Here is a 71,762-nt window from a genome sequence, read left to right as displayed (position 1 = left end):
ATTTCAGGGGTGTTTTAGATCCAAAGGTTGAGCCCCCTTTCCCCGAATGAAAATAACTATTAGCCCCACCTTGGACAACTTATCCCATCTTGGGTTGGGCCCACTGGGGAAATTTTCACCAAATGCCTTGCAAATCCAGTCAACAGGGAGCTATTAAGACTTTCTTAATTGGATGGATTTGCAAGCGTCAGCCTGTGTCTGTACTCTGCATAGATCAATAGAACTTAATTTGATTTTGAAAAATTATTGTACTTTTTCAGTTCATGTTGAAAATGAGAAAATACGCAAATCTAAAGCTAACAGCACTCTCATGACAATGCAAGGAGCTGCTTGTACTAGAGACAGGTAGGGTTCAGTGGGGTTGGCAGTTATCTACCTGCAAGGAGCTGCTTGTACTAGAGACAGGTAGGGTTCAGAAGGGTTGGTAGTTTTCTACCTGCAAGGAGCTGCTTGTACTAGAGACAGGTGGGGTTCAGTGGGGTTGGTAGTTATCTACCTGCAAGGAGCTGCTTGTACTAGAGACAGGTAGGATTCTGTAGGGTTGGTAGTTATCTACCTGCAAGGAGCTGCTTGTACTAGAGACAGGTAGGTTTCAGTAGGGTTGGTAGTTATCTACCTGTAAGGAGCTGCTTGTACTAGAGACAGGTAGGGTTCAGTAGGGTTGGTAGTTATCTATCTGCAAGGAGCAGCTTGTACTAGAGACAGGTAGGGTTCAGTAGGGTTGGTAGTTATTTACCTGCAAGCCTTATAGCTGGACTATTCACTTTAAACTGTTTTCTAATAAATACCATTAAGAGATTCTAGCCTAATAAACACTAATAGCCTATACTAATCAAACTCTGGTAGCTCCCTGTTATGCATTAGTGAGAGATGAGTGCTTTAGCAATTGTAAATCGGCGGTACAGTCCAAACTAGGACCACAAACTTTGGCCTAGCTCGGATATTCAAATGTACTGCACCGGATGTGCGTGCTCTATGCTTATAATCTAGTTTGTAGATAGATTTAAAGTTAATGATACTCGATTTGTTTCTTAGTTTGTCAAAAATCTGATCAGCTTTAGTGGTCAGTTACAAGCAGGGGGAGGAAACGTCATGTGTGTGTGTCTATTAAAAAAGATTGTGTAAAGTTTACCGAACCGAAGGTGTGTACTGTAGGTGTATTCAGTACATACGAATCTCGGTATTTTTATAGTCTAGGAGAGTACATTTGTTTATTGTTAATTGTTTACTTAAAAATAAGTTTAATATATTTAAGTCAACACTATAAGCCAAATTTTCATGCAAAGAAAATAATTTGATTAAAGTTTACAATAAACTAGTCGTTTTTCAAGCTTAATTATAATTGGCAACATTGTTCTGCAATTTCCTTGACTGTAGTCATGTTGTGTGTCTGTACCATAAGAGTGTGTGTAAGGTTTACCGAACTTGTCTGCAAAGCAGTGCGACTGGCTTTCTCATCCAGACCAGCGCCATTTTCTTTCCCTTTATTCCTATTCCCTGGCTCAGGCTGCTCTGAAAAAGATCCCGGCTTAGGCTGCTCTGAAAAGTTTCATTAAGTATTGGTCAAGACGCCTTGGATATTGAATTTATCTGTCTAACACACTAATACTTTTTTGTAGCCCCAGAAATGATCATTTTAACCCCACAAAGCTCTACTTTTTATCTTAATGTTTTAAGCAGATAATTGGAAAAATTTGAACAATTTGTGAACTTGCAAAGCTGCAACCTTAAAAATTGTAATAATTGTAGAAAACCTTGAATTGATTAGGATTTTTACCAAAATGTTAGCAGTTTTATTTTATTGAAGAAAAGTAAAGAAAACACTTCTCTCTGATATTTTCAATTAAAAATATGTATTGTTAAAGGTACCTCTGTCAGCTTCAACTTTATTACACTGGACACCGGGCTCACAACCAACAGGTATTGTATTATAAATTAAACTAATTAGTTTACTGTATGATTATTGTTAGATTTACGCCGTGTTCTATATATAAATTTATAGCGTGTCTCAGTCTGTCTGTTTGTTTGTCTTTTTGTTTGTATCCAATAAACGTCAAAACGGCTGAACCGATCGGGCCCAAACTTTTTGTCGGTCATTACGTGACCCCAGTGAAGGTTTATGAATTTGATTAAAATTTAAAAAAAATGTGTTTGAAAGCTTTTTTTTTTGTTAAATTTTTTAATTTAAAAAATCCGCGAACTTTTATTATGAAATCCGCGAAATTTGTTTTTGTTTACAATGTACACAAAGAGAACATGTTTACAATTGAAATAGAAGATTGAAGATGAGCGCGAAGCGCCCTAAGAGCCTCGAAAGAATTTCTAGTATTGAGTAAAAACGTCTGATAAGTATAGATTTAAATCTACGATGCGTTATGCCAATAATCATTGAGCCTTCCTTTCATCCATTCGTCCATTTTAGTAAACGGAATAACAACTTTTTAATATTTTTATTTTTTTTTATTGATAAATTTACAACATTTCTAACATTTTTATAACCATCCATAAACCTTTACTAACTATAGGGTCTGTACTGTACTGCAAATAGAAGAGACGAACAGACAAAAGCAAAATAAAACATATTAAGATTACACCCTGTTGAAAGATTTTTAAAGATTTTGGAAGATTTGAAAGATTTTTAACGATTTTGACATGAGACGAGCTAAATTATAGTTAAAGTAGGAAGAAATTTCTTGTTAAAAATTGCCAAATGAAGCCTAGATGTTTTAATTTTTGTCGATAAGAAAATGAAATTTTCTTCAAAGTATTTAATTTTTTTTTAAATTTTGAGTTCTGAACATTTATTGAGTTAATTTTCTAGGTCGTTGAAGATATACCAGCTTGTAAAGAAAGGTAAACAGAGATGAAAACTTTAGAATGGTGGATATAGAGATTAGTGCTTGATCCTCTCTTTTTGCTAATCTTAAGACTAATTTAGTCTTTAGATTAACTTCTAGAGATTAGAGATGCGCTCTTTAACTTTTAAAAAACCGGTTTTTAATTTTTGCACATTTCTGGTGTTGATGGTGTTATATCAATTGAACTAATTATCGATTGAACGAACGTAAGTTTTGGATTAATGTTTATTAATTTATTTGGATTATTGTTTATTAATTTATTTGGATTATTGTTTATTACTATAAATGTTCAAAATTAATATAGTTCATAAATGTGATAAAATTTATTTCTTAATAAGTTCATTTAAACATTATTAAATTTATATTTGTTCAAATATTCTCAAAGTCGACTTCTTTTGAACAGCGGACTTTAGTTCAATCGGATATTAGTCCAATCGATATAAAATCGTATCTGTGTGTAAGTGTAAGTGTAAGCGTAAGTGTAAGTATAAGTGTACATTGGATACTCAGATTAAGCGATCAGGGGTTAAGGATATCTCATTCTAAAGTTTTCAGCTCTGCGATCTTAAATTAAAACCTTTAAAAGCTTAAAATATGATATGATTACATCAAAAATCACATAATCTATATAATAAAGCTCTTCACTCAAATATACATATTTGTATACATGTTAGCTATAGCTGGCAAAACAGCTGGACCAAATTGGATGACAATTTTTTGGAAACCCTTGAGTATCTCGGGCGTACCATAGACAAAATTTTTTTTTTTTCAAAGATAAATTTTATTATTTCAAAAACCAATTGATTTTTCTTTTCACGGGCAACACAGGGCAATTTAGTTAGACTTCTATGTAAGAAAGCTCTATATATATATATATTTGAATAAACCTTAGCTATATGCTGGCCAAACGGCTGGACCAAATTGGCTGAAATTTTGGAGGGAACCTATGAGAACCCCCGGGGTTCACATAGGGTACAAATTCGAATTTTTTCCCACGGGCAACGCCGGGTACTAGTATTTCTTAACGTCAGCTTCCACAGTTATATGGGTTTAACTGTAAAATCTAGTATTATGTAATCTGTAAAATCTGTATTATCTAGGCCTAATACTGATACCCGGTATGGTCCAGGATTTACTAAAACTGAGGCTGGGGATGTTCTACTCTACAGGAAAGGGGTGAAAAAGGATATTTCAGAGGTAAAAAATTGAAATTAAAGGGACTGTACGCGTAATTTCAAGTGAGCCTCAAAATTTACAACGGTGTCCTTGAAACCCTCTCCGCAAGAAAAGAAAGATATAAATCACCTTTTAATGAATTATTGAAATATAGCCAATCATGTGTTCAATCTATTCACAGAAATGAACGAGGAGGGCCGGCCTGTGACGACTTTTGTTGCTGACATTCATTCCCATTGTAATCCTTGTGTGTCTAAGATGGTGTTCAAGTTAAAGATAAATTACCGAAACACTAGCCTACAATGATAACCAGAAAACTCTGGAATAGGAAGAAGACTTTTAGACGCCAATTATGACTGAATATAGTCCAACGAACATGAGTCACAGCGATTGTGCAGTGTAAACAGACCCATTTCACTTGATTTTTTAACTTACTAGTAAAGCTAATTGCTTTGTAACAATTGTAATTTAAGTATGTCACATGATTTAAGCTAATCATTTTAAGTATTCAATTGAAAGGCAGTTTCAATGAATAATGTCATTATGTCTAAGTTTAAAACATTAAATCATTAATAATGTATACTGCAAGTTTACAGAATATCATGTTTACACAATTTTTGCTACATGCACACTCAGCTTAACCACCATGTCTAGCCAGCCACTCCCTTTAATTAAGGTACTAGGCTCCAGGTATGCTGCTGAGGATTCAAAACTTGAACAGATTAGAATTGAAAACTCATTGAAGACTCTGGCAGACCAAACTTCAGAGGTTAGCCAACCTAACCCAAACTAACAAACTACTAACAAACTTTAAGCAGACTTACAAACTTAGGGTTGCCAACGTTTAACTAACTTTATGGATAACAAACCAAAACAAACTTTTATCTCACTAGCAAACAATAATTACCAACCATGCTAATCAATCTGAAACATGTTGCTTTGGCCAAATCTACATTTGCCAATGAAATTGTGTTAACTTAATAAAACTTAATAACGATAATAAAAAATCTAGCTTTGTAAAACCGGGCTATGCAACTTTAAAGGTAAATCTGACAGTTTAAACTTTCAAGGTAAATCTGACAGTTTAAACTTTCAAGTTAAATCTGACAATTTAAACTTTAAAGGTAAATCTGACAGTTTAAACTTTAAAGGTAAATTGGACAGTTTAAACTTTAAAGGTACATCTGACAGTTTAAACTTTAAAGGTAAATCTGACAGTTTAAACTTTAAAGGTAAATTGGACAGTTTAAACTTTAAAGGTTAACCATTACAACTTTAGATGTTGACCTTAGAAAAATCAATCGATCAATTAATCAATCAACCAATGAATCTATCAACCAAAAAATTGATATCCAATCAACCAATGAATCTATCAACCAGTCGATCAATAAATCTATCAACCAATCAACCAAAGAATCGATAAACAAATCGATCCAATCCATCAACCAACCAACCAACCAACCAATCAATCAATCAATCCCTAAATGTTTAGGCATTCCTTCGCAGTGAAGAGAGCAAGGAATGGGTTAAAGCTGTCGAGGAAAAGAAGGTAGGAACACAAAGTGTGAAATTTTAATGACGACCGAAAAATTCACATCTCAAGGTTAAAAGAGAAAATAAAGTGATTGAAAGCGAAAATTGAAAAATATTTTTTTGTTGCTTACAGCTGAGAATCCAGCGAAATCCCGCATTTGCTCAACATTCTAACGGGAGACAGCCGTATTAAATTGTCCTCCTAAGGACACACATCATAAAAAATTAAACAACAAACTCGAATTCAGTTTGGATTTTTTCATTGGAAAAGAACAGAATTCATTTGAAATAATTTGAATGAATAATGTTTTAACTACAGTTATACCAATTCGGCGGTTTTTCTCTAGATTTAATCAAAAATCAGATGGAAAATAGATTCCAAATTCAGGTTTAGCCTTTATCCCCTTTCGTTTATTTAGAGAAAATCAGAAGCAATATTTGTAAAGTAGTAACCAGAATACTAAGGACTGATTGTTTCACCTAATCAAGATGTTGCAAAAGAATTTTAAATTTCTATTTTTATCTATAACATTCGTCTTCAGAAATAAAAATTAGAGATTGAAAATCCTCAGCGTCATTTAAAATAGAAAGAAAGAAGACGACAATCAGTCCACTGTTGTCTGGTTACTACTGTATGCAGAACTGGTTTCCAGGGTGCATACAGCAGTACCAACTACTTGGGTGCACTGCGTGAAGTTAAGGAAAGGGTGAATAATACCAAAAAACTGTTTCAGGTAAAATATTTTTATAATTTAATAGTTCTGCAAGAGTAGAAATGATTAACATGCAGTGAAACCTATAAAGCTGTGGAATATGATTATCAGACTCAAGTTATGATTTGAAATAGTCCAACGAGTTAATTAAGAGAAAAGTACATTTTCATATTTCACAGTATTTTGGTTAGACACATGCAGAATGTGTATATAAGTTTATGTAAGGTTTCATTCACCATTAGATTAATAATGGTTTACAATTACACACAAATTATTATAAGAATATTGATATAACATAAATAGAATAATGTGTAATGATAATTGACTTTAAGTAGGCTGTCTTGCACATGGAGAAATTTAAATGAGTTTATGTGGTACTCAAAAGCAAGAAAATTTCTTAACTGCATTGGAAACTAGGGTCTTTAATTCTATTCTTCAAGGATAACTGCGCTTTTTTTATTTGTTTGGAAGATTTGCATTTTTAGTTTTTACAAACATAATGAAATTCCATGATACGATAAAATTAAAATTATTAAACTCAACCAAACGGTTCAAATTGCAAACGGTCATAACTTCTGCAATTATTGTGCCACATATCTGTAATTGAGATCAGTCGATCAGAAATGATCCACAAATTTCAAAAATGCTAAATATTTTAAACCATGTTTTTTTGACTCCCTGTACATTGTACAATATGATGTTGCCCAAGTTAAAACATTTTCAATGTTTCACCAATTATATCTTTTTTATAATAAACAAGGTAAGGTTAGATACTTTGGATGCCTCCAATATAAGTAAAGACGACCATTATAGCAATGGACACTCTAAATCCTCATATGACGTCACTGCTTATTTTAAAAAATAACAAATTATGCGGCTCAATAAATTGAAAACTTAAATTAGAAATACATTTTTTAGCTTCTAACATGAATTAGCACACTCCGTTTTTGTTAAAGGTTATTATTGTTAGTTAAGTTTCAGTGACGTCATATGAGGAATTAGAATCTCCCTTGCAATAAAGACGACATTTACCTACATTGGAGCACATCCAGAGTATCTAACCCTATATACAGCCTTGATAATCTAGGATGTGAAAATCAAGCCTAAGGACCTTAAAGAGGCCTACAGGTAAAAACATTAAGCATCCTTTGTAATATCAAGATGTTAAAAAAATATTTAGATATTTTCGTCGTCGTCGTATATATCAATACAATGAAGACAACTTAAAATTTTAATTTTTGATTTGCTATCTTGTAAACGAGCAATTTGAAAAAGCTTCCTATTAATCAAAACTTGAATAGAAAAGTCGTCTTCATCGTATTGATATAAAGCATCTTGATGGCGTTTATTAACACATAAAGATCCACGACATTAAGTTTCCGAATACATAAGAATTAAAAAAAAATAGAGTTTCCTAAAAGTGTTTTTTTTTAAAAAGGCTTCCCAGCAGGGTAATTCACACACAAGTTTAATTTTAACTTTTAATCCTTACTCTATCTGCGGCATTTTCTCTTCTTAAATTATCAAAAATAAAAATTAAATTTTCTAGGATAAATCGAATTTGGTATTTTTTTTTAATTTGACCATCCATAAACAGCTCGAGAGTCAAGGGCCATGTGAGGTCCCATGAATAAAATTTGACTGGTATTAACGTTTATTGGATACAAGCAGACAAACAGACAAACAAACAAACGAATACCCACTCAAAGTATAAATACAATATACATACATATATATAATAAATGTAATACCGAACTCGTCTACAAAGCAGTGCGACTGGCTTTCTCATGCCAGACCAGCGCCATTTCCCTTCCCTTTATTCATATTCCCTTTTATATATTGGATTAACTACAAAAGTTGAGAATGTGAAGACGACCGGAAACTCTTTAAATGTTACGATCCCAAGGTTAAATTATGACTTCTGCCTTAGATATCTAATCTATCTAATGGCTTAAATAATGATTTGATGAAAAAAGTTTACAGTTGCAGGGAATTTTGAACTTTAGGAAACGGACAGTATATAAATTCCGTAAATCGTCTCTGAAGTCTCATTCTCCAAAATCTGAACCTCTGAAATACAGAGTGTCCCACGAAACATGACAGTTGGTGAAATAGTTCACAATGTCTTCTTCCATAATTTGTTAAGTTGTTTGATTTTGATACCAAAGAGAATAACAACAATTATTATTATAGTAAAATTTATTTGAGTAAAAGATTTTTTAACGAAATAAACTTAATAATAATACAGTATATGGAAGAAGACATTCAAATCCATCACCAACTATGTTTGGCGGGACACCCTGTATGTTTAAGGGGCTCCCAGGTAGACCAAGTTGGAAGGTGGGAGCGGAATAGAATGAAAGCTGAAAGATTCAAGCCTAGGTGATCAAACAACACTTTAAAGGGACTGTAAATATAATTAAAATTGGACCTGCATATTATAAAGGAAGACCAATTTCCTTGCTAGTCCCGTCTGCATAAAACCACATGTCATGATGTCACTAACTCTGATTTTAAGTGAACCATTTTCAAAAATGAGGATTATTTGAATCCCGTTGACACTTGACACTTGACAGTCTTTTTTAAAGTAAATTATGGCAAGATTATTCAAAATTACAAGGTTTCATTCTTTAAAATAAATAATTATAAACTTATTTTAATTGACTCACTACGTCGACTGAAAAAGTTCATTCAAATTTATTTCCTTTCAGAAAATGTTTACAGAGGGGGGGGGGTAGTTGGGTTATGCTATGGGGCCGGGCGCTGCTTCCACATGTCCAACAAGTAGTTGTAAAACACTTGCGTGTAGGTCAGGACTGTAGTGTAGCCGATGTGCGTAGGTCAGAAATGCAAATGATGGTATGAAATCATGTTAATTGAACTTTTATTAAGGAGCCTGCCTGACCTCGATGTTGGTTACGATGTTGTAGAGAGAGAATTTGTACCCTACCATTGAATCTATTATTTGGGACTAATTATTGTCTATTTGAGATTTAACAAAAAGACGGCGAAAAATACGAGATTTGAGTTCAATTCCATGCGAATAAATAGATTACAGAATATTTGTTATTTCCATTAGAATATATAATTTTTGATCAATCAATACTTTGATATTTTCGAACAACTGCTGGAATTTTTTATTTGTGGCTAAAGATGAATATTTGAAACTAATTATTGAATATTTTATTTGTGAATAATTATTAAAATAAATTATTTGGAACTAATTACTGGTATTCATTATTAGTAAATAAATATTGAATATATTATTTGACCAAATATCAGGGTATTGTATGAGGGAGGGAACCCCCGGACGCCATGAGCCTCTGCTATGCAGACACGAGCCTCCCAGATTTGCTAGGCAGACCGAGTCTCCGCTATAAAGACCATGCCTCCGCTATGCAGTGAATGAGCCTCCACAATACAGCACAGCAAATCTGGGAGGCTCGTGTCTTCATAGCAGAGGCTCCTGTCGTCGCGGGGGTTCCCTGCCTCATTGTATAGGATATTAAGAGATTATGACCTATTCAATCAGTGCAAACACTTTGGAGTAAAAGTGTATCGGGAAGTTTTGTAACTTAAATTTTATATAGTTTTCTCAGAACCTAGAACACAAGAAAATTTAGGGGACGTCCATTTCCCAGTTTCCCTGCCTATTGTATAGGATATTAAGAGATTATGACCTATTCATACAGTGCAAACACTTTGGAGTAAAAGTGTATCGGGAAGTTTTGTAACTTAAATTTTATATAGTTTTCTCAGAACCTAGAACACAAGAAAATTTAGAGGACGTCCCCTTCCCTGGATATCTGAGGAGATTCCTGTCCTTCCTCCCTTGAAAAATAAGTAGCGGGAGAAGAGAGAGCATGAGCAGGCAACTTATAGCCATTTAATTTAGATTTTAAGAATAGATTCAAAATTTTACTTAATTACTCAAATGAATATTTTTATAAAAATTCAAATTTTGGTATCACATATTCCCCCGTCCGCCCCCAGCTGGTCATGGGTTTGGCGTTGTGAGTTTCATGTTGTGTTCAATGCCCCGGAAAATTCCAAAACAGAAAGAGGGGGATTGAATTTTTTAGATCCAGGGGGATGCGTAGAGACTGGCAGCTGGTGGGGTCTTAAATGTAAGACATGTGGCCGCAGCGCTCGGCCCCCTAACCTGTCCTAGTCGCAGCGCTCGGCCCAGAAAATGTCATAACCTAACCTAACCCTAAATGAATACTAATTTAATTATTTTATTTTAAATCTAGTTCGATACTAGACGTATACCATTAGGGAGGGAACCCCTGGACGTCATGAGCCTCTGCTATGCAGACATTGAGCCTCCCAGATTCGCTTAGCAGACCGAGCCTCCACTATGCAGACAAAGCCTACGCTATGCAGTAAACAAGCCTCTTACATACAGCACAGCTTTTTTAAAATCTTGGTTTTTATGAGTGATGAAAACTTTTAACAATTTCTTTTGACGTAGTGGCAAAAGAATTTTACTTAAGATTAGAGTTGTTTATTGATTGTCATGATTAGAAACATATATGGACTCATAAAGTGGTTTACAAGATTTCTACTAAAACTTTAAACATTTCTTACGCAGGAAGAAAGATATTTGGAGAAATATTTCTGGAGTAAACTTGGTTTGTTTTGTTGTAATCTTTGATTTAAACAATACCTCTTTTTGAAAAATGTTAAGATTCAAATAATAAATACAATTTTTAGATTTAATTTGAACTTAAAAAAAGGTATCGCTAAAATCAAAGATTATAAAAGATAAAATGAAATTCAATTCAAATTTTTTTTCTAAATATTTTCCTTTTCGTGTAAAAAATATTCAAAGTTTTAGATACCACTTTATTAGTCATAGTTAGACACTATTTATGATAATTAATAAATACTTCTCATCTTTGAGAAGCTTCCCATGCCACTATGTCTAAAAATTTCAAAAAAATCTTTTATTAAAACTTAAAACACAAGTTTTAAAAACCCTCCTTTATTACAGAGGCACATTTTGATGTGTTGCGCATGCTCATTTCTGCAAAGCGGAGGCTCCGAGACTTGGTCTGCCTAGCAACTCTGGTAGGCTCGTGTCTGCATAGCGGAGGCTCATGGCGTCCGGAGGTTCCCTCCCTCATACCATGTAAACCTGCATTCACTTCTTGCTGTTGAGGTATTTGTTCTCTTTGGCTTCTAGTTTCCCTACTAACCCGAGAACCTAAAAATACTGAAGTCTCTATATAGGAATACGTATTAATAGGTATTTTTACGTATAAATTCGTATGCTCAACTTTTGGGTAAAGAAATTACGTATATTTACGTATTTTTACGTATTTATCATACCAAGCAATTTTTTTAAAATGCTTTGGTTTTCCAGAAACGTATTTATACGAAAATTAGGTATACTTTTTACCAAGTAATTTTTACGCATTTTTTAGGGGTTTTCTTTACTTAATAAATTGTATTTTTTTTTTAGAGTTTTAAATTTTGAAGCAAACCTAAAAATTCTAATATTTTCGTAAATTTTATACCAAGATATGTTTCAAAGTTTTTTTTAGGGTTTTACAATACGTATTTTTATGTATTTTTCTTTACTTATTTTTTTTAGAGTTAAAAAGTTTAAGGCAAACTTAAAAGTACGTATATTTTTGTTAATTTTATACCAAGTAATTTTTTTAAGTGTCAATATATTCACTAAACCTCAACTGCACAAAAATGCATTTTTAAGTTAGAATTGGAAAATATTTTGTAATCTTTTTAGAATAATTGTTCTGTAAAAAATAGAAGTTTTACTTTGCCAGTCTTGTAACAGGGAAAATGGTAATTGTTGAAAATACAGACAATATGCATATATGATTGTTGATTTAGATGGACGCAATTGAAGGAATGTAGACAAAATATTGGATTGGATTGTAACAGGGAAAATGGTTATTGTTTTTCTGACCCCGTTGGGGTCTGAAAACCCCATGAATTCAATAGAGTTCACTAGTCCAAGGGGGGGGGGGCTTAGCCCCATTCCCCCTGAATACGCTTCAGGACAATGCCCATGCAAAATTATAGTCCACTCTTTTAGTTTTAGAACTTGAAAAATACGTATTTTTACGTTTAGGTAAAACCTAAAAATTCCAAAAATTAAGAAACGTTAGGATTTTTTCAAACCTAATATACGTATAGGAAAAACCTAAAAAATCCCGATTCATTGGATTTTTTAGGTTTTTTTCATACGCATTTTTACGCTATTCCTATACGTATTTTTACATATTCCTAAACCTAAAAATACGTATATATACGTATGTCATACGTATTTTTAAGTTTTCGGGCTAGTAGGGTTATATAAAAAATAAAGCTATGAACATTTTTTGAATTTTACTCTTACTTTATATTTCCTCAAGTCTGTATTGTTATCTAAAAGGACCTTTAAGTGGCCCTTCGTGTGCGTGTTGGATTCCCAAAAGTACCCTTAAACCCAATTTTAAACTAATTGATCAACAAACACGCTTATTTAGGAAGCTGCTTTATAATTGAGATAACATTATTTACTTTCTTCAAAGTGACGGATTTACTTTCTATTTTTTGGAAACTGCTCTGGACGTAAAATTTTCAGTGGGCACACGTATTTGATTTAAAGCTGTGTTAAGCTCACACTTTACGCTACCGTTCACTCCGATTTTGCGGGAATTCATGCAATAATTGAAAAATAAACTAAATTCTCTGTCCTCGATGAAGAGTCAAAGAATTGAAGGATATTAAACAATTCGCTTATGAAAATAACGCTCTCAGTACAAAAAAGGTCAAGATTTCGGTCCTCACCCACGGCATCATCAGAGTAAGAATGGAAATGGAAAAATCGATTTAAAATTCGTTGATGGTTATGGACCAAACCTCTGTGGAGTAAAAAAAAAGTAGATGTTAGTTTCATATTTATTGAAAATATATAGAAAATTCGGTGATGGTGATGGACCGAATGGACCAAACCTCTGTACAGTAAAAAAGTATGTTGGTTCCATTTTTATTGAAAATACATGGAAAAATCGTTTCGCAAAAATATTTTTGTTTCGTCGTAAATATAGCATAGTTCTCGCTTCCTTTCGCAAAATTCATTTTCGCCAAAAAAATGCAAAATTTCGCGAAGTTTGCCAAGTACGAAAGAAGGCTAAGCTATAAATACTAATTTTTAGATAGGTTGATAATCCCTTTCAGTTTTCCCTTTAAATTCATATTTAATATCTGTCCCTATTTAACAAAATTTAGAATTTCAAAACCTGTATTTTTTCTCTTCCCTTTTACTAACGTTACTAAAAAATCATTAACAGAAAGTACATATTTATTTTCTTAATTTGTAAAATCTTTTTTTTCTTCATACAGATATCATTAATAATCGTGAATATCCTCTTTAAAAAATAAAAAATGATTAGAAAAGTACGAGTTCCTAAATTCCACTTCATTCTATATTGAAAAAACAGCAATTGGAAAGAAAACAAGTTAAAAGAGAGCTTATTGGGAGGTTGCATGTGGAGGGGGGGGGGGGGGGTTAAAGTTAAATAAAAGGTTAAGGTGCAAGGAGTTATAAATATAAACAATAAATTGTAAAATAGGATTCATTAAGTTAAAAATGGCAACAAATTTGTAAAAGCAATTAAACATACATTTCCGAAAATCATATTTAACACACAAAATGTTTAGGATCAACAATACATTAAACAAAAATCCCCCCCCCCCTAAATTGCTATGTACTTAAAATATATATAAAAAGACCAGGCTACTTGTACTCAAGAAATGTGGGAGAATTAGAAGTAAGAACACAGTACAAAGAAGAGTTAAGAATCAGTCGGATATTTTTCTCTCAGTATTGAATATGTTCCAAGATTAGACATAACAGGTTCGCGTTGTACGGACGTTCTCAACATTTGACCAAACTGACATATCATTATCTAGCACCTAACTAACAGAAGGGAAGAAAGGGGGAGATTCCAACCACAAAAAAGGGGTTTAAAAATGTTGATTGGTCCTGTTTTTTTGAGGGGCCATGCGGCCATGTGCCCAGCAGTATCCTGTTCGAACTCAGAGCCCGAGTCTTTTTGCTAACATATGACGTCTCCGACTGTGACAGTCCGAAGTACAGTGAAATACGACCCCTCTCGACGAAAACCAATAGAAAGCATAGTAAAATTATATTATGTGCCGACACCTGTACTTTGGGACACATCTAGCGGCCAAGCACTATAAAGTACGGAGATACAAAGTACGTTTTAAATACTCCTGTTGATTTGGGACGCCTCGGGCAAAGGTAGTTAGCAGAACCCTGCCCGAACCCAACGAAATCCCAGGAAAAGATTGCTCCTCTTAGCTTAAAAATAAATTATGAATTATAAAAGAATTATGAATAACATAATTATACACTTTCTACACATTTTTGTTTGAATGGTGTACCATAATGAATGATAAATAATAAGTTTCAAAATATGTTTATTTGCAAGATTTTACATATCATCATTTATCACTGTGATCATTTCATCTGAAGTATTTGTAAAATCTAAGAAGACAAAATTTTACACTAAAACAGTTTTAAAGAGTTGATTTTAAATTTAAGCTACGAGGAGTATGTAACCCCACATTTTCATGTTGTTTGAATTTATTTCTTTTTTAAAGTCAATTTTTAATAAAAGTTAATTTTTTGAATAGTCTTTCGCTGGATTCGAAAAGGATTCCGAGGGGTTCGGGGAGGGTTCTGCTAACTACCTAGGTTCGAACAGGATATTGCTGGGCACATGGCCGCATGGCCCCCCCCCCTCGGTAAGCCCCTTACTGGCAAACAAGGGCAGAGGGACTACAGAAAATGGATCTAGATTTCATCCTACTCATGTGACCTGACAACATTGTTCAGCAGTTACTACAGGCCGCTTAGCCAGGATTCAGAAACATGTACGAGTCTTTAACAAACAGATCAACATAAGAATAGTACTCTGACGTCTATTAGTTTTATTGGACATTTCCCCTTTACGTAACTCTGCCATCTTCGTTTTTAAAAAACGCATTCAGTGTATACAGTATCTAATATATATCGCTTCATAAAAATAGAAAGAAATAAGAGAAACTAAACCAAGAAAAACTTAAATTTATACCAAAGAAGGTTTTCAAAAGAAGGTACACTTCCTTGATTCATCCTACTGAAAAGATATTGAGGCTACTTCTAGTTTATCCTAATTTGAAAGGAGTATAGTACAATGTACATAAACTTTGTTTACGCCAAAAGGGATAAGAATATTACAGTGTACAACTAAGTATACCGGGATAAGTGCCTAACATCGTGCATCACTGTGTGCGATATAGGAGACACAAGTATTCTTTAAAGATTTGTGACATTAATCACAATCTCAAGGGGGGGGGGGGAATAAAAAACAGTTCCGAGTCCAATTCCATAACGCTGAACTGTGCGACATGAAGTAGCGGGGGATGGTGGTAAGTGTGTAGAGTAAATATTGATTGTTGCCAAATTTATAGTTTTTAAAACAGCAGGTAAATGCGACAGCTATGACACTGTCAACAACAGCTTAGACAGCTGTCGATCAATTAGCTGTCACAACTGTCAGGAGCATCAGCTGTCACTGCTGTTAGACGCTGCTCCTATCGCCTCTGTGAATAAATGTTGTCAAAGTCTAGTTATCTTCTGCAGCAGCGTTCCTGGCATTGGCGAAGAGCAGCGATGCTAAGGGGTTCGGGCAATCATCTTGCTGAAACAAATATTTCACTTTAAAATAACTACAGAAGTTTCATATTTTAAGTTTGACAAGTTAGATTTACAACGGTATTCAACCAAACTTTGCCCGATCAGGACTAAATTAGATTTACAACCGTATTCAACCAAACTTTGCCCGATCAGGACTAAATTAGATTTACAACGGTATTCAACCAAACTTTGCCCGATCAGAACTAAATTAGATTTATCTGTTTTTCTCTTTTAAACTAAATAATTTTCAAGTATTATCTCTCTATTCAGTGTAACCCGGACTTGCGAATTTAAGACAGAAACAAAGGAAAAACTATCTGAATTTAACCATTTCTGAGACAAAAGCTTCAATATTATTGATAAGTCACCATTGTAAATCAGACATGCTACTCTTAAAGCAGAGTCAATTTAATGTACAACCCACCCCCTGCCCCTGAAAAAATGAAGTTTAAAGTGTAATGTTAAATAAGTTTGTTCTCCAAGGGTAGGTAAACATAATTTCAAGCGACTCTAAATTTTAACCGAAACATGCTAAATTTCCAAAGATATCTTTATTCCTCATGCCCTTCACATACAAAACATATATATTGTCCCAAACTTATCACCACAAACATTTTCAAAACATAACTTATCATCACAAAACATATCACCTATAAAACGTATCACACTCAAAACTTATCAAAAAAATTCATGATCTAAAATTTCAAATCATTGAAATGTTCTAAAAAATGTTTGAAAATCCGTGAATTTTCAAGAGAAAATTCGGTAAACTCAGAATTCTCAGTTATCTGGCCCCTGTTCTCCGAGATGGAGGCTAACTTGTTTGTGAAGGATAGCCTGGGAGTAGGCGTTCCTGGAAACCAGAATAAGAGCAAACGAAGGTCACAGAACAGAGAAGACCTGAAGACTATGTGTGCAAGCTTCAAAAAGTGTACCCTTGACCACATATCTGTTCAATAAATAACAAATTGATTTGTAGTTATTTTGATAAGTTTTGGGTTTGATACGTTTTTTAGGTTAATAAGTTTTGTAGTTTGATATATTTTGCAGTTTGATAAGTTTTGTAGTTAGATAAATTTTGAAAAGATATGTTTTTGATATATTTTGTGGTTTGATATATTTTGTAGTTTGATATATTTTGTAATTTGATATATTTTGTAGTTTGATATATTTAGAAGTTTGATATATTTTGTAGTTTGATATATTTTGTAGTTTGATATATTTTGTAGTTTAATATATTTTAAAGTTTGATATATTTTTGATATATTTTGTAGTTTGATATATTTAGAAGTTTGATATATTTTGTAGTTTGATATATTTTGAAGTTTGATAAGTTTTGTAGTTTGATAAGTTTTGTAGTTTGATATATTTTGAAGTTTAATAAGTTTTGTAGATAAATTTTGAAAAGATATGTTTTGTGGTTTGATATATTTTGTAGTTTGATATGATTTGTAATTTGATATATTTTGTAGTTTGATATATTTTGAAGTTTGATATATTTTGTAGTTTCATATATTTTGTAGTTTGATATATTTTGTAGTTTAATATATTTTAAAGTTTGATATATTTTGTTGTTTAATATATTTTGTAGTTTGATAAGTTTTGTAGTTTGATATATTTTGAAGTTTGATAAGTTTTGTAGTTAAATATATTTTGTAGTTTGATATATTTTTGTAGTTTGATATATTTTGAAGTTTGATAAGTTTTATAGTTTGATATATTTTGAAGTTTGATAAGTTTTGTAGTTTGATATATTTTGAAAATATATGTTTTGTGCTTTGATATATTGGGAAAAGATATGTTCTGTAGTGATGATACGTTTAGTGACGATACGTTTTGTATGTGCTCCCCTTTTACAGATCAACAATACAAAATTTAGTGTGGTTTTTCTATCAATTTGTTTTGCTCGTCACGAATCCGCAAATCCATTATGTTTTGCATGATTGATACCGTTTTGAATCGGACTTGCTGCTTTTTTAACATGGAGCCTAGTGAAATTTTGTCCACTTTAAGAATTGACATATTACTCACACTGGATTCATATTTCTCCGGAAGCAGTTTTCTGTAAACTTCTTCAATGAAAACCTTCTTAGAGGCAAATCCTCCACCGGGAGCAAATCCTGTACAATATTACTGAGGTAAATATTTTTTTCAAAATATTAGTTTCTCTCCTCTCTTCTCAACCAATCAACCTATCAACCAATCAACCAACCAACCAACCAATCAACCAACCAACCGTTAAAAAGTCGATCAATTCAACCAACCAGCCAATCAGTCAACACTTCAATCAATTCAATTTCAATAAAAATTTACCTGTAACTTTCTTCTCCAGTAGTTCATTTAACTGCTGGTCAGCCTTAACTGCCGCGGGATCAACCTATTTAAAGATTAATTATGAATAAAAAGTTTTCAAAGCCGCCGAAAAGGATTTTTTTTTACCAAATAAAAAAATGCTTCAGTAAAAACTTGTAAATGCAAGTTAGCTTATATTTTAAGAAGAGCATGCAGATTTAACAACGATACTCGTCCAACCTTAAACCGATTAGAGATGAACATGATATCCTTATTTTTGTCTCGGAATTCACTAGAGTTTCTCTATTAGAATGACTTACGGATTATTTTTTCACACACAATTGTATTGCTGTTGAGAATTCAACCCTTTTTACGCTGGAAAACTACGATATCTTCCATATAACTAATCAGATAAACATGGCACCGTTGCAATCTCTTTGATTGGATTTCCATGATAATACGTGGACAGTATCTTTAATAAAAAAGATTTACCTTGGGGGCAGCGGGAAAGGCGATGATAATAATGCTCATGTTGTCTCGGCTCCCCTGGATAATAGGATATTTGTTATTATGGATCTGTTAGTTGTTAGATCATGGTACTGGACCAGTTGTTAACATGGTACTGTCGGTTGTTAACATGGTACTGTCGGTTATTATCATGGTACTGTCAGTTGTTATCATGGCAACTGTGAGTTGTTATCATGGTACTGTCGGTTGTTATCATGGTACTGTCGGTTGTTAACATGGTACTGTCGGTTGTTATCATGGTACTGTCAGTTGTTAACATGGCACTGTGAGTTGTTATCATGGAAACTGTGAGTTGTTATCATGGTACTGTCGGTTGTTAACATGGTACTGTCGGTTGTTAACATGGTACTGTGAGTTGTTATCATGGCGACTGTGAGTTGTTATCATGGTACTGTCAGTTGTTAACATGGTACTCTCAATTGTTATCATGGTAATGTTAGTTGTTATCATGGCAACTGTGAGTTGTTATCATGATACTGTCGGTTGTTATCATGGTACTGTCAAGTTGTTATCATGGCAACTGTGAGTTGTTATCATGGTACTGTCAGTTGTTATCATGTTACTGTCAGTTGTTAACATGGTACTGTCGGTTGTTATCATGGCAACTGTGAGTTGTTATCATGGTACTGTCAGTTGTTATCATGACACTGTCCGTTGTTGACATGGTACTGTCGGTTGTTATCATGGTACTGTCAGTTGTTATCATGGCAACTGTCAGTTGTTATCATGATACTGTCGGTTGTTATCATGGTACTGTCAGTTGTTATCATGGCAACTGTGAGTTGTTATCATGGTGCTGTCAGTTGTTATCATGGTACTGTCAGTTGTTAACATGGTACTCTCAATTGTTATCATGGTACTGTCAGTTGTTATCATGGTACTGTCGGTTGTTATCATGGTACTGTCAGTTGTTATCATGGAACTGTCAGTTGTTATCATGTTACTGTCAGTTGTTATCATGGTACTGTCGGTTGTTATCATGGTACTGTCAGTTGTTATCATGGAACTGTCAGTTGTTATCATGTTACTGTCAGTTGTTATCATGGTACTGTCAGTTGTTATCATTGTACTGTCAATTGTTATCATGATTCTGTCAGTTGTTATCGTGTTACTGTCAGTTGTTGTCATGGTACTGTCTTTTGGTATCATGGTACTGTCAGTTGTTATCTTGGTACTGTCAGTTGTTATCATGTTACTGTCAGTTGTTATCATGATACTGTCAGTTGTTATCATGATACTGTCAGTTGTTATCGTGTTACTGTCAGTTGTTGTCATGGTACTGTCTTTTGGTATCATGGTACTGTCAGTTGTTATCATAGTACTGTCAGATTGGTTCAGCCGTTTTGACGCTTTTAGGATAAAAAAACAGACAAACAAACAGTCAAGCAAAGTATAAATTTAGAATTCTAGACTTGTAGGGCGCTTTGCGCCCCCTTTCTAATTCAACTTTTAATTGTTGCTATAGCTTTGTACAATATGAAACAATAGCTAAAAAAAGTTTACGGATTACATAATACTTTTTCGCACATTTTCAAAAACAACTTAAATCAAAAACTTTTGGACACAACATTTTTGGGCCCGAGCGGTTCAGCCGTTATGACGTTTATTGGACACAAACGGACAGACAGACGATATGGAGATGCTAGCTGACCTTGTTTAAGCAGGTATCAATAACTTCATTGCAAATAGTTTCCAAGTTATCAGAGATCTTCATTCGGGCGGAGATAAAGTCACAAATATCCTGTAAAATAAAACATTTTCTGAACAGCTTTTAAGCATATCAATAGAAAGCTAGGACCCAGGGAATACAGTAGCAGCAACGCATCAAGTGTTTAATATGCACAAAGCCATAGTTAAAACATTTTTATTTTTGGAGGTCATTTTAGGTCGTTAGAGGTCATTAGATGGTCAAACACTAGATTTATTGCTGCTACTGTATTCCCTGGGTTCCTATCTTTCGTTGATATGCATAAAGCCATATTTAAAACATTTTCATTTTTGGAGGTCATTTAGGTCATTAGAGGTCATTAGAAGGTCAAACATTGGATTTGTTGCTGCTACTGTATTCCCTGGGTTCCTAGCTTTCGTTTGATATGCATAAAGCCATAGTTGAAATATTTTCTATTTGTGGAGGTCATTAGAGGTCATTAAAATTCAATTTTATTTTATTTTAGGAATTTCGATCACTAACTAGGCTTGCAGCCAAAACAATTGGAAGATTTGAACCAAAAATGAAGGCAGCCCCTCCCCCTACATCAAATGTGCCATCTCCACCATCCCCTTAAACCAATAACGAGTGTTGATTGCAGAAACCGAACAGCCAAGTAGAAGCCATGAAATTTTGCACGCAATTAACAAGATAACTCTTAAAAGAGAGGATTACGCAGAAATCAAGAAATGCTAAATCAAGAAGAGCTCTTAAACTTTCTATAAATTAACTTCAGAAATTAAATACATATTCTTGCGCGAAGCGCCCTCTAAGGCTAGAAAGAAGGGCGCGAAGCGCCTTGAATTTCTAGTTATATATAAATGATGAAATGATAAATAAAAAAAAAGAATAAAAGCAGTGCTCATGATTCGCAAAAATATGCGGATCCACGGATTCGATCCAAAGAGCAAAATATCAACCAAAACACACTAAAAACCATATTTACTCTTAAAATATAAATCTCAACTGTTAACTATTGAAAGATTAATAACAAAAAAATCTCCAATTAGTTCATAAAGAGTCACTATAAAATAAGAATTTTTAAATTTTAAAATTTTTCATTTGATCAAAATAATAAGCAAATCTTGAACAAATTTTCAGGAACTGATATTATACTTTATAATGAAAGAATGAGAAAATGAAAGAAGGAAAGAAGGAGAGGATGAAAAAAGAGAAGAATGAGAGGACCAAAGAAGAAAGAAAGAAAGAATGAAGAAAGAATAAGAAGACGAAAAGATAAAAGGAAGACAAAATGCGAATATGAAAGGAAAAGAAATGAGAGGATGAAAAGATCAAAGAGGTAAGGATGAAAGTATGAAAGGAAAAAAGAATGATGAAAAGAAAGAATGAAAAAAGGAGAAAGAATGAAAGGAGGAGAAAGAATAAAAAACAAAAAAGAATGAGAGGATAGAAGGATATAAGATTGAGAGGATAAGAATGAAAGGATGAAAAGATGAAAGGATGAAAGGATGAAATGATGAAAGGATGAAAGAATGAGAGGATAAAAAGATGAAAAGATGAAAGGATGAAAGGAAGAAAGGATGAAAGGATAAAAAGATGAAAGTAAGAAAGGATAAAAAGATGAAAGTAAGAAAGGATAAAGAGATAAAAAGATGAAAGAAGAAAAGAAAGGAGGAAAGAAAAAAATAATGATAAGAGATGAAAAGATTAAAGATGAAAAAAAAATAAGAATATATCAACTAATTATCAATTACAAAAGCAAAAGAATGACATATGAATAAAAAAACGATTCCCAAAAACTTAAAAACTAAAATAATAACAAATAAAACCTTGATGAAGAATTCTGGTTCCGGAGATACAAGTTGTTCAGTTGGTCCCTTGCCTTCAACATTCTTGTACTCAAAATCCCCCAGTGCTCTAGATACAGCCAGAGAACCATTTACTCGCTACAAAATACGCCACTTTCAACACCACAGTACATGCACAATATTACTCTAGTTTAAATTTTACGCATAAGTATAATAAAATCGTATTTATCTGATTATACATTTGAAATTCAAAACATTTTCAATCAGTGGAATTTGGCGTAGGTCAGAACTGGAGTATAGCGAATTTGCGTAGGTCGAAAAATACACTACCCTAATACATCTAAAAAGAAAAAACAGCTGGGATCAGAGTCCTAGGAAGCGCTAGAAGGGTGAGCGCGTTACCGTAACTCTATGTTTGGGAGCAAATTGCAGGATGGAGGCTATACGGATACGGTCCCCCCCCCCCATGCTATAATGGTGTATTTGTTTTCCTGAATCATAACAGTACCACCGGCATTCTGAATCCTTTCTCTCTCAGGTTCATTGGAGGGTTTATGATCCTAAAACGATTAATATTGAAGAAATGTAAAAACTTTTTATCATAATTTCTGGGATCAAGCCAACACATTAAATAATGACAATAGAAAAAAATCGGACACATTAACAAATTTTTTAATTGTTTGAATTTTCTCTCAGCTTTTATTATTGCGGTAAAAAAAGTAAGAACAAAGAATCCCATAAATTTTACATTTTGCTTACGATAAAATCAATAATTATTTAAACTATTTTGAAGTAATTGTTACTTCAAAGTTGTATTATGAAGTCTTGAGAGATGTTTTTAATTATATGTTCAAAAAAAATTACGCAAAGTAACGAAACATCTCACTTCACCATAGAAGTAAATAATGTATTTTGAATAGAATAAAAATATCAAGTTCATTTTTGACGAATTTCCCAACCTGAGTAGCCAGAGCTGGTTTACCGCTGACGCAGAAAACTCCTCTGCTGTCTCCACAGTTTGCTACGCAATATTCATTCATTCATTCGTCACAAAAAGTTAATTCATTTTACTTTTTGATTTGAATGAATACTATAACTTGAAGTGGGGTTGGATTGCTAGTGTGTGACACCAGTTCTTAGTTTACTGAAGTTAAGCACAATTGTCCACAGCCTGTAACTGGATTGGTGTCTAGACTGGTGTTCACGGGTTCGATTCCCGCACTACGCACAAACCTTTGGTTTCAAAAATATCTGAAGTTGACATCAGATTAAGCATTTAAGACCACCTGACGGATGTAGGAGGACAAGAGGGGTGGCTTTTAAAAACTCTCGCAGGGAAAAGGTGCGTGCTTTCTACTCAACAGGAAAGAAGCTTAAATTGGATTGATCCAAATGGATGATAATGAAGATAGGAAGGTGTACAAGGAGGTAAAGGCTAAGGTTGCCAACTATAGGTACCTGGAGGTATCCAGTCCGGACTTACAAATGATTGGGAGCAATGAGTGTGGTGTTTCTCGTCTGTAAGGCACCCGGGCCTCATTTCTTGTAGATGAATAAAAACCCATACAAAGGGTGGCCAAAACTTTTTTGAACCCATCCGTACAAAAATCCGTACATTTTAGAAGAAATCCGTACAATCCGTACAATTTTCGAAAAACAATCCGTACAATCCGTACAATTTTTTTTTTTTAAATCCGTACANTTTTTTTTATTTTCATGAAAAATTTGCTGAAATGAGTGAAAATTTAAAAAAAAACGGTGTATTTTCCAGGATAAAATCCGTACAATTTGAAAACAAATCCGTACAATCCGTGCAATCCGTACAATCCGTACAATTTTAGGGTTCAAAAAAAATCAATCCGTACAATCCGTACATTTTGGCCACCCTGCATACACGGCCAACCCAACTTTCGCGATAGAAAAATTCCGAGATTTGATCCCAACAACCCGTTCATGTACTAAAAAATCTCATTAAAAAAACTTTATTTGAATAGTTGCTAGGGAAATCCTAGGCCTCTGACAATATATCCCGATCAACACTGCAATGGTCAGCAGCTCCCGGCTCCTCATGGCTCACAGCTTATTAATTAATTTTTAGCTTTTGATTTAGCGGAAATTTCAATTACAGGAGGGATATTTAAACCATTTGAAGAATTGAACATACACAATAATTACTCTTTAAAAAAAAAAATACTGAATTACAATTTACAATTAAATAAAAACTATTTTAGTCTGTTAAAGATAAAGATAAAGAGTTAAATATGAAAGCCCCCCCCCCATATGGGAGAACCAGACCGCCCAAGGGGTTCAGTAACTTAAGCCCTGCCACCCCGGCCTCCAAAACACATAATGGAGAGATACTACCAGGAGGCGTGGCAGGATCAGAGTCCAGAGGTGTATCTTACCATTTAAAAAATTCGGCCCTTAAATTGGGGTTTCATGATATGAATTGAATAGCACATGAAACAACGAGAGCGCAAAAAGGATGAAAAGAAGTATGAATGAATGAATGCCTAGAATAAGATATTTATCAGTAATGAGAGCACAAACAGCTGTTGTTCCCGACTTATCCTCACCGCTGGCAACCTATAAAAAAGGCAAGGTCAAGTTCAAGGTCTTTGTCAAGTTCAAGTTCAACTGAAAGCACATAACTACTTCCTGGAGGGGTGGCAATATATCAACAAAACCATAGAAACATTTTTGCGGTCAAATATTCATTTTAACTGTCAACTAATGAGATGCCAAATCATCCTATGGCCGAATTTAAAGAATTTGAGCGGCGGTTTAAATTCAAGCCGCGGTTTAAATATGGTTGGTTCCGCTTTAGATTGTATCAAATGTTTCAAGATTTAAGCCGGCGCTGAATTTAAACCGAGTTTTGGCCGATTTAAACCGCGGCTCAAATTCTTTAAATTCCATCTCTGGTCGTTTAAATTAATTTCTTAAAGAAAAAGACGATAATTTTGAAAAATTCCAAAACTTTGGATCCAAATATCTTACAGATCTATAACAAAAATAAGATTGAGGTCAAAACTATTGTTTGGGCTTTACTTTAGCAACTGAACACGAAATCCACTAAATATAATTTGAAATTGGAGAGTTTAACCCTACTTTAATCTCTTAGGATGTACTTTCAGTTGTTTTGTCTCTTTCCTTATCTTATGGTCAACATTTGGCATAATGTATGAATAGCAGCAACTTTTTCCTAATTTTTTATGTTGAACATTTAATTTTCTTAAATTATGTAAAATTTTGACCTTGGCAAAAGATAAATGCAAAAAAAAAAACACAAAAACCATGCAGAAACGCGTTCTTAATTTTTCTTTCTTTCTTAGGGTTGAGAAATAAAGATGTTGCAAAATTCTATAAAAGCAAACTGAAAAATAACCGTTTTGTCAGTTTTTTTTTTTTTTTTTTTTTTTTTTTTAAAAAAAAAAAACAAAACTAAAAATTGCCAAGATGCTGGGGGGGGGGGAGAGTAAGCATCTTAGCACTGAAGTCGTAGATTTATGATAAAAAATTTCACTCAATGGTGATTATTAAAACTCACCTCAGGAATTTTCCTCAGCTTCTCATCTAACTCTAGAAACCCTTTGAGCATCCCACGCTTTACAGCATCAGTCATTTCATCCTAGTTTCCAATCAACAGTTGGTTTACTGTTGCATTTTCATATTTTTTGTTGCATCTGGATATCTTTAATTGCATTTGGATATCTTTAATTGCATTTGGGTATCTTTAATTGCATTTGGATATCTTTAGTTGCATTTTGATATCTTTTGTAGTAGTTAGATATTTTTACTGTCACACTTGGATATCTGTTGCATTAGGACATCTTAATTGTCAAATTTGGATATTGTTATTGTCGCATTGGATATCTTTACTGTAGCATTTGGATATCTTTACTGTAGCATTTGGATAAATAGTCGCAATTGGATATTTATATTTTCACATTCGGATATTCTAATTGTCGAATCTGGATATTTTCCCCCACTTAAAATTAAATAAGGATTTAGTTGTGTAATCTTGTAAAATTAGAAGGAAAATGTAATAAAGAAACAAATTTAAAAAAATCCTAAATAATTCAGTAATTTAACAATTTTAAAAACATGAATGATAAAGGAATCATGTTTTCAAAGCATGTCGATATGGGTATCAACAGATGTGTTATGAACCGCTGAAAACTGTCCGTTTTGATATCTTAAAAATAAGAATACAAAAATTTTTTAAGTCTCAATTTTAATTATTTTTCAGTGTTTAGAGATGGACATTATAATACCAATCTTAATTTATTTCAACGAATTTTTTATGGTTTACATAAGTGATTTTATTTACCACCCCCCCCCCCAAAAAAAAAACATCTCAATAGGTTGGAAAATTTAAAAAAAATATCGAAATCCTTTGTTAAACCAAGAGAAGTGGGGAAAGGTGGATTTTAGCATTTTATAAAAAAAAGTGCCACCAGATTTCACCCTTATTTAACAACCGTTATTTCCTTGGACAAAGTGTGTTCTTGTTGCAATGAACAGGTAAAATCATCATTAGTCCTGCAAAGAAATAGAGTTCATTGGTCCTGCAAATAAATATGATTCATTGGTCCTGCAAATAAATATAATTCATTGGTCCTGCATATAAATATGGTTCATTGGTTCTGCAAATAAATAGAATTCATTGGTCCAGCAAATAAATAGAATTCATTGACTCTAAAAACAAATCTAACTCTGGACCCAGCATGACCATCAAATACTCCGAACCAAGAAACTAAAAAATCATAATTTTTGTTTAATTTTTAAATATTTTATCTTTACCTAGATTCTTAGGGGTATATGTGTTTAAGGAGGGGTAATAATTTAAGATGCTCTGAAAACAATTAAAAAATTAAATAGGCATCAACAAAAAATCTTTCTTTAAATTCTTTCACAGTTTACAATCAGTTTCTGTGAATTAATGATGAATTTTGCGATGTGTTCCTTTAGATAAGTTTATCTTTGAGATTAGTTCCTTTAAGTCAGTAATAAAGTTTGAAATCTGTTCCTTAAATCAGAGTTTGCGACCAGCTCTTTAAATCAAATTTTCCAATCTGTTCCTTTAAATTAGTGACGAAGTTTGCAATCTGTTCCTTTAAACTACCTGTTTCCTTCTGATCAGGAATTCCTATAATTGCCGAATGTGCATCTTCCATTTCGATTCTCCATCCCTGTAATAATAGAATCGTTAGCTGGAGATCCAGAGAATTCAGAGATTTTCCAAACAAACCCATTCAGCTGTGGAGGGGGGGGGGAGAAAATTATTTGTAGTGATTAGGAAAAATTGGACATAAAAGTCAAGTTTGTTCATACTTTTTTATACTTCATTTGTTTTCTCTTAAAATCATTTAACCTAATTCAGTAAAAACGTTAAAAAGAATTAGCAAGCATATATATTATACAAGTTCAAGGAAAAATAAGATGTTTCTATAAAAATTTACACCCCTTTATTTCACAAAGAAGTAAAACATTTAAATATTGATTTATATCGCATAAACTAACTTTGTCCTGCGACGGAGATTTTAATCTATATGGTTTGGAGTAAATTACCCCCACCCCCTCTTTTTATAATTATTTACACCTTCTTTACACGGAAATTAAGAGAAATTTACTTTACTAAGGGTTCCTGGAAACAAAATTGGTTGAGGGAAAACGTGGTTAAATATATGCGAATTGGCGAATTTTTTCACAAAAACTTCGCAGGGCAGGTCGTTACTTTATTTAATTGTCCCAAGGGACGTGATGGGTCGGTAATGTTGATCAAAGGGCGGTAAACCTAGTCTTCTTGATTTTATTAACCTGCATAGAGGAGAGACCATATCTGAGCCCACCTCCAATCTTGGACTCATTATATTTCTCCGTCTTAGGTTTATCTAAAAAAGCTCCCATTTTAACTGTCAAGTCATGGACATGGTAGGTTTTCTGAAACAAGATTATAACAATAATGATGAAGAAACTGGATTCTACAGATTTTAAAGAATTTTTTGTTTTTGCTGGGGAATGGTCAATTTGGCCCTAAACTAGTGCTAAATAAATAATTGTGCTAATCTCCAGTTAACAGATGAGAGATCAAACGGAAAAAGATTTTGCTATTACATTTATTTGTTTGTTTTTAGTTTTAAATTTTTATACACTAGTCTAGTAGCTCTGTGTTTGAGATTCTAATTTTGTTTCATTAAAAAATAATGCCACTATTTTAAATTATCTTTGGAAATCTACGAAAAGATTTGGTGTGAAATCGCCAGAACAAAAAAGAGCATGATTTTTTGTTTGTCTAAGAAAACCATAATACTGGTTAAAACATGTTTTTGTATACACAATACTTATTAAGGTGTCCACAAAAGAATACTAATTTTAGAAAATGGCGCGCGTGATGAGCATGGTAACTTTTCCCCTTGTAATTCCTAAAAAAAGTCGGTACCTCTTAAATTCTAGGAGATAATCGCCACCAATTATTCAATTCAATCAAATAATTATCAATTTCTTCGTTTTCAATCAGAGAATTCCTATCTGTTGATTTTTTTTTATAAAAATAAATGAATTCGGTTCAAAAAAACCGTCCCCAAAATGCTTGTTTTCTAGAAAAGTACATTTTTAGCGGTTTTTTTGGATGTAGCTCGATTAAAGTTTGAAAAAAAAAATGTCAACGGATTTTTATCTTTCTGGACAATTGCGAAGAAAATGATATGTGACATGATATATTCAAGAAATATTTGTTGGGAACTGTGTAGGTCTTTTTCAAACTTCAGCAGCGATTATGTTTTTTACTTTTAGAGATATTGACGTAAAAATTTAGATTAGGGCTTACGGTACACATTAGAATGGGAAAGTCTACCGCGCACATCTATTTTCAAAAGTTGGTTATCTTTGGACACCTTAATACTCATACTGTATTATACCAGTGTTCACAATACTCATACTGTATTATACCAGTGTTCACAATACTCATGTACTGTATTATACCAGTGTTCACAATACTCATACTGTATTATACCAGTGTTCACAATACTCATACTGCATCATACCAGTGTTCACAATACTCATACTGTATTATACCAGTGTTCACAATACTCATGTACTGTATTATACCAGTGTTCACAATACTCATACTGTATTATACCAGTGTTCACAATACTCATGTACTGTATTATACCAGTGTTCACAATACTCATACTGTATTATACCAGTGTTCACAATACTCATGTACTGTATTGTACCAGTGTTCACAATACTCATGTACTGTATTGTACCAATTGATGAAGGACTAGAGAATACAAAACCTGCGTTGTATCACGTGTGGAAAAATGGACTAAACTAGTTTGTTTGTTTACATTGATTCAATCTTTTTAATAATTTCATCAGTAAACTCGGAGCACTTCCCTCTTCCTCCCAGATCTCCAGTTATGACTTTGCCTTCTTTTATCACCTAAACAATATAAATATATGTTTACTTAACATAACATTATAATTTGTTTAAAATGGTTGAGTCTTTTTTGAAAATTAAATCTTAAAATAGATTTTCAAAACAGAGATAGTTCTTAAAAATTCTTATCTACATTTCCAAATTTTGATCTTACTTTTTCCGAAATCAAGTAACAACAGGATAATATGGCTAACATCGATACTTCCTTTTCTAACATCGATATCCCCTTTACTAACATCGATATCCCCTTTTCTAACATCGATATCCCTTTTCTAACATCGATATCCCCTTTTCTAACATCGATAACTCCTTTTCTAACATCGATAACTCCTTTTCTAACATCGATACCTCCTTTTCTCACATCGACATCCTCTTTTCTAACATCGATACCTCCTTTTCTAACATCGATACCTCCTTTTCTAACATCGATATCCTCTTTTCTAACATCGATATCCCCTTTTCTAACATCGATATCCCCTTTTCTAATATCGATATCCCCTTTTCTAACATCGCTATCCCCTTTTCTATCATCGATACATCCTTTTCGAACATCGATACCTCCTTTTCTAACATCGATACGTCCTTTTCTAACATCGATATCCCTTTTTCTAACATCGATATCTCCTTTTCTAACATCGATATCTCCTTTTCTAACATCGATATCTCCTTTTCGAACATCGATACCTCCTTTTCTCACATCGATATCCCCTTTTCTAACATCGATACCTCCTTTTCTCACATCGACATCCTCTTTTCTAACATCGATACCTCCTTTTCTAACATCGATACCTCCTTTTCTAACATCGATAACCTCTTTTCTAACATCGATATCCCCTTTTCTAACATCGATATCCCGTTTTCTAACATCGATATCCCCTTTTCTAACATCGATATTCCCTTTTCTAACATCGGTATCCTCTTTTCTAACATCAATATCCTATTTCTAACATCAATATCCTATTTCTAATACCATATCCCCTTTTCTAACATCACCAGCAACTTTTCTAACAACGATATCTCCTTTTCTAACATTGATATCCCATTTTCTAACATAGATATCCCCTTTACTAACATAGATATTTTCTGACGTTGGTATCCCCATTTCTAACATCTAACATCGTATCATTGAATCAATATTCCGTTTTCTTACTTCGATATCCTATTAATATCCACTATAAAAATGATCGATATCCCACATGCCTATCTCGATATCCTCAGTGCACAACAAATTTGTCATTAGGATGAAATACTGATAAAAATAATTCTAGTGCAGCTAGATAGCAATATACTGCTAGGAGGGGGGAGGGCAGCTAGATAGCACTACACTGCTAGGAGGAAGGGGAGGGGGGGCTTATCATGCTTTCTCTCAACTCAGGCCTAAAACTGACACTTGGCTTAGGTCTGACTCATTCCAAGCCGAGCANNNTGGGGGGTTAAAATGATAATTTACCAAATCTTAGTGGAAAATTATTTGCTCAACTTAAAACCTACATTTCAGCCCCCTACCCCCTCCTTTGCGATAAAACATAAGTACATATCTGCATTTGACAAGTTGTCAGTTCTACGAATAAGAAAAATAGTTATGAGGCCCCACCTCCTCCCACAGAGCGTTCATTAAAGAAAGGGGTGGGGGGAATAAATAAATTTAATCACATTAGGATTAAATTAAATTTCACATTTAAAAAAAAAAAAAGCTAAAATGAGGTTTAATGATAACTTTTGTTATGTCTCAAGAGGTCAGAATTTGAGTATGAAATATAGTTCATCTATAACACATAATCTTGATCCGACAGTTAACACTTAAGAATATTTAATTTCAGGATAATATGCTGCTACCTCACAAGTTTTCATTATTCGTGTCATTGGCTTTGAAAAATGGATATCCTGAGGAGGATATATGTTGCAACTAACTGGATGGTCAAAGGATTTACAAAACAAAAGTTTTTTTTAAATTTCGCAATGAGGAACTCCGAGTACACACCTGGAATGCTGCTGCTTCAATTTTATTAGCGTACTCTGGCAGCTGCATATACCGGAGCATCATTACACTGGATAGAAGAAGAGCTGTAGGGTTGGCTTTATCCTGCCCGGCAATATCTGGAGCAGTACCGTGTACAGCCTGAATATATAATGTAAATAATTGTATAGCAATATCTGGAGCAGTACCGTGTACAGCATGAATATATAATGTAAATAATTGTACAACAATATCTGGAGCAGTACCGTGTTCCGCCTGATTATATAATGTAAATCATGGTATAGCAATATCTGGAGCAGTACCGTCTACAGCATGAATAATGAATATATAATGTAAATAATTGTACAGCAATATCTGGAGCAGTACAGTGTCTAGCCTGAATATATAATTTAATTTAAATAATACTAAGTTTACAGCAATATTAGGGACAGAACCATGTACAGTATGAATATAATTTTTAGCAATATTGATAACACATAATGAAAACAGTTGAAAAAAAGAACACAACAGAAAGTAATTTTACCTCGAAAATAGCTCCGTCAGTACCAATATTTCCGGAGGGCGTAAGTCCCAGACCTCCGATCAAACCAGCGCAAAGGTCAGATAAGATGTCTCCGTAAAGATTAGGCATAACTAGAACGTCATACATACTCGGATCCTAAACCAGAATAATTATTGTTAACCTTCACGTTGATTAGGGATTAATTTTATTCTAGGCCCTCCGGTGTCCCTGGTTGTACGGGGATTATAGGTGTTGTACGCTGACCCGGCCCGGCGCAGAGCAGATGTACTGTCAGCTGTTGTGTACTGTGGCCCTAGTGGGGCCAGTCCGCCGGAAGTATCTTCAGTATACTTTCAGATCGTGTTGGTGTAACATATGCTGTACAGTGTACACTATTGTTTCATTTTATAAAAGTTCCGGTTTTTAGTTTTTTTCCAGAACTTTCTCAAGAACACCTGGAACTATTATGTATTAAATTTTATTTTATCTACATACTTTTTCAATTTTTATTTATTTCCTATTTCAAATTTATTTATTTATGTACTTATCCACTTTTTCAAATTTTCAAATACCCTCCTCCCTCTCCCCTCTGGACCTAGCCTCCAAAATTGCCTCCATCATGAGAACTGGAGTTATCCTCGAGTCTGTAAGCACTGTAGAACAGTGCATGACTAGATGGCCAGCGCTAGATGAGGCAGGGGCAAGGGGTTCAGATGCGACCCCTCCATCCCCCCCTACGCTCTGGCCTGCCCCACGCTCGTACTCTCTGCCACCTCAGTGTAAGTCCCTTCCCCTTATAAAACTTTTAAGAATTTTTGATTTTATCTTTATTTTTTTAATTTTCCTCCTTGGACTCAATTACATGGGAATTACATCTTATCTGTCTCTTTTTACAAGAATTATAGTTCTTCTCCCCCCCCCCCTGTTTTAAAATCCTCTCATTATTTAGAGATATAATAGAACTCATTTTTCTTTGTACTCAGAGTTATATTGGAACTCTAATAATTACCTTTGCTCTCAGAGTTATAATGGAATTCTGATACTTACTTTTGTTCCCAGATTTATAATGGAACTCTGGGCTCTCTCATTGAACCCAAAGTTATATTGGAACTTTGGAACTATATTAATGAATTAAGAGTTATATTGGAACTCTGGAACTATCTCAGTGAACTCGGAGTAATATTGGAATTCTAACCACCTCACGGCACTCAAGAGTTATAATGGAACTCAAGAATTACCTCAGTGAACCCGAGAGTTAAATTGGAACTCAACTCAAGAACTATCTCCTTGAACTCAAGAGTTCTATTGGAACCCTGGAATAATCCCAATGAAATCAATATTATATTGGATTCTGGAATTACCTCCAAGAGCTCAGGTCTTTAATGAAACAAAGAACTTTAATCTCTCTTTCCTAGGAATATGCTAAATTCTCATCGATATTTGCTCGAGAGCGTGAGACCTTTAAGTCATATGTGAAACTATATGATAAACAATAAGAAGATATTGTCGATTTTCTTTCTAAAACAGTGTTAAATATCGTTAATTTCTTTCATTGTCTTAAGACTATCTGAGAACTTTACGAAGATATCATCGATTTTCTTTCTAAAACAGTGTTAAATATCGTTAATTTCTTTCATTGTCTTAAGACTATCTGAGAACTTTACGAAGATATCATCGATTTTCTTTCTAAAACAGTGTTGAATTCCGTTAATTTCTTTTATTGTTTCAAGACTATCTGAGAACTTTATAAAGATATCATCGATTTTCTTACTAAAACAGTGTTGAATTCCGTTAATTTCCTACATTGTTCCTATAGTTTAAAAATTAGCACTTTCGATTCATTAAACTTCAAACAAGATGTAAAATCGAGTTAAGCTGTTGTTAACAAGCTCAAGTAAACTGTTTATTATCAGAAAGATAAGGATTACAGTTTCTAACATTGCATAAATGTTCTATCAATTTCTTATAATGGTAGAAGTAGCTCCACGAGAATATATTTTGCTAGAATTTTAAAGTTTGGGTACGAGTAAAAACGTCGGACGGTACAAACATAAGACTTACAAACGTCGGACAGTACAAACGTCGGACCAGTGCAAACGTCGGACCAGTACAAACATCGGACCATTACAAACGTCAGACTGGTACAAACGTCGGACCAGTACAAACGTCAGACGGGTACATTTATAAGGAAAAACGTCGGACTAAGGAGGAAAAAATACATTTGAATTTTCAGATTAGAATTCTTGTAAATTCGCAATTTTCTCTAAAAAAAATTCCCAATGTTTTTTTGTTAAAAATTCATAATCTCACAAAGTCTGGATACATGGACGAGGAGACTGCTAACTATATTGATTTTAAGCAGGGGGGACGGCACCTACTTGATTCAAATCAGTTTGAATATAGGGTTACAAAGAAGAAACCCAACAAAACCTATTACCAATGCATTCAAAGGAAAAACAATTCTTGTCCTGCAGGAGCAGTTGTAAACAATGAGAATGACAAGATTATCATTTTCTTGGGAGAGCATACACATGCCAGTGATCTTTTGAAGAAAAGAGTACGTGAAATAGAAAAACAAGTAGTTAAAGAAAGCTCTAGAAATAAGCAATAAGTCCACGAACTGTTCTTGGAAACATCTACAACATCGGGTTGCAAAGATATAGGGATTAAACTGTATGCTCTTGTAGAATTCATAGTTTAAAATTGTTTAATACAATGGTCCATTCAAAATCTACCAAGTCCGACGTTTTTTCTTATAAATGTACCCGTCCGACGTTTGAACTGGTCCGACGTTTGTACTAGTCCGACGTTTATACTGGTCCGACGTTTGTACTGGTCCGACGTTTGTGCTGGTCTGACGTTTGTGCGTCCGACGTTTGTACTGTCCGACGTTTGTGGCATCCGACGTTTGTGCGTCCGACGTTTGTACTGGTACCAAAGTTTGTACAACGTGTTTGAATTAAAAAATAATCATGAGTTGAAATTTTTCTTTAAATCACAAAATTGTTAGACAAACCATATCCACGTTTAACCGCCGTTGCCACTCAATTGAATTCAAAAATGAAAACCTAAATGAAGGGAGGCGAGGTATAACGTATTTGAGCTCACTTTTCTTTTTCGAGAGGGTTCGAGACTTTTTTTATGAGATTTTTAACCAGAGCGTAGCGAGGATTAAAAATCTCATCAAAAAAGTCGAATTAAGAATTGTTTATGTAGTTCTTAGGTTTACCTGAACCATATTTAAGCAAACTGTGTCCAGATATTTTTCTTCAAATCTAATTTCAGGATATTTTTCAGCTGCCTCTCTAGAATAATAACACTTATTGTTAATTTTAATAAAAACCCGGAAATATTTAATTTGAAATTGGCGGGTGGTAATAATTTTACAGATTTAGGGAGCAAAAGAGACCTGTAAGTTTTATAACCAATGAAGCATTAAATTTTTTTTAAGTGCTGATCATCAGCATGCATAACACGAGGTTATCGATTTATACCACTCCAATCATATATAAGCACATAGCAGAGGGTTAGAATTGGATATTAAAACAACATTAGGATTAAAGACGATTCGTTGGCAAGTAAAGATCGCGAACAAAAAACCGATGTTAATGAATTTTTTTAATTAACTCAATAATACCTCAAGCAAGCAAGAAACTAAATTTCTTCATAATAAATAGATAAGGGAAATGAAGATTTTTATTAAAACACTGCATTCAAAAAACATAGAATCGTAAATATTCGTTAATTATTTAATTAATTAATTCTATAAATCAGCATATCGGCATTTAAAGAGGATTTTTTGCAACTATTCAAATTTTTGGGATTTTAAAAATGCTGAATATCATTTGTGGTCACGGTCTAGACTTGTGAGCCTGATATTCTGCGAAAACTCCTGTTTTCAATTTTCTTATTTTTAAGGCACATGAAACCTAAGGTAGAGATGGGGGTCCAATACCGAAACTAGTCAAAAATCGAACACTCAATGTTTAGGATAACGATTAATAATAAACCTGCAACATCTGAGGAAAAGACCATCCGACATCCGCATAATATTAGCTTTGTGGACTGCAGTCACCTGTACATCAGGGGTATACGTTATGAAGAGGGACCAGGGGGAGGGGAGGTCTAGGGTTAGACGGGAAATATACACTATACAGTAGTGTCGAGTGTTTCACAAAATTTTAACTTAATGATTTTTTTCCATATTAAAATAAATATTCAGAAAAAAATTTATTTCAGCAAGCGAGGATACCTAATTTAATCTTAAAGGAAGTGACGGACAATGTATGGTAGTTGAACTGAGAATGTAGAATTGTTCAGAATATATTTAGGAATAATTTAAGACCTACGAGAAGTTTTTACGGTGCATATTTGTTCAGCAAGATGTAATATGCACTCTTTGCAATAGCGCAATTTCAATCTTTAAAATCCTCATAGATTTTTTTAGTTTTGAGGGATGATTTTGAGAATCGGTTTTAAACAAATTTTTACTAACGACGACAAAAATGTAGTAAAAAATTCTACAGTTAACTAATAAGAGGTTTAGGAACAGGTTGAGAAAATAAAAATTTACTATTATCATCGAAAAAAAGTAATGTTGTTCAGTTATTCGTTTCTGTACTGTCTCAATGTTCAAACATTTTCTGTAGATTTCGTTGAATAATTTTGAAAAGACGACATTTGAAGAATTTGAAGAAATCTGCGAACAAATTCATGAAGAATAATAAATTCAATATAATGATGAAAAGGAAAAAATTGATTCTTATATTAATTTATTTCCATTGAGAAAGGTTCCTCAAAATCTTATCAGTTTACTTAAGAATTTATTTTACATTTTTTGTCGTCGTTTTATAATTATTCTAAAACAAAACAATTCTCAAAACGTAACCACCCAAATTCATGATGTTTGAACGTCGACTCTGCGCTAAAACTCGGTAATTATTTATCAATAAAACATGTTGCAAGTCTCTTAACAAATTTCTCCACAATACTACATTCTCAGTTCAACTACCATAGATTGCCGATTACTCCCATTAAGTCAGTCCTTAGGATTCATTCAATTTTGATGCGGATCCGGATCCTGGATCCTCACTGGAAAGAAATGAATCCGGATCCGGATCCAGAGCTGAAAACTTTAGAATGAAATATCCAGATATCCCGTCGAATAATTAATCTGGAGTTTAAATTCATGTGGAGAACAAGCAATATTTAATCTGGATATTAAGGATTTAGGAGCTTCTCTGGATATTTCATTCTAAAGTTTTCAGCTCTGGTTATTTAAAAAAAAACTTACTGAATTTTATTTAACAAGGCAGAATTTTCAAATTTTGTCCTATTTCTTAATGAACCATACATAAATCAGGACATTTTTGTAATCTCTTTTTCAATAGTTCAGATTTGGGGTTGGAGAGTAAATTTTCTTTTTTTGCAGTTTTTTATCGATATGTTGCGCCTTGGATCCGGATCCGTGGATCCACATATTTTTGCGGATCCGGATACAAGAAGCTAAAATCTTGCGGATCCAACAGATCTGGATCCTATGCACTAAGGATGTAGAAATGATTTTACAGGAAAAATATCCACTATCAATATTCCAGGTAAGTGAAATGTCCAAATGAAGTCAACTGTATAAAATAATTTAAGACTTGTATAACCTTGCTTCTTCCGTTGTTCTTAGCATATTCAAACGCATATTCAGCAACTCTCCTAAACATTGAATTAAAATTATTTTATTCATTTTTATTTCGGAATTTTTAAACTCACTTTTTTCATGCTTAAAGGGACTGTAAAGGGAAAATGAAAGGGGTATAGGCTGAAACCTGAGAATCTGAGGAGTTGATTGAGACCTATCAATAGTTCTAATTGATGTTCCTATCTCGAGAAATTGTTATAAAACTGTGTCAAAATTATACAAAAAAGTATATATGTAAGATTTTTACAAGATTTCTAGTATTAAACAGATAATGTTGAACAAATACGCAACCAATCTGAAAACGACGATATCCCAGAGGAGACTGAGAATCATAGGGTTGCTCCTGTTATTATTTGAATTTCATAATTTTTCATTTTTATTAGATATAATTGATAATGTTTTTTATACGTCTGTATCACGTGACCAGTATACTGCACTACAATTGAAGGGAGTTCTAGTCACATAATACGGACGTATATTTTACATATATATACGTTTTGGTATAATTTTGACACAGTTTTAAGTCAATTTCTCGAGACAGGAACATCAGATAGATGTCTTACAGGTATCGTTTAACTCCTGAGTATCTCAGGTTTCAGCCTATACCCCCTTTCATTTTTCCCTTTAAACTTCACATCAGAAAATACACATAACATTATCAGCAAGCAATAAGATTTGAAGGTTTCGAACAGATATAAGAGAATACAAAGATCTATTAAAGGCTAGAATATGCGATATTTTCCACAGGAGGTTCCATCAAGTGTACAACATCCGCAAAATATTCCTTTTCTTATTATTTGTAATTACTTGAAAACGTAAATTGAGCAATAGCCTGCAGATAGAAAAGCACATCAGCACAAAGAGATGAACACCAATTATATAATATTACGAAGCCTAGTTTCAATTAATTCTCTCACTAAGTTCAGATCAGGGTGTATATTTTTATGAATACCCCGGACCTGGTTTATTTATTCTTTTTTATACTTTTAACTCAAAATAATACAGATTCAAGAATCTTGATGAATACCTAGATGCGTTTTCTGTGATGAGCTTGATAGACTGAACGACCCCGTCAACAATCTCGTGTTCGATACCAGAGTACTCACCTTCGGTATTCTCTCTACAATCACAAAAACAATTCAATTTTAATAAATGGGAACGTAAACATCTTAAAACCCTTTATTTCTCAATGAAAAAGAAGAAAAAATAGAATTTTTGAGCAATGATAAATTAAAATTTGATGAACTATTAAAAAAATATAGTTTAAAAGAAGTGTATTAAATTAAAATAAAATTAGTATTAAATAAAACTTATAAAAATATTATAGTGAGACACAAAAAACATGGAAGAGGAAAGGCCTAATTAATTATCAAAGTGCTAAGACAGTGCTAATAATCTATTTACTTTTTATGCGGATGCGGATCCGCCCTGGAAAAATGGATCCGGATACAAGGGTTAAAACATTTTTACAAGATTTACTGAAACTTCCTTACAAAGCAGAAATGACAATTTTGTTTTCTTTCTTATTTTCGCTTATTTCTGTGCTTAAACTTAAACCATTGAGAGATCGGGAAATTTTATTATCTCCTTTTTTAAACAGTTCAGATTTGGGGCATGAGAATAAAACGTGTTTTTTTTCTTCAGTTTGCCCCTTGGATTCAGATTCGTGGATCCGCATATTTTAGCGGATCCGGATCCAGGAAGCGAAAATCTTGCGGATTCAATGGATCCGGGTCCTCAGATATTTGAGCACTACCAACACGAAAGTCAAAACGTAAAAATAAGATGGCTTACATTTACTCTTCCAAAGTCCTAGTTCTACGGGCCCATTGTAAAATAATTAACCAAACATAAATTTTATAATATTTTAAAAATGAGGAAAAATCAATGAAAAATGAATTTGTTTCCTGATTGTGACAACATCCACATCATCATACAATGTCTTGAACCCCTCAATGGACTTGCAGGGACGTACGTTTGCGTACAAGTTGAACTCCTTCCTCAACTGCAGGTTAAGGGACCTGAAACCCTTGCCAATAGGGGTCATCAGGGGACTCTTTAATCCGATCTTGTTGCGGTTAACGGAGTCAATGGCGGCCTGAGAAACAAGATATTTACCTTTTAAATTCAAAGTACACGATAATAATAAAGTATGCAAATTTTAACTAATAGAGTATTAAAATGAAAAATAGGACATACACATGAAAAGAAGAATATAATTGTAACATAAAAAGTAGGATATAAACATAAAAGTAGCAGTGCTTAGGATCCATTTAATTTTGATGCGGATCCGGATCCTGGATCCGCACTGGAAAAAATAGTCCGGATCCGGATCTTTAAGATTTACTAAATTTTTATTTAAAAAAATAATTAAAAAATTTTTTGTTTTATTTTTTTTTCGCTTATTTTTATCCTAAACCTTTATGAACCATTCAGAAATGAGGAAATTTTTATAATCACTCTTTTTTCATAGGTTCAAATTTGAGTTTATGAGTAAAAAAGCGTTTTTTTTTTTGCAGTTTTTGGTTGGTTTTTTACCCCTTGGATCCGGATCCAGGAAGCCAAAATCTTGCGGAACATTGAAAATTAGGGTACAAACATGAAAAGTAGGATAAAATCACGAAAAGCATGAAACTTGGTACAAAATTATGAAAAATAAGGATTGTAAATAGTACGTGAAATTAAGGACAAAATCATGAATAGTATTAGTAGGAATTGTACATAGTACATGAAATTAAGGACAAAATCATGAATAGTGTTAGTAGGAATTGTACATAGTACATGAAATTAAGGACAAAATCATGAATAGTATTAGTAGGAATTGTACATAGTACATGAAATTAAGGACAAAATCAGAAGAGCAGGTATTGTACATAGTACATGAAATTAAGGACAAAATATGAATAGTATTAGTAGGAATTGAAACTTAAGGACAAAATTATGAAGAGCAGGTAATGTACATTGTACATGAAATTAAGGACAAAATCATGAATAGTAGGGTATATACATGAAACTAAGGACAAAACCTTGAAAAATACAACAACAAAAAAACATGGACTGAGTTTATCACCTGGGGAATTCCCATTGTTCCGTCGGCATTTCTGATCGGAGCAACATCAACAGGTTCCCAGGCAATCGGAACTTCGGCAGCCGCAAAGATCTTTTGGACAGCTACTGCAATTTCAGGGCCTGCAATAAAAATTAATCTTAACCAAATTATTTTAAAACTTTAATTTAAGTATGTGGGGAAGGCAAATTAAATGTTAACTAATTTCCTTTAATTGAGCGCATTTTGGACACCCAATTGAAATGAAACGAAACATTTTCGAGCAAATCCAAGGGTAGTTTATGATTGAAAGTTTCGCCTTGATGAACTCATAACTTGAGAACCCTGCAGATAAAATATCCTTAATTCCTTGTCTGAAAATTGAATGTTTGTACTGTGGTTTCCAAAAGATTTGTACTGTAATAAAGAAAATGTACATTGTCAATCATTTTTTAAATAATATCTTCCTCAAAACAGGTTTTAAAAGGTTCGATGAAAGGGCATTAAAAATAATTACAATCCAAAGTATTCAGTCCCTTTCAGCTAGGCTTACCAATTCCGTCTCCTGGAATGAGAGTAACAGTCCTAATGTCTGACATGTTACGGCGGCAAGGACCGGCGGCGGCGGGCAAAAGGCGTTTCAACAGAGACATTGTATCCAGCTGAATAATAATATTATTTGTATAATAGAAAATAAATGGTGCTCCTCAAATAGAGTATACAATATAAAAATTTGCTGATCAAACAAATATAAAATAAAGAAGAGCTTCCAATAAAATTTCTACATGACAATAAATCAAATCACCATGGCATCAACATAAATATAAAATAACCATGCTTGACTTCGCAAACGGTTATCACAGTAAAATCATGTAAATAAATTTTATTTTTATTTCTAAAAGTGATAAAACACGAGCCTAAAATACTAAATTCACTCAGCTGATATTACATATTCGAGTCTAGAGCACTGACATTCGAGTCTAGATAACAAAAAATGCAATGCTTCAGACTCAAATAATTTTTTTCTCTACATTTTATTTTATTTTAAAATGATTATTTTAATGTTTTAAAAATATTTTACAAAATAAATTGGTAATAAATTTTGGGAAGAATATTTAAACATGGCGACAGCTTTCCTTCAGAAAAAAATAAAGATGTCTACTTAGGAATGTCGCCTTTATCACAAATTAAATTGCAATCGTCGTTGATTTAAGTAGAAAGTTTTGATTATTTTTTTTATGTAAGTAAAATTCAACGTTTTAAAATTCGAAATAGTTTCACATCAGACATTTCAAAACTTCACCATTTTGTCTAAGAAAGAAATTTAAAATGACTTTACACTCTTTGTTTCATTTGTGCAGATTTTTCTGGGGAAAAGAAACCGGTTTTTATTGACCTAGGTCATTCTTTGCCTTGCTTGCCCTAGGCCCCACAGCGTACAGGTGTACTCTCTCATGTTCATAGTGAACTCCCAGATCTAAACAAACATAAAACATGATGATAGCTGCATAAAACCAAAAGCAATCATTATCATACAATGTTTTACAAGAATTCTAGAAGGAAAGAGTTATAAATTATTTGAACTGTTTTGTGCGTGCGTTTTGAACATAAAAGTCACAATTACAAATATTAATAATATATTACAATGGATCGGTTTAAAGTGATCGAAATGATCGGTGAAGGATCATTTGGCCGAGTATTCAAAGCAGTTGAACGAGACACGGGACAGACGGTGGCATTGAAATTGATACCGAAGGTACAACCATTTATTTATTAAATTTTTTAAAATGCAGGTTTGTGTGTAAACACCAAGAAGGAGATGGGACAGGGGGGGGGGGGTTTCCGTTTTCTTGTCGGGTCCGGCTACGCGGCGATTTTTGGACCCCCCCCCTCTCCTATCAATTTTGTACATGAACACTTGTTTTTAAGCAAAACTATTGTTATCTATTTCTAATTCTGGGTCGAGCGCTGCGGCCAAAACAGACGTTCAATTTCAACAATTTTCAACACAATTAGTATTTATTGGTTATGTAAGGCTAAGACACTTTCTGGCCCGAGCGCTGCGGCTAGAGGGCCGAGGTTAGGACAGGCAAGGGGGCCGGGCACTGCGGCCACAAGAACAATATCCATATGAGATACATGTACAAAATTGATATGTCAAAAATCGTATACTAGGAAATTAACTACTTCTGCAGACCGCAGACCACTGAAAAAGTTAGGTTAAGATACCAGTAAATGGGTATATAGAAATTTTATCAATTAATTATCAATTACTTATTAATTAATGAAATTTAAAAAAAACATTATTCTATATCATCAGCACAACACAAATTGGACTATTAATTTTTTAATATCATTGAATTATTATTATTTAGGTTGGTCACTCGGAAAAAGAAATTTCGTCTCTGAGATCAGAGTTCAAGATTCAAAAAGAGCTCAGTCATCCCAACATAGTTAGGAAAATTTGTTAGCCTTGTAATTTTGTTATATTGCTTATGATAATTAGAATATTATGACAGATATAAATTCAGTCGATTATAGAAGACAATTAATTCTGAGAAAGTTATTGAGATAAAAGACTGTCAATTTTCAGGGGGTTTTTTTATCAGAGGTTCGGAAATCATATAAAGGTTTAAGAACTTGTGCTGTAGAATGTTGGATGCTTTTGAAACTGAGAAAGAATTGATAAGTGTCGCGGAGTTTATTCCTGGTGAACTTTACAGGTTATATGGGGTATGGGCATTCCTTGTGAATTTTACAGGTTATTAAGGGCAGGGGTATTCCTGGTGAATTTTACAGGTTATAAAGGGCAGGGGTATTCCTGGTGAATTTTACAGGTTATAAAAGGCAGGGGTATTCCTGGTGAACTTTATATATAAGGAAAATTAAGGATATTTTTGGTGAAAACATGTAGTTAAATTTACTCATAGAATACAAATACAGAATGCGCCTACTGAAGTTAGCGTTAATAACAATACAATAAAGACAACTTCTTGATTTGATTTTTCATTTATAATAAGCTTTTTTTCCATTACAAGTTTACAAGTAAACAAAGAAGCTTATCTTTGTGTCCATGTATATGTGTAGCCATGTTTGAAACTTGGTTTGAAATCAAAATTGAAATCGAAAGTCGCCTTTATTGTATTGATACATACGACGACGACTGTAGAATATAGGTAGGAAAGAGTGAACCTAGAATATAAAGTGTTGGATGGGTTGTAAACTAAAGTTATATCTATATCCAGGTTATTTGATCTTTACAAGCTGGAAATGGGTTACAGAAGGTTACCAGAAGAACGGGTTCAGGTTTGTATAGATAAATCCTAAATGGTACTATCGACGGAATTTTCAGTTGACTTCCATTTATTTATTTTTTAGTATGTACTCGTCGTCTGATCGATGATGACGTAGATTTCCTTGTTTTTCCTTGTCAAATTTGATTACTTTTAATTTGGGTTGCAGAGACTATTTAGAAAATTGTCAGAAAGTTCTTTGTTAACGTTACTCATATAAATTTGTATTAAAGGGTCGTATCCCGTACTTTGAGTAGAGGGGGAGAGGGGGCCCTTGAAAATCACAAACCCTTCAAATATTTTAATAGTTTTAAAGGAATTTAAGACAATTTAAAAATGATGCTTTATATAGTGTTAAGCGATTATGACAATACAATGAAGACGACATTTTATTTAAGTTTTTAAGTTGATTGTGTAAAAGCTTTTTTTAATGATAAAATATAAATCAATAATATTAATATAAATCAAAATTTAAATCGAAAGTTGTTTTCATTAATTGATATAATCGCCTACCACTGCACTAAAACTAAAATTGTCAGAAACTGCTTAAAATTTTATTATTATAAAAATTATTAGAGTTTGAATTGATTAAAAAATTAACAAGAATTAATTATTATCCAACTAATTTAAGGAGATTTGTGGTGATCTACTCTCTGCATTACACTATCTTCATTCTCATAGAATACTTCACAGGAACAAACACATACGAAAACCAACAAAATTGTACTTATCAATCATATATGAAAACATTATATTAATAATACAAAAAATTTGACAAAATGTATACAAATATTAAACATGAAATGAAAATAGCTTAAAGGGAGTGTTCGCGAAAAATGAAAGGGGGTATAGGCTTAATGCGATCAAAAGGCGCTTTTGATCGTTACTAATCTTACTTCTATCTGTTGCGTCTCTTAGGAGAAAATTGTTAAAAACGACTAATACCGAAGAACGTAGTGTCCAAACAAATTCAGAAAGATGCAACATTCAACTCGGATCGTAAACAAATCAATTTTATTCCAAACAAATCATTCAGATATTACAAACAATTGTCGACATCGATTATTTTTCGACGCATTCGTAAATAGTTGATATTTCATAATATTTTGTATCTCAGAGTTATTTTTCAATTTCGAGGATTTTTGATAATGAAGACGACATTTTCATATTTTCCAGGAATGTTTGAAAATCCAGCGCCAGCGAAAATTATTTTAAAAAAAACAAAATCAAAAATATTATGACATATTAACTATATGCGAATGCGTCGAAAAATAATCGATGACTACTGTTTGTAATATCTGAATGATTTGTTTGAAATTAAATTGATTTGTTTACGATCCGAATTGAATGTTGCATCTTTCTGAATTTGTTTGGACACTACGTTCTTCGGTGTGAGTCGTTTTTAACAATTTTCTCCTTATAGACGCAACAGATAGAAGTAAGATTAGTAGCGATCAAAAGCGCTTTTTTATCGCATTAAGCCTATAACCCCTTTCATTTTTGTGCGAACACTCCCTTTACTAAGGAAAAAGAGATCTGAAAAAGTCTGAAGTTTTATATTGTGAATTTCAGGATCAAGCATTGATCTCCATCTTGCAGAATTTTAAATTTAAAATTTAGAATTTTAATTTTCTAAGATGTTTATTTTGATTACAGAGATATAAAGCCACAGAACATTTTACTGGATAGGTATGGTATAATAGATAAACTTGAGTCATTTATTTCAATTTGTTTTTAATAAATTACAAAAATCATTTTAATTTGTATTTGTCAAATGAAATCTCATACGCTTTAGAACTTTCCCCTTATGATATTGGATCATCTAATTTAGCGTAAAAATTCACACAGATTTTTAAAGAAGCATTTAACTGTACTTCTTTCTGCTTTAGATTTCTTACATTTGATGATAATAGCATTCCTCCTTTCAAATTCATGGCTATTGGACAGGGGAATGGCTAAAAAATAACTTTAATTTTTTCATATTTGTAGCAATGGACGTGCCAAACTTTGCGATTTTGGATTTGCGCGAAATCTAGGAGTTCACACTTTAGTGCTGACATCCATAAAGGTAGAAACTAGAGCACAGACTATATAGTGCTGACATCTATAAAGGTAGAAGCTAGAGCACAGACTATATAGTGCTGACATCTATAAAGGTAGAAGCTAGAGCTCAGACTATAGTGCTGACATCCATAAAGGTAGAAACTAGAGCACAGACTATATAGTGCTGACATCCATAAAGGTAGAAACTAGAGCACAGACTATATAGTGCTGACATCTATAAAGGTAGAAGCTAGAGCACAGACTATAGTGCTGACAACGATAAAGGTAGAAGCTAGAGCACAGACTATAGAGCTGACATCTATAAAGGTAGAAGCTAGAGCACAGACTATAGTGCTGACATCTATAAAGGTACAAGCTAGAGCACAGATTATTTTAGCGCTCACATCTATAAAGGTAGAAGCTTTAGCACAGAATATAGGGCTGACATCTATTAAGCTAGAAGCTAGAGCACAGACTATATAGTGCTGACATCTATTAAGGTAGAGTCTAGAGCACAGACTATATTGCTGACATCTATAAAGGTAGAATTATAGAGAACAAACTCTGTTGGTGACATCTATAACGGTAGAAAGCTAGAGTACAAACTCTGGTGCTTACATTTAAAAGGTTGACAGCTTAAGTACAAACTCTGGCGCTGACAGCTATAAAGGTAGAAAGCTAGAACACCGACTATAGTGCTGACATCTTAAAAGGTAAAAAGCTAGAGTTAAGACTATAAAGTGTCGACCCCTATAAAGGTAGAAAGCTAGAGTTAAGACTATAATGCTAAAGTCTATAAAGTTAGCAATGTTTCGGATCCGTATCATTTTGATGCGGATCCGGATCCGGATCCTGACTCTGATACGGATCCGGATCCGGATCCGACCAAATGATACGGATCCGACCGGATCCGCATCCGAAACACTGAAAGTTAGAAAGCTCACAGTATAAAGGTAGATAGCTAGAGTACAGACTATTAAGCAAACAAGATAGAGGTAGAAAGCTAGAGTACAGGTTATAGTGCAGACATCTATAAAGGTAATAAGCTAGAGTACAAACTTTTGTGCTGACATCTTTAAGTGACTAGTTGTGTATTATATTTGGTAAACAACTGCACAAATGCACATGTGCACATGTGCACAGGACACCACTGAACATGAACTGTGCATGTACTGTACATTATGGCTATGTGTACGCCACTAGACATGTACTGCACTACAATATGTGGTTCACCACTTTACACATGCTAAGCTATATTACGTCTATTGTTACACCACTTAACATGTACTGTACTGCTGGTTACACCACTTAACATGTACTACATTATGTAGAGGTTGGTACTCCATGGTGCAGGTACTGTACTGTATTATGTCTAGGGTACACCACTGTACATGGCACCTGAGCTCATTGAGGAAAAACCATACGATCACACAGCAGATATTTGGTCGCTAGGTAATACAATTTTGTAATTAGTCACATTTCAATCAGTTAAATAATCACATTTTTGATAAAAATTATATAATTCACCTTGCACTAGTTCCGAAGTTATCTTTGATACATTTTAAAAACATGTTTGAGAATTTTTGTTTTTAAAACTTTCAAACTCATTCAGGGATTTGTTTTTTTTGTAAGCCAGAAAAAATAAAAATAAATCAAGATTAGTTCAGAAACGATCATTTCGTAAAATCCCTTTAAAACATTAGAAAATTATAGGCAAAAACTTTTTATTTTTGAAATATATTTGTCAAAGTACAAAAAAATTGTTTTTTAGCCTTAAATAAAACTTTTTTGGAACATCGATAAACGGAAAAATGAACGATATTCAGCAGTTTAAGGTGCATCCTTTGATACCAATATCAACAATCAACATGTTATGAAATATTGGATAAATCTACCGTCCCTCATGATCTCACTTTTTAAAAATCATTAAATACTGAAAGAGAGTTAATTTTCAAAAAAAAAATTATAAATGTTGGTGTGAATTTGTTACTGTATGATTTATTTATGGTGCAAAAAGGATTTAACATTCACTCACAATTAAATAGTTTACCCTTACTTTGTTATTGTAAAAATTGTTAAAAGAAACTGCTGGGTTTTTTTGTTTTTATATTTCTATTTATTTTTTAAAGGATGTATTGTATATGAACTTTTAACTGGTTATCCGCCATTCTCCACCTCTTCACTTTTTCAGCTAATAAAAAAAATAAGGTTAGTTTGGTTTTAGGGCTAGAACCCAGATTACACCAGCCTAATACAAAACAAAATTTTGGGAATGTTGGCGCTGAATTTTCTTGGAGATTTTAATGCTGAATTCGGGAGCAAGGAAAAGGATACATGTGAATATATTGCACCTTCCCTTTTTTTAAGTTACATCATCTTAATTTGTTCAACCTAGTTTTGGGAATTAAATAGTTTGTTTAAATTTATTTGGCTTTATAAACGCAAATTTATTACAAAATTGATAATTTGTTGTTGATAAATAATCGATTAATACTCGATTATTATTAACGAACAAGTGAATAATTAAAGATATTAATTCGTTGATAAATATGATTGATAATCTTGACGGATAAATTGATTAACTTGCTAACTATTAATAAGATAGAAAATTAACGTACAGAAATTATGTCTGAAAAATCAATTAAAATTACAAGTTTTGTTTGAATTCCAATGAGCATGTTTCCTAAACTTCTTTATCAACTAAAAATTTAATTTTATCTTTCTTTTTATGTGGACTTTGGTTGCATGGCAATGTAATGCATTGGATCAAACAAATCTTTGGTAAAGCATCTTTAACATTAAATATTTCTCAGTTATTTTTAGACAAAAGTGGGTAATTTCTTAACAAATATTCTATGGACCTCTGTAGCCCTTCTTTTAGAAAAAAATAGAAACTTTCTGTGATGATATATCTGTCTTAACCCGACCTTCCTAACCTTACCTGGAATTTTACAATCAAGGGAATTTTCTCTTTTCCAGAAGAATGGTCGGGAAGAACTTGGGATCAAAAGTTGTCTTGACTGAGAATGATTTTAGCCCCATACATTGGCTTTACTAACAATTCAATTCCTTCTATTGGTTAGATTTAAAAGTTTAACTTCCTCTCTTGGTTAGATTTAAAAGTTTAACTTCCTCTATTGGTTAGATTTAAAAGTTTAACTCCCTCTATTGGTTAGATTTAAAAGTGTAACTCCCTCTATTGGTTAGATTAAAAGTTTAACTTCATCTATTGGTTAGATTTAAAAGTCTAACTTCCTCTATTGGTTAGATTTAAAAGCTCAACTCGCTCTCTTGGTTAGATTTAAAAGTTTAACTTTCTCTATTGGTTAGGTTTAAAAGTCTAAATTCCTCTATTGATTAGATTTAAAAGTTTAACTTCCTCTCTTGGTTAGATTTAAAAGTTTAACTTCCTCTATTGGTTAGATTTAAAAGTTTAACTTCCTCTATTATAACTATTAATTACTAATTAACCGGGAGATTAAGGGAGGATAATTAAATTGAGGGGAAAACCACTTAGCCGAGGGCCTCCAAGACCTTTTTGGGGTTCTAAACCTCACGAGCGTAGTGAGGGAGGTTTAGAACCCCAAAAAGGTCGAGGAGGCCCAAGGTTAAGTGGTTTTCCCCTCAATTTATTTATCCTCATGAAAACTCCCGGTTAAGTAGTAATTTATCGTTTAATCTCCTGTTCAACAAAATAACCAACCGTGGGGGATAAAATAATAATGAAATCAATAAAACTATCAGTTATGATTTTAATTCTCCTATATCTTACAATGCATATGGAAAAATATTTAATAAGCAAATTTATTGATTTCTAAAAATAGTAATTGGGTTTCTAAATTTCTCAATATTTTTGTGAAAACTTTGCAACATTTTTGTGAAAACTTCGCAAAAGATGTATAGAAATTCAGAAACTTCTCATTCAAGAAAGAGCTTCCGTACCATTAACATGTCATCCATCATTGATCTCAAATCTGCTCTTGAGCTTTTAAAGCCGGATTATAGAAGAAAGGTAAGAACTAAATTGAAAAAGAATTGTCTGTAAATTGATATAAATCAATAGATAACACTAAACATGGTCACCTTAAAAGGAAGAGACTTTATTTAGGACCTAAAACTTTAAATTCAAAAAAAGGTTTAAATGGATTCTTGGAAAAAGTCTTTAATTAAGTTACATATCAGTTGATAAAAAATGTTTATAGCTTCAGGAAATCAGGAAAAAACTTTTTTATAGTTGTATCTGCATTTTCAATCTTTGTGGGTAACCTTGTACATTGCACAATAGATTAATATTACATAGTACAATCAAGAAAAATAAGTTGTTTTTTAACAAATATTGTTGATTTTGATTCTTGCAAACAAATATTTGTTCCTGAATTTATATTTAAATTAAAGATTGAGTATGACAGATAAGATTTATTCATATTTTTTTAGGTCATAATCATTCTAGCATACTTTGGAGGGCTTCGTAATGTGGATTGTGGAGTTGATGGACCTTCAAATTGAGAAGATGGTGAAAAAGAATGATGGGATGCTTGTAACACATTGTAGGTCGAAACAGCGCTCAGACAAGAAGGAAACCAAGTTCCTAGTTCCTAACGATGGGCCAGTAAATTTTGCAGCTGTTATTGATGATTATCTGAACGTGATTATATGTAGCCTTGGTCATTTCAGGGGTCGTGTATTTTTTAAGGGTACTCCTGCTGCATATGCTGACCAGCATATGGGGAAAAATCTTGTAAGTAAAGTGCCATGTAAAATGGCAACAGTTCTTGGTCTAGATAATCCAGTATCTTTTACATTTCATTCTCTACGACGCTTGTCCGCCGCAGCAGCAGCTGACAGCGGAGCATCCGTTCAACAGCTTATGGATTTTTATGGATGGTCTAATCCGAGCATGCCTCAAGAATGTGTATCATCCAGCAAAGCTTCTGTAAAATCAATGGCTGATAAACTTCAAGGACCTTCTAATCAAGTAGAAAAAACAGAGGTTAGCGAAGTCAGTATAGAGAATATTGAAACATGTTCCTCAGCTTCACCTCCTCAGAGTAGAAAGCCCTATATGTGATTCAAAATGCAGACAAAATAATAATTATCGAACATTTTCATGGGAACAACTTTACAATGTAATTATGTAAACCCGAAAAGAATGATGAAATATAATATATTTGATGACAGCTCAGTAAAGCTGTATGTACATGTTTTGATCTTTCCTAGATCAAATATTAAACTAGGTGTACGTGTAGTTTACTTGTTTCAACTATTTTAATTAAAATTAATTGAGAGAGCGATAAATGTAAATATAAAATTGAATTAGAGAAATATTTATATGATAAATCTGTATGGATCACAGGGAGGATAAGTAATTATCCTCCCTGTAAAGAGGGAGGATAAGTAATTATCCTCCCTGTAAATGGGGAGGATAAGTAATTATCCTCCCTGGAAATAAAAAAGGAGGGAATTAAAGGTTGGTTATATTGTTGAACAGGAGATTAAAAGTTTTACTCCCTCTATTAAAAGTTTAACTCCCTCTATTAAAAGTTTAACTTCCTCTATTGGTTAGATTTAAAAGTTTAACTTCCTCTATTGGTTAGATTTAAAAGTTTAACTCCCTCTCTTGGTTAGATTTAAAAGGTTAACTTCCTCTATTGGTTAGTTTAACTTCCTCTATTGGTTAGATTTAAAAGTTTAACTCCCTCTCTTGGTTAGATTTAAAAGTTTAACTTCCTCTATTGGTTAGATTTAAAAGGTTAACTTCCTCTATTGGTTAGATTTAAAAGTCTAACTTCCTCTATTGGTTAGGTTTAAAAAATTAACTCGCTCTTTTGGTTAGATTTAAAAGTCTAACTTCCTCTATTGGTTAGATCTAAAAGTTTAACTCCCTCTATTGGTTTGATTTAAAAGTTTAACTCCCTCTATTGGTTAGATTTAAAAGTCTAACTTCCTCTATTGGTTAGATTTGAAAGTTTAACTTCCTCTATTGGTTAGATTTAAAAGTTTAACTTCCCCTATTGGTTAGAATTAAAAGTCTAACTTCCTCTATTGGTTAGATTTTAAAGTTTAACACCCTCTATGGGTTAGATTTAAAAGTTTAACTCCCTCTATTGGTTAGATATGAAAGTATACAGTGGCCTGCTCACCTATCGGTGGAAAGTAGAAGCTTCCTTCAAGGAGTTCTAGAGAAGGAAAGTAGGAAAAGATTGAACTGGCCTGAGTTGGCTTTGCATCCTTTTGTCAAGGTGAAAACTAAATATTCAATAATTTATAATTTCTCAATATTTCAAAAAAAAGCTTCCGATTTTAATGGTAAATTTCAAAACATGTTTACTTTATCATTTCTTCAAAAAAGAAATTTCTATATAATAAAATATTTGTCAATTTGGTTTGTTTAATTTTTAGGACAGAGTTTGTATTCTAGCAGGATCAGAGAGTGCCCCTCTCACATCCAACCTCTCAGAGAGTCAAGAACTAGCCAAGGTACGAAATAGAAATCCAAGGGTATATTTTAACTAGAAATATCACCCCACCCATCCCCCTTCCCTTTTCAGAAATAATTTTTCCCCTGTAAATCTGCACATTTTTGAAGTTTTTTTTCTTGGCTTAATTGGCGTATAAATGCCTTTTCAACCATAGGGAAAAATTGTCAATTGATGCCCATTTGCAATTTTTAATCTTTCTTCCAAGTCTTTGAAATTTTTCTTTCAAAGTTTTCCTTATCAGATATTTTATTTTTTAAAAAGATGCACTGTGAAACAAAAATATATTTTAAGTTGTCTTTACAATAAATGCTTTCATAATAAATGTTTTTGTTCTCATGCATTACAAAATTATTCTTTAAAAAATTAATCAATGTAGTTGGTTTAACTGTTTTAGGGTTTCCTTAAGTTTTGTTCACAATTCTACCATTGTTTTGTTTTTTTTATAATATTTAAAAATTATATTTTACCCAACCATTGCATGTTCGGTCCGATTGAACTAAAATTTGAAGCTAATTTCTAGTGTTTGATAAGAGTTATTGTTTCTTTTGTTATCTACATATATGTATATATATATATTATATATATATATATATATACATGCATAATTTATATATAAATAATTTTATAAATGTTAGCTTTAGCTGGCCAAAGGGTTGGACCGAATTGGCTAAAAAAATTTGAGGAAAGCTCTGGGAATCTTGTGGGTAACATAGGCTAAAAAAATGAACTTTTTTTCTTGACAAAATTCTGATTTTTTCCACGGGCAACGCCGTGCACTTCATCTAGTCTTTGATATTTCTAACACTTAACAAAAGGATAAGATTTCCAAAAACATACTTTTACTCAGATTGACCGTAAACGTAACCTCAACTTGCTTTCCATGCAAACTACAAAGATGGCAATGGTACCCTTAAAATCTTGGGCTGATCAAGTATGATTTTGAAAACTGATTAATTTCTTTTTTGGTTTCTCTACAAAAGTGACTTGCGGATTTCTAGTGCAGGAAAACAAACAGGAGTTATCAGAATTAAACACTTTAACCCCTAGCAAAACTACATTTTAGGTTAATTAGATTAAGGTTTTAAGAGTACCATTGTGAATCGGGCATTGTCATCTTTGCATGGAGGGTTACTTGAAATTAAGCTTACAGTTCATTACATACTTCTTAGAATCTTCATCTCTGAAGTACCATAGGTTTTGGGTAATCTTTAGCATTTTAGAATAATGTTAATTACTTATGAATTCACAATTAAATGAGCTTAATTTAAATGAAATTATTTCTAACGATTGATAGATTGACAGATGTTAATAATATTGTAATATTTAAAGTATAGGTGACTCATGCTAAAAACCTCCCCCAGCCTCACACCTTTATCTCTTTGTTCTTTTAATGAATGCGGAGTAGTTAACCTGAACTGATTCATTAAGATTCAACAGTGCACCCCAGATCCTTGAATAGAACAGACGTATGAGCCAAGCTCCGTTTGTTAAAACGAGGCTGGGGGACACTTCATGGATAGCTCTAAGAAGGCTTAAAACATGTGGACTTACATGATTTATCTTATATGATCATATCTTCAGGAATACAATAAACCATTGATGAGACAGATATCTCAGGTTACAACAGATCAGAGGAAGAAACCATTGATGAGACAGATATCTCAGGTTACAACAGATCAGAGGAATAAACCATTGATGAGACAGATATCTCAGGTTACAACAGATCAGAGGAATAAACCATTGATGAGATAGATATCTCAGGTTTACAGTAGAATCAGAGATATGTGGTTCCACCTCAGTACAGCTGGTTCAACTACCTACACACTCTAATATCCCAGGTGTTCCTATGGTTAGAAACACTAAAGGCTCCGAGGATTGCTGGAACTATAGAATGGATAATAGAATCAGAGCAATGTAGTTCCACCTCTATACAGCTGGTTCAACTCCCTAAACCCTCTAATATTCCAGGTGTTTCTATGGTTAGAAACACTGTGGACTCAGAAGATAATACAGGCCAATGAATCCAGGTGAAAGGAGATCATGAGGATCTATAAAGTAGATGGGAGATCAACTGAGATGCAGAGCATCCTACAAATCAAAGAGATATCAATTAGATGGGAGATCAACCGAGATGCATAGCATCCTATAGATCAAAGAGATATCAATGAGATGGGAGATCAACCGAGATGCAGAGCATCCTACAGATCAGGGAGATAACAATTAGATGGGAGATCAACAGAGATGCGTAGCATCCTACAGATCAAGGAGATATCAAGTAGATGGGAGCTCAATCGAGATGCAGAGCATCCAACAGATCAAGGAGACATCAAGTAGATGGGAGAACAACCGAGATGCAGAGCATCCTACAGATCAAGGAGATATCAAGTAGATGGGAGATCAATCGAGATGCAGAGCATCCAATAGATCACGGAGATATAGAGCAGACTGTAGATCAACAGAGATGCAGAGCAGACTACAGATAATGTGGATACTGCAGATATTGCAGATATGAAGGATACTGCAGATATTGCAGATATGAAGGATACTGCAGATATGGAGGATACTGCAGATACTGTGGAGACCAGAGATCCAGAGCAGATTGATAGAGAGCTAGGATGGATCACAAAGATCACCAGCTATATGAACCACAGGAGAACTGCAAGTATGAGATCATAGATCTACAGCAGATTGACAGAGAACTAGGATGATCATAAATCACCAATTACAAGTATCACAGGAGAAGATCATAGGTCTGAAGCAGATTGATAGATAGCTAGGATTGATCAGGAGATCACCAGTTATATTATCTATAGAAGGATCAGCTGAGACCACATCTAGCTCAGCAGGGAACAGAGGCTCAGATGAACTACCGAGGGACTCTTCCTACATAAGGGTCAGTGGGAACTTGCCTAACCACTGAGGGACTCTCCATATATAAGAGTCAGTGGAGGCTTGCTTAACCACTGAGGGACTCTTCATATATAAGAGTTAGTGGAGACTTGCTTAGCCGTTGAGGGACTCTTTCTCTATAGGAGTTAGAGGAGACTTGCTTTACCACTGAGGGACTCTTCATATATAAGAGTTAGTGGAGACTTGCTTTACCACTGAGGGACTCTTCATATATAAGAGTTAGTGGAGACTTGCTTAGCCGCTGAGGGACTCTTCCTATATAGGAGTTAGTGGAGACTTGCTTTACCACTGAGGGACTCTTCCTATATAAGAGCTAGTTGAGACTTATCTTACCGCTGAGGGACTCTTCCTACATAGGAGTTAGTGGAGACTTGCTTTACCGCTGAGGGACTCTTCCTATTTAAGAGCTAGTGGAGACTTGTCTTACCCCTGAGGGACTCTACAGATATATGGAATATGGTTTAATATAAATAGATATTAACAGATATATTTGTACCAATAAAATGTAGATTGATAAGCCCACTTATTCAAGACCTTGAGAGATAGATATTATACACAAGATGAGAGGTTTGGGTGAATTATGGATTGGTACTGGGAATGAAAGTGAAGTCTTGTATTAACCTTCAAAGATGAGGGACAAGGATTGATCTTGATTTCCCTAGGATTTATGTCTGGGATTGTAACGATATCAAAGGATTAAATATTACAATATTACTATCATAAATATTCAGGAGATTCAGCGCCAGGACAAAGCAAAACTTCTGCCTGGAAATTCCCAAACGTTAATTAGGTATTTAATCCTATCATTTTCTCTCAGTAAAATAAGAATCAATGAAAATTAAAACCCGGCCCCTGGGATTAACAAGGGGGGAGGGCAGAAGTCCTCAATTTGTAAGCATCGCCAACCAAACGTGTTTTGCGGCATGCGCGCTCCTCAATTTGTAATCTCCGCCACCTCAATTTGTAATCAGGAATAAAAATGTTAACATGAAATCGTTTATTTCTATGAAATAAGACCATATTGACCTCTTTCAAAGGTCCTTTGGTGTACAATATTTTTAAAGCTTTTTCTTTTGTTGTTTATTTCGAAAATAAATCTTTATATGTGCCACATGAAGCACTAGAAATAATTAGTGAACTTGATACTTTATTTCACTAGTGGTCGGGATGAGACTGATCTTTCAAAATTTTCTGTTCTTTCTATCCATGTAATTAGTTTTGTTGTAGATGTTGAACTCGAGTAGGCGAATACAAAAATCTAAACACTTCAAAGGTTTTTTGAAAATATCTTTTAAATGGAGATGATATTACTTTGCTCGGGGTGAGATAAATTTTAGTAAACAGGCAACCCTTCCTTTTAGAATCTTAACTTCAATCATCAAATGCAGTCATTAAATTGGCGAATTGGATCTAAGATTCGGCTCAAATAATCTATGCCTTGTTTCTCAGTTTTTGTTGACCAACCCAATTGTAAATTTAGTTTAAGTCAATACATATGCCATGAAACCCCGATAATTATTATTATTATTTACAGTCAACCTACAGTCAAAGAATACTGTGTTAAAAATGCATTAAATTAAAATCTCAAAAACAAGATTTTATGTTGATTACAAATTGAGGAGCGCGCATGCCGCAAAACATGTTTGGGTGGCGGTGATTACAAATTGAGGACTTCTGCACTCCTCCCCTCGCCCCATATCAGGTTTCCCGTGAAATAATGACCTAAATTTCAAGTTGGGAATTGGAATAGCGCTCATTTACATGGACTCAACACAATATTCACAGCTTAAACTTTTAAATTGAAGGATTTATTTTAATAAGAGTACCCTATAAACCCTTGTCTCATCATGATATGGAAGATATCGTCGTAACCACAATTGAAAATCAACAATTTTTAAAAGGAAAATCCTGGAGCTTTTAAGGGTACAGTTGTGAATCGAATTTGCAGCTCTATAAATAAAGGGTTACTGAAAATTACGACTATGACAGCAATCCAGATAATTGTGCACATGTTTCGATCTAATCTTCCCAGATTTTGCTGATGTAAAAATCCAGATAATTGTGAACATGTTTCTATCTAATCTTCCCAGATTTTACTNTACTGTACTTTACTGTACTGTACTTTACTGTACTGTACTTTACTGTACTGTACTTTACTGTACTGTACTTTACTGTACTGTACTTTACTGTACTGTACTTTACTGTACTGTACTTTACTGTACTGTACTTTACTGTACTGTACTTTACTGTACTGTACTTTACTGTACTGTACTTTACTGTACTGTACTTTACTGTACTGTACTTTACTGTACTGTACTTTACTGTACTGTACTTTACTGTACTGTACTTTACTGTACTGTACTTTACTGTACTGTACTTTACTGTACTGTACTTTACTGTACTGTACTTTACTGTACTGTACTTTACTGTACTGTACTTTACTGTACTGTACTTTACTGTACTGTACTTTACTGTACTGTACTTTACTGTACTGTACTTTACTGTACTGTACTTTACTGTACTGTACTTTACTGTACTGTACTTTACTGTACTGTACTTTACTGTACTGTACTTTACTGTACTTTACTTTACTGTTCTTTACTGTACTGTAATTTACTGTACTTTACTGTACTGTTATTTACTGTATTGTAAGTTACTGTATTGTACTATACTGTAGTTTACTGTATTGTAATTTACTGTATTGTACTGTACTGTACTGTACTGTACTGTACTGTACTGTACTGTACTGTACCGTACTGTACTGCACTGCACTGCACTGCACTGCACTGCACTGCACTGCACTGCACTGCACTGCACTGAACTGTACTGTATTGTGCTTTAGAGAGTAAATCAGCTTCAAGGCCGGCCACACAAACTTCGTAGATTCTCTGATGTCGGGCAAACCTCGGGAATACTTCTTGGTGAGCATTAGATTTAATTTTAATATTTTTTTTCAGTTCTGAAATTGATTTTTTTTGTTTTAGGCCGCCATAATCCAAAGTTGGCCAACCGTAGAATGTCTGAAGCTATTCTACCAAGTATGGCTCAGGCCCACTACTTGTCTCCTGAACAACCTCTTCCCTCGTCAGCCCACCTAGGTCAACATCAACCTGTTCCTCCGCATAGACATCCTTTCCTCCTTCAACCCCTATTTCAGGGCTCTAATCTACCTTCAGTCTATTTAGGTTAGGGTGTATATATTCTTTAATTTACTGGCTCCGGGGTGGGTTGATTTAAAATATTTTGGGAGAAAAAGATTTGCAATTAAATATTAATTATCAAGTTAAGCTCCAGGTTTTAATTTTTTCTCCAAAAAAAATGAATTACTTCATCCTGAAAATTATTTAAGGGACTGTACGCGTAATTTCAAGTGACCCTCCATGCAAAGATGTCAAAGCCCAATTTAAAACCTTCGACTGATAAATGTTGTTTTTTGGCGGATAGCAATAAGACGAGGATTTGATAACGACTAACTATATTTTAAATATAAAGTTACAAAGTTAGAAAAATATATATCTCCTGGCTTCTGGAAACTCCCCTATTCTTTCTCCTTGCCGCGAGAAGTTCTCTAAGGAAAGACAACTTTCATAGCCGCCACAGTTTGACTTATTCTCACTTTCTTATGGAACACTTTCCTTTGCAAATTTTTTAAGTTTTAAAAATATTAATATCCACTTTCTAGAATTTGCAAAAAAAAATATTTTCTTTTGAATTTTTGGAAACCGTTTTTAATGAAAAATATTCTGTTATGTCAAGTTACACAAGAAGCGTATCAACTGTGTTGAGGTCAAACTGTATATTTAAACAAAGCTATCTTTACTCGATGAACAGTCAAAGGTTTATAGGGTACCAATGTAAACCGTTACCTTCTTTGCATGGAGGGTCACTTGAAATTACGCTTACAGTTCCTTTAATGTCCCCCAATTCAGCGGAAAAAAAGAGAAAGTATCTACAAATAACTATTGGGAAGGAGAAATACTTCGGAATGGGAACCGTGGGGAGATGAATGGGTGATTTCAAAATAATGCATTTATACCCCGTATCCAGGACAACAGGTTTCCTTCCTTCCCAACCAGTTCCTTCATTCAAATCAAGTCTACCAGAATACTGGAGTTCACAACCCACAGATTAAAGCTTCAAACCAACAGCTTTTTAATCTCCAACCTTCGTCTGTCCATCAAAATAAGTCTCAGGCAGGTCTTCCTTCTCCAAACCCTCATCCGTTCTCATCAGATTCGTCCCTGCAGCCTCAACAAGGTTCTCCTTACTCCCGACATAACCTAGATTCAGCAAACCAACTTCCGACAAATTTGAACCCGTGTTCTGCTCCTGCTCAGAATATGGAATCAGATATTGCAGCCCAGCCTGTCCAGTGTTCAAGGGTTAATTTTCAAGGACAATATTCTGGTCAACGTAGTAGTGTTCCTATTCAATTTACTTCAGGTAAATATCTTGCTATTTATTAAGTAGGACATTTTTTATACTTTGTGCCATATTTGATTCAGCAAGGCACTCTTTAACTGATGGAAGTATCTTTGTTTTTTGTCTGAAAATCGATTAACTAAACTTCCGACTTCCAATGAATCAAATGTTTAGGCTAGTTAGTGAGCCAATTCTAGTAGATTTTTTTTATATCAAACTTCCTCTGAGAAAAGGTTGCTTTAAATAATATTATAATTTTTTTATTGGTTTCAGATCTGACGAGCAATCCTGAAAAAATATTAAGGCCTTCGCCAATCATTAAGCTCTCTGGAAATAAAGAGAACTTAGAAAACATCCAGACTGAAATACTGACTGAGGAGGGTGATTACTCTACCCTAAAAAATCAGAATCCAAGTACCCAGGCAGGGGAATATATTTTGAAGAATTGCCCCATCCCTTTTTTCATGGAGTGGTCACCCAAAAAATCTCGTTTTTATATTTCTTATAAATCCCTCTCCATTTGAATGAAAATGAAAATAAAAACTTTATTGCAGGGGCTGGGGCGGGGGGTAATGTTTGAAGAGGGATGGGTGAGTACTATTTTTGAAGGTTGAGGGGGGGGGGGTTTGATATTTTGAAAAATGAAAAAATTGTTATCAAGAAAATATCCACCCTGTATCTAGGAAATGGCTTTGGAAACTGATCTGATTGGAGAGCATCTGAAGAATTTAAGTATTGACAGTAATGAGACTATTAAGAATACAGATGCTCATGATCCAAGGGATGATGATGATGATTCTGAAGCACTAGATGAGGATGAGAATGATGAATGGAACGAGTTCCTTGATCTCCAGTTAAAAGAATGTCTTCAGGAGCTGGAGGAACAGAAGACCTGTAATTCAATTCATAATTCGAACTTTCTTCTCATGGTTTTACCGCTGCTTAAGTCTCCTATTTCAGGTGGGTTTTTTTAATCAATCAATTAGGAATTTAAAGGGAATGTTATTGTAATTTCATTATGCCTAATTTACAATTAGAACCATCTTAACCTTATCTAATCAATAATGTGGACAATATGGTCATTTTTTAGCTTGAAAATTGTTCAATTCTCACAATTTTCTCAATTGTTCCTGCTGCGAAAGCACATTTAAAAATGGCCAATATGAATATCAGACCAAACATTTAAGAGTACCATTGTGAATGGAAAATAGAGGGTCATTTATAATAACGTTTTTGCACTTTCAGTCCCTTTTTGTCTAATGTTTCGTTTCTTATAAAATTCTGTTTAGTGAGTTCTGAAGTTGTAAAAAAAATAGTGGACCTGTTAGTAATCCCACTTTACACTTCGGGAAAATTTGCCATCCCCACTTCTTCCTATATGACGAGTCTTGAAGAGGGAGGGGTGGCAGATCTTCTAATGGATTATCTACAAAGATCAGGTAAACTAACCAAACCAAATCAAAAATTAATTTAAAACAAACAAAAAATTTGATTTTTAAATGTTTTAGATCTCAGAGAAAACTTGGAGTGTGTTAAATCAATAACAGGAAAAAAATCTTTATAAATTAATATATTTAATTTTTATCATTGTTTATAAATCAAATGTTCCCTATAAGTCCATTGCGTTGAGAGGAAACATTGTTAAACTAGAAATATGAGACTCTACAGTGTACATGTTCTTTTATGGCAGTTTTTATGTATATTCTCTGTTGCAAAAAATGATGTGATCATTAGGATTGCAGCCTTGCAGCTGCAGGGATGCAATATATAGCACCATAATGTGTGTTCATCTATATATACTTTCCTTGTAATTATATGTATTAAAAAAACGTAATAGATTTTTGTGTGTGTAGGCCTGCTTCTTAGATTGGTTTATACTTCTAGAAATAGTCCGCAGGTTCTTCATTCTACCATATTTCCCGCACTTCTCTCAATACCTGATACTCAGATCCGATCTAACACACTGACAATCCTGCTCAAAACTATCCCGCAAAATCTTCCAGAAAATGCGCCAAGCTGCTACGAAATCGTCCAAGTTATTCAAGAGGAAAATGACGAAGAACTTCTAAAAAATGCTATGCTTTGTCTCATTCTTCTGAAAAAGTATGCTCAAGTGGATTTACAAAAGATGATAAGTGTATTCTCCATGGCAAAGTGTGAATCTATATTGAAAACCCTACAATATGAATCTTAAAAACATGAATTTGTAAAAGAAAATTGTGTTTTTTTACTTTCATTATAATTTGAAATAATTATAGGTTGAAACCAATTATTTTTATAATTCAAATAGTGTGTAAGAAACCGAAGAATTTAAAATTTAACGGGAAATAGAAATAGAATTTCATTTTTGCTTTCTTTTAAAATTGGTAATTGGTCATTGTTTACGCACACATGGGATACCTTTATACTCTCCAAGGTGTTTGGGACATTCTGTAAACTCTCCAAGGTGTATGGGACATCATGTATACTATTCAAGGTATACGGGACATCATGTATACTCTCCAAGGTGAATGGGACACCATGTATACTCTCCAAGGTGTCTGGGACACTCTGTATACTCTCCAAGGTGAATGGAACACCATGTATACTCTCCAATGTGTCTGGGACATCCTGTATACGCTCCAAGGTGTATGGGACATTCTGTATACTCTCCAAGGTGTATGGGACACCCTGTATACTATCCAAGGTATTTAGGACATCCTGTATGCTCTCCAAGATGTCTTGGACACTCTGTGTACTCTCCAAGCTGTATGGGATACCCTGTATACTCTCCAAGGTGTATGGGACACCTAGGATACTATCAAAGGTGTATGGGACACTCTGTATATCCCAAGGTATTTAGGACATGCTGTATGCTCTCCAAGGCGTCTGGGACACTCTGTATACTCTCTAAGGTGTATGGGATACCCTGTATACTCTCCAAGGTGTAAGGGACACCCTGTATACTCTCCAAGGTGTATGGGACACCCTGTATACTCTCCAAGGTGTATGGGACACCCTGTATACTCTCCAAGGTGTATGGGACACCCTGTATACTCTCCAAGGTTTAAGGGACATCCTGTATACTCTCCAAGGTTTAAGGGACATCCTGTATACTCTCCAAGGTGTATGGGACACCCTGTATACTCGAAGGTGTATGGGACACCCTGTATATTCTCCATGATATTTGGCACACCCTGTATACTCTCCAAGGTATTTGGGACAACATGTACTCCCCCCTGGACCTCTCTCATTAATTATGCTCGTGTAATAAAGATTAATAAGGGTGGGAACTCAGTTTATGTCAGACCTGAGTATTTATTATTTATATAATCAATATATAGGTGTGACGAAGGTGCACTGGGTAGGGTGGGAGTATGGGAAAAAGGGGGTTGGGGGAGGGGAGGGAGTGTAATTTGTTTCACACTTTAGCCATTAATTTTAATCAGGGCAAATACGGTAATAATAACCAAGTAAAAGGCAAAGTGTAGCTTTTCTAATTAAAATCCTAAAATATGAACAATTTGCAATTACATATATAAAAGTTACTCTAATTGTAATTATTATACATATATTAGGCTTCTAAAGCGTTTCGCGCCCATCTTCTATTTCAACTTTTGTGCAGCTCTATCTTTGAGCAACTTCAATTTGTACAATTTAAAACTATACAAAAAAAAGTTCGCGGATTTATTAGTGTGATTTTGGCAATTTTCAAAAATTTAAAACTTTTGGACTCAACTTTTTGTTATTTTGAGCATCCATAAACCTTCCCTTGGGTATGTGAGGTCCCTCACAAAATTTGGGCCCTGTCGATTCAGTTGTTTTGACGTTTATTGGATACAAACAGACAGACAAGCAAATCATATATTTAGAAAACATGACACTTTTATATTGTTCAACGTAATGTTGCGTTATGAATTTGATTAAAATACTTTGGATTAAAAGTATCTTTCTTATTTAAGCAGTAAATTTTCCTTAGAATTTTTATAATGATTTTTTTAAGTGAATGTCACATTTTAAGAAATATATAAATTGACAAGAAATTTTCAGATAGTGACCTAAAACGGTCCTCTAAGTAAGTATACACTCGTATAATAATACTGAATTTTTTCCTACAGATGACAGAATTAAAATGTTCAAAAATGTTTAAATTTTAATTAAAAGGAGTAAAAAAAAGAAGTGTAAAAAATCCCTAGTAAAAGTGAAAATTTTAATTTTAAAAGGCATATTGATATTTGATATTGGTGAAACTAGCTTGAATAATGAATATTCGAGTTCAAATTGATTTTTTTAATAGAAAAAAAATTGAAAATTGAGAGTGTTAGAGCTGAAAACAAATTTTTAACATTTTTCAAATCTGTAAACTGATGTGAGCTCGGGTCTTTAAAAATAAAATTGAAACGTGTTAGTTTACATAATCATGAGTAGTTTTAGTATTAATAATTTATTTGTAAGCAAATTAATTATTCAAAACGAGAGGCCCAGCGGTTCAAATAAAAATACCGAGGTTGAGGACAAAAATGTTCACATTAAAGAAGTATGAATGATTTCAGCGATTGAATCAATTTTTAATTAGAGTAAGAAAAATACTTGCATTTCGTATTCTTAACGATACACTAAAGCGGTTTTTTTTTCATTTTTCATTAAATAATTGTTACTCCCAGCATTGAATTACAAGACAGACAGAGAGCATGTGCTGCCTGGCTCATGGTTATTGTGAACGAAAAACCCCTGAATCTTGAAAAGACGACATCTAGTGTTCTATCTGTGTTGATATTAATATTAATTAAAATAAAAAAAGAAATATTATAAAATAAACTTCACGCAACCTCGGCACAATTTCGAGAATCTCGCAACATTGCTCTTCGTAAAAACACAAAAAATCTAGATATGAATTGTTTGCACAAAATTTGTATTTTTTGATAACGCAACGTTAACGCCATTTAAATTGCTAATTAATATTAATAAAAAAAATTGTTATTGTTTTCATTTTTAACCACTTATGTGGTAGAGACAACATGAAAAGTAATAGACAGGACAAGATTGTCCAAATGTCGTCTTCTTATTCTCAGATTTCATGGGTCCCATCGTGTGTTAAATCTTTTATTAGTGTGCAAAATCTGGAATTTTAAGAAATGAATTTCAAACACAATATTTCAACCTTACAGAGTATATGTAGTGTGAACATATCTTAGCAATAAATCCACTATTTAAATAACAATATACAGGGTTTCCCAAAAAACATGGGTATTCAGTGACGAATTAGATATCGTCTTTTTTATGAATTAGTATTGAAATACCTAATTTCAAAAGCCGTAATATTATTATGTCTGCTAGAATTTATCTTATGAAAAGGGTAAGACTGTAAAGATGTGTCTATAATGTCTCCGCAAGATGAACAGTGAAGACGGACAATAACAATATTACTCTATTTGTATACTGCAATTTTCTTGTTTTACGAAGAACACCCGTATGCAGTCAAAACATAAACAAACAAAATGTGAACATAGCAGACGAAACTCTTACAGTTTTCCTGTTTTTTCGTTGGTTTTCATTTTCCTAATTCAAGGATTTTTTTAAAAGACTATATCGAATTCGTCACTGAATTCCCATGTTTATTGGGACACCCTGTATTTTATGACATGTTTCAAAAAATTACAAGACGATGCTTTTTTGCTATCACTGTTTGAGTCAATTAAATAAAATAAAAACGAATAAAAAAGTGTGAATACACCCTGCTGGAAAATAATCAATATGTTATTATTTCAAGTGCTCTCTTCACAAATGTTCAAGTTGTATCATACAAAAACTATATATTGGCGTTATTACAACATACACGATGTACAGAATGTACAGTATGTACAGAAAAGAGCGAATTTAAAAAAATACATTAATAATATTTGTTGAATAATTCTTATTATGCGCAAAAAGTGTTTTTTTGATTTGTTTGCGTTCAATATAAATGTTTTTTGGTGTGCTTGTCAAAAAAAGACTTATTCAAAACTGCAATATTATAAACGCTCGTTATGCTCTGATGTGCAGTTTAAAATGTTTTGATATTTCTGTTCTGATTATAAAATTATGACAGATTCAGTTAAAGTTTTAGGAGACTATAAAAAAAATTATACAATTTCTATCAAAGTGTTATGAAATTTCAAATATGTTTTATAAATCCAAAGTTATTCTTGAAATTCAATAACTTTTTATTTGATTCTATTAATGTTTTATGAAATTCCATAAATTTTTAAAAGGATTATATACATTTTTTATGAAATTCTTTAAGTCCATAAATGATTTATTAAGCTCCATTAATGTTTAATAAGATTCCATTAAAGTTTTATGAAATTCCATAATCGTTTTAAGAAATTACAATTAAAGTTTAATGAAATTTCGTTAATGTTTTATGGAATTCCATCCATAAACGTTTTATGAAATTCCATAAACGTTTAATGAAATTCCGTTGATGTTTTATGAAATTACATTAATGTTTTATAAATTTCCATTAAAGTCTTATGAAATTCCATTCAGTAACTTAAGTTTTAATTAAGTATTTCAGGCCGCCATTTAAGTCTCATCTTTTTGGGTAACTTTTTAATGCATAATACACATAAATATAGATCGTTAAGCTTTAAAGTAAACTGCACATATGATTAATATCTTCTATTATTTCAATCTTAACTCCTCTTATTTAAAAGCCAAGAACAAAAATGTTTTAAATTTCTTCGTATATATGAAAGGAGCAATTCTCGTCTCTTAAAATCAAAATCAATGAAGCTAGAAGGTGAAAACATCCTAGAAGTAATGTTGCTTCGTATATATGAAAGGAGCTATTATAGTAATGTTGCTATAGATCCTGTCTAGATCAATGTGACTGTGATATGCTTAGTAAAGGAATTGAGTTTTTGCAACAAACTCAATATTTCTCATCCATTTATCATTGGAACCTGATGTTGCAAACCTTTGATATTTCAAGCATAGATTATTTAATCCAGCAGAATTCATAGTTTGAAATATCTAAGGTCTATGACATTTGGTCGCAAATATACATAGGAATTAGAAAATTCGAATTTTTTTGCATAGACTCAAATCCTTTGCAAAATAAACAACATCTAGAAGAAAAAATGATCCATATATTTGGTTTATGAAGACAAAACTTTCTTACGTAATTTTCCCATAATATTTCACAAAACTTGGTTGTATGATTGACAGATTTGCATTTTTATTGATTTATTATTATATAAATATGAAGATTAAGTTATACACACCCTAAACTCCTTTAACTGTTCAGTTTATTTTTCAAAACTGTACAATTACATTATACATCTAAACTGTACAATTACATTATACACTTAAACTGTACAATTAACTTATACATCCTAAACTGTACAATTACATTATACATCTAAATTGTACAATTACATTATACATCTAAACTGTACAATTACATTATACACCTAAAGTATACAATTACATTATACACCTAAACTGTACAATTACATAATACAGCTAGACTGTACAATTACATTACATACCCTAAACTCTACAATTACATTATACACCTAAACTGTGCAATTACATTATATATCCTAAACTGTACCATTACATTATACACCTAAACTGTACCATTACATTAGATATCTAAAATAAATAACTACATTTTACACCTAAACTGAACAATTACTTTATATATCCTAAACTGTACCATTACGATAACCTAAACTGTAAAATTATATTAAATATCTAAACTGCACAGTTACATCATACATCCTAGTCAATACATTATACAATATACATTCTATACTGTACAATTACATCATGCCCCATTAACAAAACAATTTCATTATATAATATACAATACTTCCTAAGCTGTACAATTATTATATATTCTAAACTGTACATTTCTCATTTTAAACTTGACTAAATTGTCCTTAGCTTTATTATTATTTCCTTAATTCTTGTTCAATTTTACAATTATTGGCCTTTCTAATCTGTTTAATGACAATGATTCATTTATTGTCTTTTAGTAAATGTTTGATAAAGGATCAATAAGTAAGTAAGTAAGTAAGTAAGTTAGTAAGTAAGTATGTAAGTAAGTAAGTAAGTAAGTAAGTAAGTAAGTAAGTAAGTAAGTTAGTAAGTAAGTATGTAAGTAAGTAAGTAAGTAAGTAAGTAAGTAAGTAAGTAAGTAAGTGAATAACTTATTTTTTAAATATAACAAAAGAAATAAAAATTAAGTGTTTGAACAGGAAATATTTAAAAACCTCCATAAATAGAGGTTGCGGAAATATTTAGTCCCGATTCTAAAAAAAAAAGAGAAAAGTTACAAATTTATTGCTAGCATTTTTAAATAATGGTTGGTGGATTGTTAACATTTTTTAACGATGAACTCGCAACTTAAAGGAATCAAAATTGTAAATTTTATACCAATATTGAAAAATATAGGTTTCTAAGGTGTGAGTAAAAACAACCGGTTTTAGATGAAAAAAAAAATTTTTTAACCCTCTTTTTGATTCGTGCCGATTTTTTTTGCAAAATCGTCTTTGTTTATAGAATAGTTAGAAACGAATAAATGAAACCATAAAGATATAATGTCCTCACCCCGGACTAACCAGGGTGAGGTACATTCGGTTTATTTTATTTTTATTCAAACACGTGTTGGTCTGTACATAAACATTCTGTAAGCTTACGTAGTGGCCTCTTCATACTTTTTGTTTTAAAAAGCACATGCTAACAAAAGGTTTAGTAGAGAAATGACGAAAAAATCGTGTTAAAAAAAATATCCTGTCAAATTGCAGATCAAAAGGCACTGCTCTCTTGGATTAGGACGGTTAAATCCGCGTGTCCTGTACAGAGCCCGAAATTTAAAAGAGTATCGTTGAATGAAACTCCTGAGTTTCCATTTCGGAGTCTTAACATTTAAGTAGTTTTTTATTCAAGAGATTCAAAAAAAAAGAATATGAAGAAACTAAATAATATAATATTTCATAACACAAATATTGATATTCACAAAACTGCCTAACCCCATTCATGAAACCCGGGTTTCAAAACTGGTTTTTATAACGATACCCTGTCTTAAGTTTTGGGCTCTAGTCCTGTGTCCAAAAATAAGCGTATTTAAAATACATGAACGCTTGATAGATGAAAATAGGTTCAAAAGTCCCAAAATCCAGGATATATAAATAACCGTGCAATGGCATGATAAAGTGACTATTAGATGAACAAAAAATGGAACAATTTGTAATGTTGTAGGGATTAACGATACAAAGTTAGGATGAAAACCTAGGATGAGAAGAATAATGAACAAATGAATAATGAAAAAGAAGTTTTAAGGATGAAAAGTTAGGAAGAAAACCTAGAATGATAAGAATAATTAAGAATAATGAAATTATAGGATAAATGAACAAATGAATAATGAACAAGATGTGGTAAGGATGAAAACCTAGAATAATTAAGAATAATCATATTGTAAGATAAATGAATAAATGAATAATGAAAAAGATGGTGTAAGGATGAAAACCTAGAATAATTAAGAAAAATGAAATTATAAGATAAATTAACAAATGAATAATGAAAAAGATGTTGTATAGACTGTAGAGGAAGTAAAGTTAGGATGAATGAATGAATGAATGAATGAATAGATGAATAGATGAAAAGACCCCCCTGCGCGACACTTGTCACCCACTTAGCATTCTACTGTCACTCTATTGCAAACAGTATAGACCCACTTCAGGGGCGTAACCTATAGGAACAAAGAGGGGGGGGGGGTCAGATAAATCAAATTGAAAAGAAACCCTAAAAAATTAGGAAGTAAATGAAATGTGACTGTCTATCGAGAGTTATTTATTTTTGCCTCAGATATTTGTTTGTGCCCCTTTTTACTCATTTGAGAATATTTGAGGGTGCTAGATTGTATAGTTTTGAAATACAGGAATAAATTAATATTTGAGTTTACAACAATATTCACAATACTACATACACTGCTCAACTTATTATAAAATATTCAGCTTTTTTTTGCCAATTTAACGCAAAAGTCAAACTTTAAGAGACTATCTGTGAAATTTTAAGTTGCCTATTAATTACAGGTAATCTTTAAAGGGAGTGTTCGAGAAAAAAGGGGTTATATTCTGATAGAAGTAAAATTAGTTGAGATCAAGACCAAATCAACTCGGGATAAGTCTAAACCCCCTTTAATTTTCGCGAATACTCCCTTTTAACTTGTGTTAGAATCATTTTAGAGATAGTTTCAAATGCGTTTTTTAAGTTAAAAAATTAACATTTACCTCATGATCCACCAGGAACAGAATGAAATCAGAGTTCAGTCTTCCATTTACATTCCAGATTAAAACAGCATCAGAATTTGGCAAAGTCACTTTTTAAAATTTGGCTTTTACATTTACAAAATTTTGATAAAATATATAGAATTTAAGAAATTAAATGAGACGTTTAAAATAATTACGAAATTGTATATTTGATAAGGTCAAATCCCGAACAAAGTTTTAAAATGTTCATTAAAATTTTTCCTTCTATTCAAACGATTGGGCTAAATTCTACTCAGCCATTGTGCAGTGGATACAGACCCATATTACTTAAAAAATTGATTTTCAAGCTATTGGTAAATCTCTTTTCTTCATAACAACGTCGAATATACACAATATTGTTGAAATATCGTCTTTTTATTTCACAGTTTTATGTTACCCCAGTATATTTAACCTGATGACTCAGATAAGTTTATTAAGTGTTAAACCTCGACATTGTAAAACTGCAGTAAACCATTCATCCAACAGTCAAGCAAATTTAGTTTTTAGGAAATATGACGTAATCAGTCTCCCCCNCAGAAAACAGAAAACAGAAAACAGAAAACAGAAAACAGAAAACAGAAAACAGAAAACAGAAAACAGAAAACAGAAAACAGAAAACAGAAAACAGAAAACAGAAAACAGAAAACAGAAAACAGAAAACAGAAAACAGAAAACAGAAAACAGAAAACAGAAAACAGAAAACAGAAAACAGAAAACAGAAAACAGAAAACAGAAAACAGAAAACAGAAAACAGAAAACAGAAAACAGAAAACAGAAAAAGGAAAGAGCCAAGAAAACGTAAATAGAAAGAGAAACAAAATTTGAACCGGACAAAATGTAATAAGAAAAGAATGTAAAGTCTGGTGAAAGGATACAGACAATGGAAACCGATAAAGTAAAACAGTAGCATAAAACAGAAAACAAAAACAGATAAAAAACACATCTTTAAAGACAAAAACGGAAACAGAAACTTTAACCAGAAGACAGCAAACAAAAACAGAGAAAAAAGCATAAAAGTTTTCCTGGTATTTCCTTATGCTTAACTAAGAAAGAAACCAAAACAGAAAATGGATGCTGAGATTAGAAATTCCTTGAAAATAAAACAATGACAACAAACGGAAACAGAAATCGGAAACAGAAAACTTATCCAATATCCAGGGTATTTCATTGAAATATCCAATATCCGGGGTGTTTCATTGATATATCCAATATCCAGTGTGTTTCATTGATATATCCAATATATAGGGTGTTTCATTGATATATCCAATATCCAGTGTGTTTCATTGATATATATCCAATATCCAGATTGTTTTAGTAATATATCCAACTAGCTGAAGTGCCCGGCGTAGCCAGTAGAATTTTTTAAAACCGAATTTTT

The 71,762-nt window shown here is 33.1% G+C and overlaps 6 protein-coding genes and 1 long non-coding RNA gene across 9 annotated transcripts in view; 5 read left to right on the top strand and 2 right to left on the bottom strand.

Moving 5' to 3' along the window:
• The window catches only part of LOC111704019 (uncharacterized), a 14,305-nt gene extending 4,926 nt beyond the window's left edge, over positions 1–9,379 (top strand). For both annotated transcript variants that reach the window (XM_023476130.1, XM_023476128.1), the window contains 10 exons: positions 261–345; positions 1,866–1,920; positions 2,822–2,853; positions 3,959–4,055; positions 4,711–4,803; positions 5,527–5,583; positions 6,221–6,301; positions 7,368–7,408; positions 8,594–8,662; positions 9,173–9,379. In XM_023476130.1, the coding sequence (XP_023331898.1) occupies positions 261–345; positions 1,866–1,920; positions 2,822–2,853; positions 3,959–4,055; positions 4,711–4,803; positions 5,527–5,583; positions 6,221–6,301; positions 7,368–7,408; positions 8,594–8,662; positions 9,173–9,236 (674 nt within the window). In that variant the 3' untranslated portion in view covers positions 9,237–9,379. The remainder of the gene's footprint in view (positions 1–260; positions 346–1,865; positions 1,921–2,821; positions 2,854–3,958; positions 4,056–4,710; positions 4,804–5,526; positions 5,584–6,220; positions 6,302–7,367; positions 7,409–8,593; positions 8,663–9,172) is intronic.
• Positions 9,380–15,927: 6,548 nt separating this feature from the next.
• On the bottom strand, positions 15,928–28,241 carry LOC111704006 (protein phosphatase 1A). The gene is made up of 14 exons (XM_023476111.1): positions 28,119–28,241; positions 27,424–27,490; positions 26,996–27,054; positions 26,789–26,851; positions 25,846–25,926; positions 24,809–24,881; positions 23,255–23,316; positions 22,787–22,855; positions 22,242–22,433; positions 20,470–20,586; positions 18,783–18,836; positions 18,298–18,375; positions 18,030–18,122; positions 15,928–16,002 (listed from the first exon to the last, which is right to left on the bottom strand). The coding sequence occupies exons 1-14, from the start codon at positions 28,206–28,208 to the stop codon at positions 15,928–15,930; spliced, it is 1,173 nt and encodes a 390-aa protein (XP_023331879.1). The 5' UTR covers positions 28,209–28,241.
• A 1-nt stretch (position 28,242) lies between these two features.
• Positions 28,243–41,648, bottom strand: LOC111704014 (probable isocitrate dehydrogenase [NAD] subunit alpha, mitochondrial). Its single transcript, XM_023476124.1, has 10 exons — positions 41,514–41,648; positions 40,985–41,103; positions 39,822–40,012; positions 38,942–39,034; positions 37,877–37,928; positions 36,233–36,297; positions 35,452–35,527; positions 32,244–32,378; positions 31,724–31,861; positions 28,243–29,745 (listed from the first exon to the last, which is right to left on the bottom strand). Exons 1-10 carry the CDS (start codon positions 41,611–41,613, stop codon positions 29,647–29,649), a joined length of 1,068 nt encoding a protein of 355 aa, XP_023331892.1. The 5' UTR covers positions 41,614–41,648; the 3' UTR covers positions 28,243–29,646.
• A 734-nt stretch (positions 41,649–42,382) lies between these two features.
• Positions 42,383–56,532, top strand: LOC111704015 (serine/threonine-protein kinase 36). 2 transcript variants are annotated; one of them, XM_023476126.1, is made up of 12 exons: positions 42,383–42,716; positions 43,336–43,415; positions 43,609–43,683; positions 44,206–44,266; positions 44,885–44,946; positions 45,910–45,942; positions 46,243–46,321; positions 47,673–47,748; positions 48,426–48,504; positions 52,409–52,535; positions 52,696–52,773; positions 56,417–56,532. In XM_023476126.1, the coding sequence occupies exons 1-12, from the start codon at positions 42,606–42,608 to the stop codon at positions 56,525–56,527; spliced, it is 972 nt and encodes a 323-aa protein (XP_023331894.1). In that variant the 5' UTR covers positions 42,383–42,605; the 3' UTR covers positions 56,528–56,532. The 2 variants fall into 2 exon arrangements, with proteins under 2 accessions (XP_023331894.1, XP_023331893.1); XM_023476125.1 differs by having other exon boundaries at positions 42,385–42,716; positions 43,336–43,418; positions 43,612–43,683.
• Positions 50,723–51,527, top strand: LOC111704017 (uncharacterized). Its single transcript, XM_023476127.1, has one exon. It carries the CDS (start codon positions 50,768–50,770, stop codon positions 51,362–51,364), a length of 597 nt encoding a protein of 198 aa, XP_023331895.1. The 5' UTR covers positions 50,723–50,767; the 3' UTR covers positions 51,365–51,527.
• Positions 54,091–54,793, top strand: LOC111704018 (uncharacterized). Its single transcript, XR_002765728.1, has 2 exons — positions 54,091–54,392; positions 54,537–54,793. It is a non-coding gene; the product is annotated as an uncharacterized LOC111704018 (long non-coding RNA).
• Positions 56,533–58,528: 1,996 nt separating the features above from the next.
• Positions 58,529–62,324, top strand: LOC111704013 (uncharacterized). Its single transcript, XM_023476123.1, has 8 exons — positions 58,529–58,606; positions 58,670–58,870; positions 59,733–60,128; positions 60,381–60,535; positions 60,791–61,067; positions 61,397–61,546; positions 61,616–61,654; positions 61,961–62,324. The coding sequence occupies exons 2-8, from the start codon at positions 58,702–58,704 to the stop codon at positions 62,299–62,301; spliced, it is 1,527 nt and encodes a 508-aa protein (XP_023331891.1). The 5' UTR covers positions 58,529–58,606; positions 58,670–58,701; the 3' UTR covers positions 62,302–62,324.
• The last annotated feature ends 9,438 nt before the right edge of the window (positions 62,325–71,762 follow it).

The sequence above is a fragment of the Eurytemora carolleeae genome, unplaced genomic scaffold (assembly GCF_000591075.1).
Source record: "Eurytemora carolleeae unplaced genomic scaffold, Eaff_2.0 scaffold572, whole genome shotgun sequence".
In the NCBI taxonomy this organism is placed as follows: domain Eukaryota; kingdom Metazoa; phylum Arthropoda; class Copepoda; order Calanoida; family Temoridae; genus Eurytemora; species Eurytemora carolleeae.
Note: the sequence above shows the minus strand (reverse complement) of the source record. Positions and strands in the feature narration are given on the sequence as shown.

Excerpts from the sequence above, each read along its gene's own strand:
- LOC111704013 (XM_023476123.1), top strand. The coding sequence starts at position 58,702 with ATGTCTGAAGCTATTCTACCAAGTATGGCTCAGGCCCACTACTTGTCT. Across the intron at positions 58,871-59,732 it reads TCTACCTTCAGTCTATTTAG|GACAACAGGTTTCCTTCCTT; the intron begins GTTAGGGTGTAT and ends CCCCGTATCCAG. Across the intron at positions 61,068-61,396 it reads GCTTAAGTCTCCTATTTCAG|TGAGTTCTGAAGTTGTAAAA; the intron begins GTGGGTTTTTTT and ends AATTCTGTTTAG.
- LOC111704017 (XM_023476127.1), top strand. The coding sequence starts at position 50,768 with ATGTGGATTGTGGAGTTGATGGACCTTCAAATTGAGAAGATGGTGAAA.
- LOC111704014 (XM_023476124.1), bottom strand. The coding sequence starts at position 41,613 with ATGTCTCTGTTGAAACGCCTTTTGCCCGCCGCCGCCGGTCCTTGCCGC. Across the intron at positions 36,298-37,876 it reads AGAACAACGGAAGAAGCAAG|GTGACTGCAGTCCACAAAGC; the intron begins GTTATACAAGTC and ends CCTGATGTACAG. Across the intron at positions 35,528-36,232 it reads CTTTTCCTCAGATGTTGCAG|AGAGGCAGCTGAAAAATATC; the intron begins GTTTATTATTAA and ends TTATTATTCTAG.
- LOC111704015 (XM_023476126.1), top strand. The coding sequence starts at position 42,606 with ATGGATCGGTTTAAAGTGATCGAAATGATCGGTGAAGGATCATTTGGC. Across the intron at positions 42,717-43,335 it reads CATTGAAATTGATACCGAAG|GTTGGTCACTCGGAAAAAGA; the intron begins GTACAACCATTT and ends ATTATTATTTAG. Across the intron at positions 44,947-45,909 it reads TCTCATAGAATACTTCACAG|AGATATAAAGCCACAGAACA; the intron begins GAACAAACACAT and ends TTTTGATTACAG.
- LOC111704006 (XM_023476111.1), bottom strand. The coding sequence starts at position 28,208 with ATGGGAGCTTTTTTAGATAAACCTAAGACGGAGAAATATAATGAGTCC. Across the intron at positions 27,055-27,423 it reads TCCTGATCAGAAGGAAACAG|TTTCTTGGTTCGGAGTATTT; the intron begins GTAGTTTAAAGG and ends ATGATTTTTTAG. Across the intron at positions 23,317-24,808 it reads TGATAAATATCTTATTCTAG|CAAACTGTGGAGACAGCAGA; the intron begins GCATTCATTCAT and ends AATATTGCGTAG.